Consider the following 70,609-nt stretch of genomic DNA (forward strand, 5'->3'; position numbering starts at 1 on the left):
AATTTGTTGTATGACAATTACACCTCAGTTTAAAAACACAAGTTTTATCCAAGAAATGGAAGGAAAGAAATGAAACAAAAACAAGGGAATATTCAGATTGCTACATGGCCAAACCCAACTTTTCCTGAGTCGACAATCAGTTCATTCCTCGAACTTCTCCGTAACATAAGCCGGTAACCCCCTTTCTAAATTAAACTGATTTAAATTGTGCCTGCTGTTGCTCACAACACTGTCCCGAGCAGTACAATTCTGGGCTCTGAATGATTGGCATGAAGCCTAGGATCGAAGTAGGGCATGGGTGTCAGGAGTTAGAGGCATCAAAAACTTTTGGAATTTTAAAAGTAGAAGTGGAAGCAAAGGAGAGCAAATCCTCAGAAAAGGGTGGGAAAGCTTCTGGTGGCCTTGCCCCAGCCAGGGAATGGCTGGTTTGACACACCTGTGCTTTTGACACACACACCAAGGACACTGCTCTCTGCTGGGTTGGGGCTCTGGGGGGTTGCCATGTGCCATCAGGAAAAGAAGCTTAGACTGGATTCTGCCAGTGCAGACCATGACCCCACCTGTGGCACTTGTGTGCTGTGTGACTTCGGACAAGTTACAGCTCCTCTCTGGCATTCAATGAGCCATCCATAACAGGAAGGGCTTGACAAAGTGATCTCAGACAAATTATCCTTGATTGTGTCCATCTTCTCACAAGACAAATTCTGCATGTGGCTGTGGGATGAAACTTGGAGTTGCTGATAAGAGAATGATAATGAATCTGAGGATATGAGATGCTTTGAAGCCAATAATTTAGATCACTATATTAAGAATGGTTGGGAATCAGATTACAGGACTGTAGGGCGTGTTTTTGTCTGGGTTCTTTTTCCTCACCTTCTCACCCCTCATGACCTATAGCCCCCAGTTGTTATGGAAGACCGCAAATGTCCCACTGACTGACACTGAATGCTTTCCCCATCTGCACATTTCCCACATGCCCAATGTTCTGCCAGTAACTAGTGGTATGTCTTTGGCTAAACCTCTAAATCTCTCTGAGCGCCAGTTTCCTCTTCTGAACAATGGGGAAATTGTAGCAAATAAGGATAGGCTAGGTTATGTAGAAGTAACAACCAGCCCCCAAATTTCAGTAGTTTAACAAAAGTTTGTTTCTCACTCATTGTGGGAGTAATCCTCTCAAATGACTTCCTGTGAGCCCCGCCTCCTGGCAGTCATGCTTTTCAAAAGTCCCTAGTCTTGAGTCTAGGTTACAAAAAGACTGTGACTTCAGTATGCTTTGCTCCTCCTTCTCTCCTGTTTCTCTCTCCCCCATCTCTCTCTCTCTCTCTCTCTCTCTCTCTCTCTCTCTCTCTCTTTCACCCACATGGCAAAAAAAGCTGGGGTAGATCCCAGCCAACAGCCAGCCAGCAGCTGAGGTTCCACATCTGCAATCCTTCCAACAGCCATGTGAATGATCCTAGAAGCCGATGGTCAACTCTTCAGATGGGACCACATTCCTGAACAACAAATACCTTGAGGTGCTGAGGGAAGGGTCCTTAAGGCAGAGATGCCCAGCTAAGCCACGACAGAATTCCTGATCCACAGAAACTGTGAGTCAGTAAATGTTTCTGAAATACAGAAGGCCATGTCCCTAAGTGTTGGGGCAGTTTGTTAGAGACCTATAACTCTAATCAGGGTTCTGACCTGGGAGGCACTGCATGCTGGCGCTCAGACTCCTGCTCCGAAGTGACACATGCCACTCTGTCTATGTTTTCATGGCCAAATGAAGTCATGTAACCATACCTACACTCAAAGGGCATGGGAGGGAGAGAGATGGAATCATTATGTACAGCCACACGATTCCCACAACAAAATCTGTCTTGAAAAATCATTGCAGGAACAATGCCATTAATGTGCTGTATCGACACCCTTGCACCTACAAGCAAGAGAAAATACCTTTTGAATTTAACAAAAGCTTAGAGAGTAAAGGGAATTTGTTAGTGCATATTTTTTTGGCTAAAAATCCTGCAGGCAGGATTGCTTCTGGTATCTAGTGACTCAGTGACAGATGAGGCAGGTCTGTTTCTGTCTTCTCTGTTTTGTGTTTTGAGGTATTAGATTCACCCTAAACCTCACTCCCCTCAGGGCCCCAAGGTCAGCTGCCAGAAACCATATGGGATGAAGGCCCCTTCTTCAACCCAGCAGGGAGGGAAGTTCCCAGGATTCCCGAGTTCACCCCAGATTTGATCAGCCTAAGTCCCACATTGAAGGTGGCTGGAGAGGGGTGGTAACAGGATGTGGCTTCGTCGGTCATTTGCTCAGCTCTCCACCAGGTTGTGCTCCCTGCAACTTCATGGGTCTTCCAAGGGAAGGTGGAGTGTGCAGAAAGTGTTTATACCACTATCTGACATTGTTCCTCCCCACCAAATGATCTAATATTCCTTTCTTTCAAGTCTCTGCACTTAGTGAAGATATTTCAGTGATGAATCTAAAAAACTTCTACTAGATCTGAAAATGGTTTACAAATGGAAATAGTTGGACAAATATAGGAGACCATTGCTACTGGTTTTAGACAAGCAGTACTCAACTGAGACACACCAGTATTCTCCTTCCTATATCCTAACCAATCTGGCATTTTTTGCTTTTCCAGAAATACACTGTTTGGTCTTCAAATCTTTGCATATTAAAAAAAAAATCTTTGCATATTATATTCATTCCCCTCTCTCTGGATTTCACTGCCCCAGACCTTTTTTTAAGTGGCTCCTTCTCATTCTTTAGTTCTCAGAAGTATTTTCTGACCTTTCTAAACGCCATCACAATGTTTCATTTTTTTCATTACAAGTATTACTGTCTGAAATTATTGTTTACTTGTTTGCTTACTGTCTTACTCAGCAAACCAGAATTTCATATCAGCAAGCACTTGCAGTCTTGTTCACAAATACTCTACATCCCCAGCATCTGGCACAGGGCTTGAAACATATTAGACACAAAGTAAATGAGTGTTTAAAGAATTAAATAACATCACTAAGTGTAGCATCTCCACCCACTGCTGTGCTTTGCTATAAGGTAGGGGTGTCCAACCTTTTGGCATCTCTCCACCACACTGGAAGAAGAGTTATCTTGGGCTACACATTAAATACATTGCAACACGTAATCACACACAAAAAAAATTCAAAATGTTTTAAGTAAATTTATGACTTTGTGTTGGGATACATTCATAGATCATACATTCAAAGATCAAACCCACGCGGGGAAATCGATTCAGTCAACATACATCTTGAATGAAAATGGTTCTAAAAGTGTTTTTAGGTGGTTGAGGTTATTGTAAGAATTTTACAGGTGGGGAAAATCAGATGGAGGATTGTCAAATAAGTAGTCCAAAATGATTTCCCACCACTTAGTAGCTACTAAGTGGTGGGAAAGTGATGTGAACGCAGGTTGCCTGCCTTTCTCCAGTGTCTAAGTTTTACTACCTCGCAGGATTCATGCCAGTAGCTGTTAAGCGGGACCTGAATGATTTTGCCAAGAAAAAAAAACGGACGGCCATTTCTAGCAAAATCCGGAAAATATGTGCCAGATCATGAATTCACTTTCTTCCTTTGCCCACCGTCCCCATTAAATAAAGGGACTTCCCAAGTGCACGAAATGAAAGAAGGAAAGCTAACTTCCGACTATGGAAAGCAGCAGAACTGTTTCCAGGGTAACAGTAACCGGTTCCCAGGTGGGTGAAATCTCGCGGTGCTTGAACAGCGGAAGTGACGTTGGCCGCTCGTGAGGCCTCTGTGGATCCTCGGCGCCCCACCTCCTGAAGCGGACACCTTTTCCCGCGCGAGCTGGCTCTGGTAGTCAGGTCGCCCAGGGGAAACATGGCCTCTGCCCTGGAGCAGTTCGTGAACAGTGTCCGGCAGCTCTCGGCTCAAGGTGAGGCCCTGGGCCGGCCCTCCGGGCCGCGGGGACGGGCCTGTCTCCCCAGCCACCAGTGGGAGCGGCGGGACTGCGCTGGCAGTGTCGAGCCTGGTCTCCGGGGCCGGGCTCGCTGTGGCGCTTAGGCCAGGGCGGGATCCAGCGCGCCGGGTGCGGCGGAGTGGAAGCAGCCCCCTCACGCTCTCTGGCTCTGTAGCTCCCTCCCGCCAGGCCTTGCGCTTGGCAAAGCAGCCGCCTCTACTCCCGGGGCCCTCCGGGCCCCTCCTACCCACCCTCAGAAGCCTCGCTTGACATTTGGGGGCCGGTGACTTACGTCGGACACCTTCGCGAGCGCCCCTGGTCCCGTGGGCTCCCTTCACCCGCGGTGATTGGTGTCCTGGCCGCCGGTCCCCGCGGCGCCTCCGTGCCAGGCCGCGGGCAGCGAGCGTCAGGCAAACCTTTTCTGGGCTCCTTGGCTCAGAGGCTCTGCTTGGCGGCCCCTCGGCTGCCGCCCGTGCCTAGTTTAGTCCTGCAGGACGTACAGGAGCCTTCGCTCGTTGGACGCCGGTTTCTAGGGGTGCGGCTTTGACCATTTTTACTTTGCTTTTAATTTTCATGCAGTTTGGTTCATTCATCTCATGACTCAGTAGGCTCCGGACTGACAATTAAAGTCATTAGCTGCTGGCTGTGAAGTTACATTTATCCATCCTGTTTCTTCGTCTGTAAAACAAAAACAAGTCCATGCTTCGTGGAGCTGATAGGATTGAATGAGAGAAACCATGTAAAAGCCCTGGAACAGTGCCTATTATATGCAGAGTGCGATAAGTACAGTTAGCAATTGTCAACCGTCATTAATTCTAAGTTCTAGGAGCTGCGTGACCTTGGACAGTCACCATCAGTCTCCATTTTTCCCCACCTCACTGCTGTTGTGAGGCTCAAGGATCTAGTTAGGAAGACCTGCCTGATGAAATATTGCTGCCTTATTTTCCTTATCTTTGATAGAAATTAGGTTCACGGGTAAAGCATAGACTTTCACCCCGTATTATGAGTGAAGAACCTGTTCATTTATTCATTTGTGACACAAACAGTTCTATTTTCTGGGATGTAGTATGCTTAGAAGATTTGGGTTGGAATCCTGTCTCAGTCACTTCATGGGCAAGCCACTTAATTTCTTAGGTTTCATTAACAAGATGGAATTAGCGCTGTTGAGCCTCGGGAGGGATCACTTGCTTGAAAGCTCTGTGTACATGCTGTGTGCCAGACACGACTTTAGGAACAGTCTGCCAGGCGGATATAGATACACTTTTACTGCCCTTGGTTTCTGCACCTCACCTTCACATTATAGTACACGTTTGTGAGTGTTTTCTCCGTTCTTGTTCAAAATTTATAAACATGGACCTTCCATGAAGAGAATAACATAATTTCCAGCCTTCCCTGATTAGAGGAAATTTCACTGGCCATAGCCCTGGTGGGATTCATTGCAGATGTGCCCTGTGACACTTAAGCTTACTTTTGACCCTTCCCCTTGGCCCTGCAGTAGTTAATCTTAGGATTTCATGGTGACCTGGCTTTTAAGTCTCAGCTCAGCATTGATTATATAATTGGGGAGAAAAATATTGGAGTGAAATGCTTGTTTCTGGGTGTTTCAAATCATTGTAAACATATTTAGAGTAGTGGGTTTAAAGGGGGGCATTTAACTGGAAGAGGCTGCGTATTTCATACTTATCAGTGAGTCTTTAATAAAATGATAGTGAAATGCTATTTCCCAGTTCAACTTGTATTATTGTCTTGAAAAATCATATCTAATATGATCATGGATTTTTTTATTCTTGTTTTGCAATGCATGTGATAATAATGAAACATTTCCTTCATTTTTGGTAAAATCATCAAATTTATAAATATTAAAATAGAAGTCTCAGAAATTAAATTACTAAAGTTCCTAGCCACAGTCACTTGGATTTTAAGCATTACCATATGTTTTGGACTAAAAGACTCACTCCCCCCATTTGGGACTAAATGGGGTGCATATAGTCCGAATGCAGCTTACCTGGCTCACTGTGGGGAGGCGCAGCGGTGGAGCTGGGTCACAGGTTATTAAATATTTTACTGCATTTTTTTACTTCAATTTTTTCCGATTTTCCTACTCTAAAACCTAGTTGTGTCTTATGGTCCAGTGTGTCTTATGGCCCTAAAAATAATGATATATTACTTAAGTCATTTTTAATAAGGAAAAAGCACCCAGTCACAAATAGAAATAGCTGGTATGAGTAGTTCGAAGTTCAAAGTGTAAAAGGGACTGTTGAAGGAGGAAGTTTAAGAGATTGATGCCCAAGGGCTTGTATATACCTTCCACTCCCACCAGAATCACAGCTAGGGGGATATGAGAGTACAGAGTGTGGCCATAGTATTTATTATTAGAATAAACTATTAAAATCGGTAAGTCTACTTCAGAGTACCAATTTAGGCCTAATTAGATTCCATACTTTAGCTGTCATGGTGTTGTGGTATAAGGGAAAGAAGAATGGGTCCTAGGAGACTCTGCTTGTTGATTGATGGGCTGCTGAGTAAGCCATGTATTATGAGGCTGGAGAAATGAGACTCCCTCCACCTGAGTTTATGTGGACTTACCTAATCACCACATCCCAGGTGGTAGAAAAGACAGATATCCAGCCAAGATAGTCATGAGAGGAGTGGGTAGGTGAAGGTCCACGGGAGACCAGGCAGACTGTTGAGCAAATCATACAAGTCAGGTAGTGGAGGATGTGGGGAAAGATCACATGCATAGAAGCATAAAGGTGAAAGGATATAGAATACTGATTGGATTTTGAGTTTGATGTGACCAAAGAGGAAGTTCATAAAGGCAAGTAGCAGGATGAGGCTAGGGTGGCAAGGCACAGGAACCAGTTACTGGGCTGAGACATTTGGACTTCTTTTAATTTCTTCTTCCTCCTCCTCTTCCTCCTCCTTCTCCCCCCTCCTCCTCCCCTTCCTCCTTCTCCTTCTTCATTTGAAAGAGAGAAACATTGATTTGTTGTTCCACTTATTTATGCATTCATTGGTTGCTTCTTATATGTGCCTTGACCAGAGGTTAGACCCACAACCTTGGTGTATCAGGATGATGCCCTAACCACCTGAGCTACCCCGCCAGGGCGCATTTGGACTTCTTAAAGCCATTGGAGTAATTTGATTGAATTTTGCATTTTAGAAGGATCACGTAGGTACTGATGTAGAGTAGGGGTTGGAGGAAAGAGTGGACATTGAAAAGATTTGTGATGTAATTTAGATAAGAAATGATAAGGCAGGGGAGAGAGAAATGGTGCTGAGAGACTTAGGAAGTAAAATGAAATCATCTTTGGTGACATTCTAGATACAGAGAGGGAGCTGAGAGTGGTAGTGATAGTGTGTGCATAGTTCTGGCTTGGGGGACCAGAAAAGGGAATGTAGGAAAAGGAGAAACTTTCAAAGGCTAGAGGGATATGGGAGACTTGAGTTTTGAGTCTGGGTGGGGTCATTTCACTTCTGGTCCTTCTTGGTCCTCATCTGAAATGAAGGAGATAGAAGAAGTCATCTTTAGGTACAGTTGTCCCTGGCTGTATCGCCGTTCACTTATTGCGGCTTCACTGTATTGCGGGAACCCGCGATAGAGTGAAGCTGCAGTAAGTGAACCGCGATACAGCCAGGAACAACTGTATACTTCACTGGTGAGTACCCATATAGAATTTTATATGTTGTTAAAATTACGTAGGTTTAAGAGTGTAGAAAGTGTTTAAGAACATACGAAGTGTTTATAAGAGTGTGGGAAAGATTAATAAGAGAGTGGGAAAGGTTTATAGGAGTGTGGGAAAAGTTTATAAAACCTTAAAATATATAGAAATAATAAAATAAATATAATGCCGCTAATTGTGGATTTTTACCTATTGTGGGGGTCTCTGGAACATAGCTCCCACAATAGGTGAGGGATCACTGTATTTCTTGCTCTGAGGTATGAAATCTGGTTATGCTTCCTTTAGCTTGGTTAGTGCTATAACTGAGTGACATAGTGTTATTCCTGTTTTCCAGGGCAAATGACTCAGCTTTGTGAACTGATCAACAAGAGTGGGGAACTCCTTGCAAAGAACTTATCCCATCTGGACACTGTGCTTGGGGCTCTGGATGTACAGGAGCACTCCTTGGGCGTCCTTGCTGTTTTGTAAGGGACATCTCTTATGGTTTTGTTCTGTCTGAAACTGAACACTTTCTGACTTTATGTTTTTGGTGTAGGAAATAAACCATGTAAACAACATTGACCTCTTTTGTACAACTAAAGTCATCTCGTAGTATTACATTTTAGTTATTCCAGCTAATCATTGCTTATTAGGTTTTCTTGTTTTATTATTTAAACTTGTTTATATTTATACAAATTTTGAAATTTATTTTAAAAAACAAGTGGTCATCTCAATTGTGGGCACTGTAGTTTGTATTTTTGTGAACACTTTTATTTATATAGTCCATCAGATTGTTCACATTTTCTTTTTTTTAATGTATTTTATTGATCATGCCATTAGTTGTCCTATTTACCCCCCTTCATTCCCCTCCACCCTGCTCACCCCTTCCCCATCATTCCCCCCTTTATGTCCATGTGTCACAAGTTCTTTAGGTTCTATATTTCCCATACTATTCTTGCCCTCCCCCCGTCTATTTTCTACCTACCATCTGTGCTACTTATTCTCTGTACCTTCACCTCACTTATCCTCCCCCCACTCCCGTGTTGCTAACCCTCCATGTTATCTCCATTTCTATGGTTCCACTCCTGATCTAGCTGTCCTCTTAGATTGCTTTTTTTTAGGTGTGGTTGTTAATAACTGTGAGTTTGCTGTCCTTTCACTGTTCATATTTTTTATCTTCTTTTTCTTAGATAAGTCCCTTTAACATTTCATATGATAAGGGCTTGGTGATAATGAACTCCTTGAACTTCACCTTACCTGAGAAGCACTTTATCTGCCCTTCCATTCTAAATGAAAGCTTTGCTGGATAGAGCAATCTTGGATGTAGGTCTTTGGAGTTCATGACTTGGAATACTTCCTTCCAGCCCCTTATTGCCTGTAAGGTCTCTTTTGAAAAATCAGCTAATAGTCTGATGGGAACTCCTTTGTAGGTGACTGTCCCCTTATCTCTTGCTGCTTCTAGGATTCTCTCCTTCATTTTAATCTTGGCTAATGTAATTATAATGTGCCTTGGTGTGTTCCTTCTTGGATCCAACTTGTTTGGTACTCTCTGAGGTTCCTGGATTTCCTGGAAGTCTATTTCCTTTGCCAGATTGGGGAAGTTCTCCTTTATTATTTGTTCAAATATGTTTTCCAGTTGTGGCTGTTTCTTTTCCCTTTCTGGTACCCTATAATCTGGATGTTGGAACCTTTAAAGATGTCCTGGAGGTTCCTAAGCCTCTCCTCATTTTTTCGAATTCTTGTTTCTTCATTCTTTTCTGTTTGGTCATTTTTTTTTCTTCCTTCTGGTCCACTCCCTTGATTTGAGTCCCAGTTTTCTTTCCATCACTATTGGTTTCCTGTGTATTTCCTTTCATTTCAATTAATTTATCCTTCATTTGTTCCTCTAATTTGTGACTAAAATCAACCAGTTCTGTGAGCATCCTGATCACCAGTATTTTGAACTGTGCATGTGATAGGTTGGCTATTTCTTGGTCGCTTAGAATTATTGGCTCTGGGACTTTGAGCTGTTCTTGAACCATAATGTTTTGATCTGTTCATGCCTGTTACGTATAAGGGGTGGAGCCTTAGGTGTTCACCAGGGTTGGGTGACCCAGTCGCAGGGCTATGATGCTGTATGTGGGGACGGGGTCAGAAAGGGGCAATGGCGTTTATTCCACACTCTCTCTCAGATTTCAGTCCCCTTTGTTGTTCCTGCAAGCAAACTGGCCCCCCGGTGCTGGCTCCTGGGTTTGTGGGCCTGTGCACCCTCCAGGACCCTGCGGGTCTCTCCAGCAAACTCTCTGTGAGCCTGGGAGCCTCTCCCAGCACCTGGACCCAGAAAGTCTTTCCAATTGGTGCTTTCAGGCTCTAATTCCCGTCTCTAGGACCCTAGCCTGAGCGGTCTGTCTCACTGCTCCCTCCTTCACTTGGTTTATCTGCATTCGAATGTGTGACCGCTGTCAGCCAGCCGCCTTGCGCCTTCACTGGGTCTGTCTGTTGCCACCCCACACCTGGGATCTGCCAACAGCCGCCTGCAAGCCTGGGTTGGTCCGGCCTCGTTTTCCTTCCCGATCCCGCTCTACTCCGCCCCTCTTACTGGTCTGGCTGAATGGTCGTTGTTGTCGGACTTCTGTACAATTCAATTTTCTGTGTTTGGCTGTGTTTTTGTCACTAAAACTTTGTTGTCTTTATACTTGGTTGCTCGAGGAGGCACAGTGTTTCCACCTTCCACTTCCAACAGGAAGTCCATATTTTCTAACTTGGATATAAAATAGGGAAGCCCTGGCCGGTGTGGCTTAGTTGGTTGTGCATTGTTCCACAAAGCGAAGGGTCACTGGTTTGATTCCTGGTTAGGGCACATGCCTTGGTTGCAGGTTCAATCCCTGGTCACAGTGCATATGAGCTCCTTCCCTTTCCCTCTCTCTAAAAATAAATTAAAAATAGGGAAGAGTGACAAAACAGGGCATGGTGGAATATATTGAGTGAGCTTACCAGTGGTCAATAGCAGCATTGCTTTGAATTCTCTTCTAACAAGTTTACACTGTTTGAGACCAAATTAAATAGACCTTATTTCAGTTTGAGCTCCTTGTAACTCTGTGCACCCAGCAATAGAATTATATTCCTCTTGATATTTTAATATTAAAATTGCAATATTATGGTTTCATGAGAGTTGCAATAATATAAATAAACTGAGAAATTGTAGAGCGAGGGTCAGACTTTACTTGCACTGGGACTCCAGAGACAAAGATAGAGGTCAAGAATACAGTTTAGAGAAGAAACTTTGTCAGAATGAAAGGGTGGCAGAGGTGTTTAACCTGTGCCCCTTGGGCCACATGCAGCCCCAGCTGTGAATGCAGCCCAATATGTAAATTTACTTAAAACATTATGAGGTGTTTTTGTGATTACCTGTCACCGTGTATTTAACGAGTGGCCCAAGACAACTCTTCTTTATCCAGTGTGGTGCAAAGATGCCAAAATGTTGGCCCCCACTGGAGCTTTGCTCTGCCTTACCGTAGCCACTAGCTATATAAGGCTATTTAAATGTAAATTCGTTTTAAAGAGTTAAAGATTCTTTTCCTCAGTTGTACTAGCCACATTTCAAATACTCAGGAGCTCCTCTGTTAGGGCAGATGTAGAACATTTGTGTCATTGCAGAAAGTTCTGTTGGATGGTGCAGGCTAGTAACAATTTCTACGGCATGTTTGCTGATTAAAAGAACAGGTAGCAGTATGTTTTCTACACATAAATTCACATGTACAAACGGGTGGGCAGAAGCAGTTTTGCAGTTGTGAGTGAAAACACAGTTTATCCTTATTATTATTTTATTATTGTGTTATTACTAACCTACTTTTGTCCATATATATATATATACTGAGATATATACATAATATTCATGAAAGCATTTTGAATCTGTAAGGTGTTCTACTAATGTGTATCAGTAAAAGGAAACCTAGAAAGAACCCTGAACTTATTTCTGAGTACCCTGGATTTAAATTATGTTCTTCCATTATGAGGTATGTGGCCCTTTGCTTCATATTTTTATTTATAACATGGAATCACAATGCATTACAGGCTTATTGTGAAGCCCAAATGAGATTGTTTTAGGCACATTTGACAACTGGAAAGTGCAGTGATAGGTGTATGGTGACACTTAGTTGATTATTACTATGTAGCTGGAAGTACAAATTGAAAGATGTAGGAGAAATCGTGATGAGGCAAAAACACCCATTCCATTTACCTTTTTGAAATTAGTTTCAACTTTTTTTTTTAAAAAGAAAACAGCTTTAAATTTACTTGTAAGTAATGCCTGAGTGGTGGTAGCTTGTGTGGTTTCTTCCCCCAAACCTGTCTTTAACCCCCTCTCAGAGCATTCATTGTGGACAGTTGAAAGGCACCATCTGCCAAGTGACTCAGGATGGATCATATGAGGCCTCTCTCTTCTCAGCACTGCTAATTCTTCCTGTCCTGTTCATCAGATTGTTTTTTCTTCCGGATGGACCACGGCATCTCCGGAGTCCTGGCCAGCAGCATTTTTAACTTGAATAACTGTCAGTGTCTTGCTATGTGGCCTGGAGCTCTAGTGCCCAGTCAGCCTATTGTTTTAAGAGCAGGAAAAAGCAACAACTAGCTTTTAAACTGAGTGATACAGTCCTGACCACATTGGAGCTCAAATAAAAATATTTTGAAAAATTTCTGCTTAAAAGTTTATGTTCAGTTCTTTCACAAGTATTAGGATGACCTAATACTTGGCCTTATTTAAGGGAATTTTCTTTTTTGAAGGCTGTTTCTTTTTAAGAATATTTTTCTTAACTTCTTTTTGTGTGTCTGTTGTGATTGTTCAGAAAACCAGGTCAGGAGAATCTCAGAGACTCTGTTTCTTAATTTTTTTAAATGCTGGGACTCATTGTTGGATGGACTCCTGGCCTTGGTTGCTTCTATGTTTTCACCCTGTGAAACATCAAGATAAATGGATTCTTTCTCTTTATTCTAGATTTGTGAAGTTTTCTATGCCCAGTGTTCCTGACTTCGAAACATTATTCTCACAGGTTCAGCTTTTTATCAGTACTTGTAATGGGGAGCACATTCGATATGCAACAGACACTTGTAAGCTAAATCACATTTTGTTATTTTCCATTGAATGTATTTTGTCTGTCTTGTCATTTATATTTTTAATATTTTGTTATTGTATCTAGTTGCTGGGCTTTGCCATCAGCTAACAAATGCCCTTATGGAAAGAAAACAGGTAAGCGATGTTATTAAAGTATTTGTAGTACTATCGTAATATCTACCAAATACAGTGAACTAATTTGTTAAAGTTTCAGATTAGTACCAAGCATCCGAACACTAGGTATATGGTCACTTCAGAGTACTCACCCGCTTCGCTGTAAGGACAGCTAGTCCCTGCTGCAGGTGAGGACTGGGGACAGGGAAGAGGAGTGCCTCAGGGAGCCTGCGGGGCTGTGACTGTTCCTAAAACTACTGTTCTGGTGTCCTTCACGTTGTAATATGCCAGGGTGTGTTTTAAAACTTTTTGAACTTTTAATTATGACATAAATTTAGCTTTACAAAGAGTTGTAAGAATAATATAAACAATTCCCATATACCCTTCACCTAGATTCTCTAGGTAATTAACATTTTACCACACTTGCTTATCCTTCTCTCCTTTTTTTTCTGAGCTGTTGGAAAGTAAATTGCAGATATGATGCCCCTTATCCTAAATACTTCAATGAGTATTTTCTAGAAAATAGGACATTCTTTTACATATACAAAGTTCAGCATCAGGAGATGAATGTTGATAGACTCCTTTAACAATCTGCTGATCATTCAGATTTTTCCAGTTGTTTTGCTAATTTTTTGTAACAAAAAAAAATCTCAGTTCATGGGTAACACAACTTTTGTTTCCTTTAATCTGGAACAGTTTTTGGTCTTTAATTTTTGTGATATTAACATGTTATGATTTGGGTGTTTCTTTTTTATTTGAAATTGAACTTTAAAACTAGTGGTTTGGAGGAGACTGAAAACCAAAAGAACCAGTTGGTATTTTATAAGAATACTGAATGAATTGTGGTTTGAAAGAGATAGGTTAAAAAAAGTCAACAAATCTTTACTGAAAAAACCATGTAGTTATTCAGCTATTTTATTTATTTACTTTTTGAATTACACTTTATTGATTATGCTATTACAGTTGTCCCAATTTTTCTCCATTGGCTCTCTCTACCCAGCACCCCTACTCCCTCAGGTAATCACCACACCTTTGCTCATGTCCACGGGTCATTTGTATGAGCTCTTTGGCTACTCCATTTCCTGTGCTATACTTTATATCCAAGTTATTCAGCTGTTTTAGAGTCACATCTCCTGATCAGAAACTGACTGTCTATCACTTGACACTTGGTCCTTTTTATTAATAATCAGGGCAGGAAATGGTCCATTTGTAACTTGTGGTATCTGTTTCAGTAGTAATGTATCGTCAGGGAAGAGACGATGTTGTTGGAGAGCATTTGCAGATGATACCTAGACTGCCCTAAGGGAAAATGCCAGCCCCCTTAAACACAATTAAGTTTATTGAGCATCGGATTAGATTGCATCTGTTGTAAATAATTTGGATTTTTTTATTTGTTTAGATGTAAATATAATAAACTGTTGGGAAAGTAATACTGCTTTTGATTATTTTCTTCATTGTAAAAAACCTTTTTTTTTATTGAGAATTTTTTTAATTGATTTGTTGTACCACTTATTGATGCATTCATTGGTTGATTCTTGTATGTGTCCTGACTGACCTGGGATTGAACCCACAACCTTGGCATATCAGGCTGCTGCTCTAACAAACTGAGCTGCCTGGCCAGGGCCAAAAGCTTCATGATTTAGACAGTGGTGCTGAATTACTCTAAATGTCACAAGAAACGGCTTAAGAAAACATTTTCTGACTGAATTGGGACAGTCCTGAAAGAGTATGGAAACCTCATGTTGTTATTTAAAGGAACCTATCAATTAGTGTTATTTTTTATTTGTAAGTGACAACATAAGATCCAATGTGCTGCCATCTTTGAGAACTTATCTGAAAGAGATGTCATTTCTGACAGCCCCTGCGAGGCATTGGCATCCTTAAGCAAGCCATAGACAAGATGCAGATGAATACAAACCAGCTGACCTCAATACATGCCGACCTCTGCCAGGTGAGCAGCCAATGAGTGATAGACCGAATCAGAGTTGGGAGGTTGAATGTGGCTTTGCTTAACATCAGATTAGATCAATGAAGGCAGTTTGGTGGAGATTGATAGGTCCTAGGAGTTGGAATATACACGTACATCTGTTCTCTAATAAAGGAATTTTCAGCAGCTCCTGGATACAAACTGTGCTCTCCCAGTAAGCTTGTGATGTGAGTGGAACAGAGTTATTGATGCTTATTGATGCTTGTGACATTAAAAAAATTTTAAGTTATTTTCTTTTTTGAGGAATCTTGGAATCTGAAAATAGACACATGTAACTTTTTACACCTTGAAATGTTATAAATTTATTTTATTGTACATGATTCAAAATCAGGCAGGCAAAAGGTGGATATCTAACAAAGTCTCCCTGCTGCCCTGCCTCACTCGCCACATCTCAAAGGAAATCTGGGTCAGCAGTTTCTCGTTTTTCCTTCCAAAGGTAGTTTGTGGATGTATAAGCAAATATGCCTATATTTTCTCTCTTTATATAAATAGTAATAATCTGTATGAATTTTTATATACCTTGCTTTTTTTCTAATTAATGTATTTTGACGATGATTCCATATCAGTGCCTTATAGCTGCTGAGTATTCCATAATACGTGTTTGACCAGTTCCTATAGGGCATTTGGATTGCTTCCTTAAAGCATAACAAGATATGTAGATGATTTCAAACACATGTTCTAGTTTCAATGAAGATATGCCTTTTCCCTTTTTTCTTTATTTTTCATCCTTTGAAAAAAATTTTGTGATTGAAGTTCTTCATAAACTGCTCTGATAATAAATATACAGCTCAGAGAGTTTTTACCTATGTTACCATCATCCACATACCAAATGTTGCCATATGCTTGCCTTTTTTCTTTTTAAGAGAAAAACATCAGTTTGTCACTCCACTTATCTGTGCATTAATTGGTGGATTCTTATACATGCCTTGACTGAGGATTGAACCTGCAACCTTGATGTATCAGGACAATGCTCCAACCAGCTGAGCTACCCAGCCAGGGCTATGCTTGCTTTTTTGTTATACTATTCCCTACACTTACCTAAAGGATTTAGAAATTGAAAAAGTATAATCAAAGAAAAAACTTCCATTTTTAATCACACAGTGTTGATCTATTTCTAGTCCACTAGTTCAGCAAAGAGAAAAAGGACTTAAGTGTGTGTATCTGTAAACAGAATGGGTGCTAGGTAAATTAAGTGTTAGTTGAATTCATCTGTGGAGTACTTGTTCTCATGATTAGTCAGTCTTTTACAAAGAAATGCTAATTTATTTTGAATGCTTTAGAGAATGGAGTAGTATGTTGGACATGCAGACCATTTTAATCAATAAAATAAAGGTAAAAATGTATAACAATAATTTCTGGAACTTTCTGGAATCTGTGAATTTGCTCCTTCCAAAGCTTGCCAGAGTATAATTAAAATGACAATTTAATGCATTTTTTATAGCTTTGTTTGCTGGCAAAATGCTTTAAGCCTGCTCTTCCATATCTTGATGTGGACATGATGGATATTTGTAAAGAGAATGGGGCCTACGATGCAAAGCACTTTTTATGTTACTATTATTATGGAGGGATGATCTATACTGGGCTGAAGAACTTTGAAAGAGCACTCTACTTTTATGAACAGGTAATCTTATCTCTCTAAATGCCCCTAAAGTTGCTTTGAACTTTTGTGATCAAAGTCGTGCACAACTGGAGCTGATGGAGTTGAGGTCTCTGAGCTTCAGGTGCAAGTTCTTTCAAAGACTATTTCTCTGTGGCCATGTGAATGGCGATAGTCTGCTCCCAAAGTTGAAGGGCAGGAGCAGTAGAGGGATGAACACTATGACTGGGGTCTAACCTGGGCTTTGCCACTTCTACCCTCTCTGATTTGGGTTAAGTCCTGTATATCTCTTGACCTTTATAGCTTCCTTTGCATTCAGGGAAGAGATTCAACTGTTACATTTTATTTTAATAAATAAAACATTCTTAGGGTTCAATCAAATTCAAAGGATATTAAGTAGTACACAGTTAAAAGTCCCTCCCATCGTTGTCTGTGTCTGTGTAATGGCCTCTGGTATGTAACAGGATATATTACATAATTTGATATAATATTATGAAGGTTTACTTAGAGTTTGAAAATGAGATCTATAACATGGGTGGGGCAAAAGTAGGTTTGCTGTTGTGAGTACACAAAACACAGTTGATCTATTTTTTAATTATTATATTTTCTTTTTTTAAAGTTTTAAAGTATATTTTATTGATTATGCTATTTCAGTTGTCCCATTCTTTTTTCTCTCCTTTGTCCCCCTCTTCCTGATACCTTCCTTCCCTCCAGCATTCCTCCCTTAGTTCATGTGCATGGGTCTCACGTATAAGTTCTTTGGCTTCTCCATTTCCCATACTATTCTTAACGTCCTCCTGTCTATTTTGTACCTACTATTTATGCTTCCTTTTTTATTATTTATTTATTTATCTTTAGAGAGGAAGGAAAGGAGAGAGGGAGAGAAATATCAATGTATGGTTGCCTCTTGTGCGTCCCCCGCTGGGAACTGGCCTGCACCCCTGGCATGTGCCCTGACTGGGAATCAAACCGCGATCGTCTGCTTCGCAGGCCCGTGCTCGATCCACTGAGCTACACCAGCCAGGGCTACTATTTATGCTTCTTATTCCCTGTACCTTTTCCCCCCATTCTCCCCCCCCACCCCCCCATTGATAACTCTCCATGTGATCTCCATTTCTGTGCTTCTGTTCCTGTTCTAGTTGTTTGCTTAGTTTTTGTTTTTAGATTCAGTTGATAGTTGTCAGTTTGTTGTCATTTTACTGTTCATAGTTTTGATCTTCTTTTTCTTAGATGAGTCCCTTTAACATTTCATATAATAAAGGTTTGGTGATGATGAACTCCTTCAATTTTACCTTATCTGAGAAGCACTATATCTGCCTTTCCATTCTAAATTATAACTTTGCTAGATAGAGTAATCTTGGATGTAGGTCCTTGCCTTTCATGACTTTGAATACTTCTTTCCAGCCCCTTCTTGCCTGCAAGGTTTCTTTTAAGAAATTAGCTGATAATCTTATGAGAACTCCTTTGTAGGTATCTGTCTCCTTTTCTCTTGCTGCTTTTAAGATTCTCTTCTAACCCTGGCTGGTGTAGCTCAGTGGATTGAGCGCGGGCCTGCGAAGCACACTATCACGGTTCGATTCCCAGTCAGGGCACATGCCTGGGTTGCAGGCCAGTTCCCAGCAGGGGACCCACGAGAGGCAACCACACATTGGTATTTCTCTCCTTCTCGCCTTCCCTATCTCTCTAAAGATAAATGAATAAAATCTTTTTAAAAAAAGATTCTCTTCTCTTTAATCTTGGATAATGTAATTATGATGTGCCTTGGCATGTGCTTCTTTGTGTCCAACTTCTTTAGGACTCTCTGAGCTTCCTAGAATTGTATGTCTATTTCCTTTACCAGATCAGGGAAATTTCTTTCATTATTTGTTCAAGTAAGTTTTCAATTTCTTACTCTTCCTCTTCTGGAACCCCTATGATTAGGATGTTGGAGTGTTTGAAGTCCCAGAAGTTCTTGCGCCTCTCCTCATTTTTTTGGATTCTCGTTTCTTCATTCTGTTCCAGTTGGGTGTTTAAAATTCTTCCTTTTGTTCCAAATCGTTGATTTGAGACCTGGTTTCCTTCTCTTCATTGTTGGTTCCCTGTGTATTTTTCTTTATTTCACTTTGTGTAGCCTTCATTTCTTCCTTCATTTTGCAGCCATACTTAATCATTTCTGTGAGCATCCTGATTACCAGTGCTTAGAAGTCTGCATCTGATAGGTTGGCTATCTCTTCATTGCTTACTTGTTTTTGTGGAGGGTTTTTTTGTTTCCCCCCCAAAAAAAATTTTACTTATTTACTTTTAGAAAGAGGGGGATAAACATCCATGTGCAAGAGATACATCAATTGGCTGCCTCTCACACACCCTCAACTGTGGACCTGGCCACAACCCAGGCATGGGCACTGACTGGAAATCGAACCTGCAACCTTTTGGCTTGCAGGCCAGCACTCGATTCACTGAACCACACCAGCCAGGGCTTTTTGTGGAGTTTTGATGTGTCTTTCATTTGGGCCATATTTCTTTGTCTCCGTGTACGTGTTTTGTTATAAGGGATGGAGCCCTAGCTGTTTGCTGGGGCGAGGCAACCCACTATGCTGTGTTGTCCTGCTGTGTGTGGGGGAGGGGTCCAAGAGGGAACAGTGCTGCTTGATTGGATCTCGCCCAGCATGGAAGAGACTGGCAGTTTCTCCTGCCATCACAGCCCCCACAGGTTTTTACAGCCAGTGGTTCTAAGGCTTTATTTCCCCGCTCTGGAACCCTGGGTTGTGGGGTCTATCTGCCTCCATAGTTGTTCCTCCTAGTTTATCCACATGCAAATGTGGGACCGAGTGCTCTACCAGCCACCCCAGTCCTGTGTCCTATCCACCCTGGCTTTTTGTCTCCATCCTTTTTACTGGTCTGGATGAATATTTATTTGACTCCTTGGTTGTCTGACTTTATTACAAGTTTGATGTTTCTGGCAGTTCTGATGGTTTTTTTTTGTTTTGTTTTTAAATCAGTTGTTTCTTTCTTTTGGTTGTCCGAGGAAGCAAAGCATATCTTACCTATGCCTCCATCTTGGCCCGACTTTATTGTATTAATTTTCACACAAGTAGCTATAAACCTACTTTCACACTACCTGTACTGGCTAGTACTAGCATTTTAAAATAAATTTGTCAGAAGTTAATTAGTTCTTATTTTAGTTGTAGTCTATGTTAAAGTAATAAAAGATATTTCAGGCCTTCAAAGGAGCTTACACTTTAGTTGAAATGCTAACACATAAATACACAGGCATACATCTATGACTGAGTGTTGCCTCAGTGAGTGGAAATTGACAAGTACTACCAAGACAACCTCGAGAAAGGTCACCAGAAGGTGCTGGTGTCATTAAAGGATGCGTGTAGTCGGGTAAAATCTTCAAGAGTACACAATCAAGAATTTCAGTTCTATAGGAAGTGATAAACACATGCTTCATAACCACTGAATGCAGTATCATTGTGCAGTCCACCGTAATAACTGATCAGCGCAGTGACGCAGGAAAATATGCGACATACTTAGAAAAATATTTCTGTCACACATAATTGAACTATTAAAAACATTTTTATACTTATAGATGGAAGCCTTTTACCTGAAAATGTACTTAGTCACTAATGGCAAGCATTGTCTAGTGTGTTAGTCTCCTTCATGCCACTGTCTTTTTTTTTTTAATATATTTTATTGATTATACCATTACAGTTGTTCTATTCCCCCCCTTCATTCCCCTCCACCCGCACACTCCCTCCCCCACCATTCTCCCCCCCTTAGTTTATAACCACGTGTCTCAAGTTCTTTAGGTTCTGTATTTCCCCACTATTCTCACCCTCCCCCCTATCTATTTTCTACCTACCATCTATGCTATTTTCTGTGCCTTCTCCCCCCTTCTCCTCCTCCCACTCCCCTGTTGCTAACCCTCCATGTGTTCTTCATTTCTATGGTTCCACTCCTGATCTAGCTGTCCTCTTGGTTTGCTTTTGTTTTAGGTGTGGTTGTTAATAACTGTGAGTTTGCTGTCCTTTCACTGTTCATATTTTTCATCTTCTTTTTCTTATATAAGTCCCTTTAGCATTTCATATAATAAGGGCTTGGTGATGATGAACTCCTTGAACTTGACCTTATCTGAGAAGCACTTTATCTGTCCTTCCATTCTAAATGAAAGTTTTGCTGGATAAAGCAATCTTGGCTGTAGGTCTTTGGATTTCATGACTTGGAATACTTCTTTCCAGCCCCTTCTTGCCTGTAAGGTCTCTTTTGAGAAATCCGCTGACAGTCTGATGGGTACTCCTTTGTAGGTGACTGTCCCCTTATCTCTTGCTGCTTCTAGGATTCTCTCCTTCATTTTAGTCTTGGCTAATGTAATGATGATGTGCCTTGGTGTGTTCCTTCTTGGGTCCAACTTCTTTGGGACTCTCTGAGCTTCCTGGATTTCCTGGAAGTCTATTTCCTTTGCCAGACTGGGGAAGTTCTTCTTTATTATTTGTTCAAATACATTTTCCACTCGTGGCTGTTTCCTTCCCCCTTCTGGTACCCCTATAATCCGGATGTTGGAACGTTTAAAGATGTCCTGGAGGTTCCTAAGCCTCTCCTCATTTTTTTGAATTCTCATTTCTCCATTCCCTTCTGGTGGGATGTTTTGTTCTTCCTTCTGGTCCATTCCATTGATTTGAGTCCCAGTTTCCTTTCCATCACTACTGGTTTCCTGGACATCTCCCTTCATTTCAATTAGTTTAGCCTTCATATGTTCCTCTAATTTGTGACTATAATCAACCAGTTCTGTGAGCATCCTGATAAACAGTGTCTTGAATTGTGCTTCTGAGAGGCTGGCAATTTCCAGGTCGCTTAGGGTTATTGGCTCTGGGACTTTGAGTTCCTCTTGCGCCATCTTTTGGGCTGGTCGTGCGTGTTAAGTAGCAGGATTGGAGCCCTAGGTTTTCACTGGAGCAGGGCAACTGAGTCTCTGGGTTGTGACGTTGTATGTGGGGGCGGGGTCAAAGAGGGACAATGGCTTCCCTCTGGCGCCCGCCACCGCCGCCGCGACCCCCACCGCGACCCCCACCAACACCGCAACCACCACCGTCACCAGGGCCACGCGCCCCGCTCCTCGGCACGCAAGTGTGCTACCGCTGTCAGCCCTCCACCACTGGGTTTGCCCCCTGGGGCCTGTGTGGTCCGTCTCACTGCGCGCGAATGTGTGACCTTGGTCAGTCTCTTCCGCACCCCGACTAGTTCTGCCCTGCCTGACCCAGCTCCGCTGCTGGCTCCACCTCTTACCGTCCTCGTTGAACGGTTCGTAGCTGTCGGACTTCCGTATAATTCGGTTTTCTGGCCTCTGGGTGTGTGTTAGTTCTCCAAAACTTTTGTTGTATCCAAACTTGGTTGTGGGAGAAGGCACAGTGTTTCCACCTATGCCTCCATCTTGGCGGAAGTCCCATGCCACTGTCTTTTAATGATATGCATGCAGTTGTAGATGGTATATTGATGTTTCACCTTAATTTCAGGTGAAACAGATTTTTTTACTGCTTCAAAAAAATTTCAAAAGAAGGGCATACTTAGTGAAAAAAATTCAGCATTCTGTAAAGCAAAGATGAAAGCATCTTAATCTTCTCATATCACACAGCCTAGTTAGTTTACTAGTTCTTGATGGGCAGAACTGTCAGTTGACTCTGTTATGTCACTGTGAAAGCGGTGTTGCAGTGGGGACCCTTCTGTGCTGGTGGGACCATGACTGTAGAGTCATCTCAAAGAGGTGCCGTAGGTGCTTGGCACGTAGGTGATATGAAATATTGGGCTGATTGGGTGTGATGGTTTTCAGTTCTTAACCTTCATAAATCCAAGTGAAGGAAAGTGAAAAGGCAGCCACAGAATGGGAAAAAAATTTGCAGATTATATTTTTGGTAAGAGACTTGTATCCAGGATATACAAAGATCTCTTACAATTCAACAATAACCCTAAAATTTAAAAGTGAGCAATGGATTTGAATAGATATGTCTCTAGAGAAAATATACAAATGGCCAATAAGCACATGAAAAGATAGTCATCATCATTAGTCCTCAAGGAAATGCAAATCCAAACCACTATGCCACACCAGTCTACACTCCCTAGAAGGGCTGAGATTAAAAAGAGATTGCTGATACTAGTAAGTACTAGTGAGGATGTGGAGAATTTGGAACCCTCATAATTGCCAATGGGATTATAAAATGGTGTGGTCACTTTGCAAAAGAGTTGGGAGTTCCTCAAACTGTTAAACATAGAGCTACCATGTAACCTAGCAGTTCCACTCTTAGGAATATATACCCAAGAGAAAGATGAATGTCCACACGTCGTGGCCAAAAACTGAAATAATCCAAATGCCCATCAACTGAGGAATGAGTACATCCGTATGAATGAGTACAACACATCCATACAATGAAATATTATCCAACCATGAGATGGAATAAGGTACCATTGCTACAACACAGGTGAACCTACAAAACATATTAGGTGAAAGAGGTCGGTCACAAATGGCCACATACTTATGATGCCATTTACATGAAATGCCCAGAATAGGCAGGTCCATAGGGACAAAGTATAGTAACAGTTGCCTGGGGCTGAGGGGAGGAGGGAATGGGGAGTGATGCTGATGGGTGTGGGTTTCTTTTGTCAAGGGAATGGAAAGGTTCTGAAATTAGATAGTGGTAATAGTTGCACAGCTCTGAATATACCAACACCACTGAATTGTATACTTTAAAAGGGAGAATTTTATGGTATGTGAATTGTATCTCAGTAAAGATATTAAAAGACAGGACACTTAATGTAAGTGCTGTTTTTTAATTAAAACAGTACATGCATGTGATGGTTCCTTCCTACTGTTGTGTGCTAACTTCACATGAAACCTTCTTCTCTTGTTCAGGCTATAACTACTCCTGCTATGGCGGTCAGTCATATCATGCTGGAATCATATAAAAAGTATATCCTAGTTTCTTTAATATTACTTGGAAAAGTACAACAGCTACCAAAATATACATCTCAAATTGTGGGTAGATTCATTAAGGTGAGTTTGTAAAATAAAACTGATTTCTTAAGTCCACAAGGAAAATGGAATGGTACATAGTTCTATAAATTTATGTTGTCATGTTGGTAGCTCTCCCAACAGCTTCAGATTACCTGGCATTTGTTAAATGTCTGCTGGGAGCAGCAGTTCTGGCAGAATCTCTGCTTCACTCCAGTTCATATACCTTCTGATCACCCAATAGGGACAGACTGTTTCTCAGAAATGTTTTCAGAGTTTTTCTCTGGGTAATTATAGCTTAGGTATTTAATCTCCAGTAAGGCTTGGTTTTTTAAAAAACTTACTATAATTTGGTGAAAATACTGAAAAAGCATTGCTGATATTGTTGAACTCTCTATTTCCCAAGTGTTGGAAAATCTTACGAGAGCTCCCGTATGAACTTACAGGTTCTGCTCACTGGACTTTTGTTTTTGCTGAGGACCCAGCTTTGGGACCACATAAAAAAAATAAATTAACTCTTTTACAAAATACTTTGAAATATACATGAGACATGTTCATGGTTTTAAAAACTTTTAAAATTCAAAAGATTATGAGGTCACAATCATTTCAATAACAGTTTTACCCTGTTTGTTGCTGTACAAAACTGAGCTTTTTAGGGTATCAATTTGAAAATCTTCCTGATGAGAATATTTTTTTAAAATTATTTTTATATATTTATTGATTCCAGAGAGGGAGGGAGATAAAGACTGATGTGAGAGAAACAGCGATCGGTTGCCTCTTACGTGCATGCCAACTGGGGATCCAGCCTGTAACCTAAGTTTGTGCCCTGACCAAGAATTGAGCCTACGACTTTCCAGTGAATGGCATGATGCTCCAACCAACTGAGCTACACTGGCTGGGTCTGATGAGATATTTATGTTGTATTGTTGGAGAAAGCCAAATGTCCTTCACCTAAGAGCCCTATTTTGGTTCTCAGGTCTCTAGGCTACCTGGTGACAAACCAGGGTCTGGGCAGAAGGCCGTTAACAGAGATCCTGTGGAGGACTGAGAGACAGGCCAGGTTCAGGGCAGCCATTCTCAGATCACTCTGGAGAACACCCATGGTTCCTTTAGGGTCCCCTGTTTTAGAAGGAATGCTTTTACAAAATGGCATAATTCATAAATGTTGAGTAGTTTATTTATGATGATATCATAAATGGTCAAAAGAGCATAGACTTCCAGAATAGAAATATAGGTTTGAATCCAATTTATGCCCATGCTCATGACCATTCCCCATTCTTTTGGACCACTGTCCCAATTTCTTAATGTTTTTATTTTTTTTTAATTTTAATTTTTATTTTTTTTTAATATTTTATTTATTTATCTTTAGAGGGGAAGGGAAGGAGAGAGGAAGAGAAACATCAATGTATGATTGCTTCTCATGCATCCCCTGCTGGGAACTGGGCCCTGCCGGGAACTGGGCCCTGCCAGGCACTGGCCTGCAACCCAGGCATGTGCCCTAACTGGGAATCGAACCTCGATCATCTGGTTTGCAGGCTTGTGCTCAATCCACTGAGCTACACCAGCCAGGGCCCAATTTCTTAATGTTTTTAAAGATTTATTTTTAGAGAGGAGAAAGGTAGGGACAGAAACATCAATGTGTGGTTGTCTCAAGCACTCCCAACTGGGGACCTGGCCCGAAACCCAGTCATATGCCCTGACTGGAAATCCAATGAACCGGTGACCCTTTGGTTTCAGGCCAGCTAAATCCACTGAGCCACACCAGCCAGGTTTATATTTAAAATAAAGGATAATGTGTATAAAAGAAAATGCCTAGAGCAACTCAGGTTCTTATTAGGCCTGCAGCCACCATTAATCCTCTTGTTCCTGTCTTCCTTCCTTAGCAAAAGGAGCAAATTGTCCCATTGCACATGGGGAGGGGTGTGTGTGTGTTTAGGAGTGCAAGAAAGAGTTGAGAAGGGTGGAAATTCTGCCTTCTTTCCAATAGGGAAGGAAAAACAAACCAAAACTAGCCACTAATAGGAAAAAGAAAACCTGTGCATGCCTTTACCAAATGCAGTGCACTTTCACCTGCTGTTATTTGTTATGTACCACAAAGTTTTTTTTCAGCGGTAAATTACACCACGGTGAATTTCTCTCCTTGGTCTTAAAAAGTAGGCATCTGGAACCCTAGCTAGGTGGCTCCCTTGGTTGAAGTATTGTCCCAATAGGCCAAGGTTGTGAGTTCAGTCCCTGGTCAAGGCACATACAAGAATAAACAAATGAATACATAAATAAATGGAAGAACAGATGGATGTTTCTCCTCTCCCTCTAAATAAATCATTTAAAAAAACGCTTGGTGTTCATTGGGTAAGTTGTAATTTGTTAGCTGACGGAGATATTGAATGTACTTGCTCACAATACAGTGCCATGTTTTCTTTTGCTTCCTATACAAATTTTACTCCTCTAACATTTTAATTTGATTTCTTTCCCCCCACCCCACTTCAAACTTTTAGCCACTTAGCAATGCCTACCATGAGTTAGCACAAGTTTATTCAACCAATAATCCCTCAGAACTCCGCAACCTGGTAAATAAGCACAGCGAAACATTTACTCGTGATAACAACATGGGACTGGTGAAGCAGTGCCTGTCCTCGCTCTACAAGAAGAATATTCAAAGGCTAACCAAGGTGAGGAAGTGCTGCCCTCAGGTGCCATCTCCTGACTCCCGGGACTCCCCCCTTCTCTTCCTTCCCAGTGGGGAAGAAGCAGGCACAGCGATGAGGTGCAGCAGGGTTTCTATGCCGGAGCTCTCGCAACCAATGCCTTAAAGTTTGATTGATACCTTTTGGTGTTTTTAGGGCTAGAGCAGGGTTTTTGAGAAGAGGAACAGGTGAAGAGGAAGACAGGTAGGAGAAAGATAGCCTGAGGGAGGCTAACAGTTCTGTGGGCAGGTGGGCAGTGACTTCACAGGGCAGATGTGGTCCCTGTGGCCAGCCTGTGAGCTTCAGGTTGTGCTCACCTCTGCACACAGTGTTGCTCTGACATCCGTGACTGTTGAGGCCAGAGGTGAGTGAGCTAAGTGCAGTTGAACTGTAGAAGATAAGTCAGTTCTAAAATAACCGGATGGTTTTTGGCTATAGAAAAGTGTAAAGGAAATATGAAATCCCATGTGAGCTAGGAAGGCATATACTGTAAGGAATCAGAAACTGAGTGAGAATGGGGTAATCAAAGAGAGGTTTGGTTTTTCTCCTGAGAAATGGTCTGGTCAGGTAGTGGTTCGAAACTGGGGAGAACCTGGGGAAGCTGTCTCCATGCATTCCTTCTGCCCGGTGGCAGCAGCAGGTTGAGGGGAAGCAGCAGAGAAGCAAGAGTAGCTGTGGGTGTTACTGGAAGGGCTCTGGGTGCAGGGTGTAGGAGGGATAGTGGGTTTGACAGTCCGAGGGGCCAGAGAAGATAGTGGTCAGTGGGGCCTGTCGTGCAGGCTGGAAACCAGGCAAGGGGAGAGGAAAGAAGGGGAGCAGGTGGTTGCAGAACAAGGAAAGGAAACTCGTGAAGACTCTAGAGGGAGTAACTACAGCTTCCTGGCTAACAGAAGGAAGTTGGGGAATTTATAAAAAGTTAATTTGTAAGATGAAAATAAAGAGAAAGCGACTCAAGAAAGATTAAAAACGACTGTAACCTGTCAGCCAGAGAAAAACCAACTGACCCATAGACCAAAAAAACACTGGGTCGAAGGGACTCAAGGTAACAAGCAGCCCTAATTCTCAAAATTTTCTGTTCAGTTCCCGTGCCAAAGTCACCACTCTAAGGAAATTTCTGGTTCACCATCAAGAGGTAGCCATTGAGAAAGAGCTATACCCCATATGGGTCTAGTACTTGAGGTGCAAGTAAAAGAATCAAAATATTACCAAGGTTAAAATATGGTATACCTCACAACATTAAATTGCAAAAAGGCGAGTAAAAATTAAAAAGAATTAGACCTTAAGAAATCTAGTAAGTAGGCATCACTGCAAAAAGCAACTGTCACCTGTTTTGTGAAGCAGGTGACCACCTCAGTTCATCCCTTAGGAATATGTTTATACATGGAGAAGTCTGTGTAGGAAAGTGGGGTTTTTGGTCTGGATGAGTCTGACCAGACGGACAGGAAAAGCCAGTGCTGACTCCTGGGGGATTTGAGTCCCCTGAGTGATGAGCACTGCCTGGGGACAGGGAAGAGGGCCTTGTGGCTGCTGTTGGCAGGGATAGTGTCATCAAAGGGCATGTCTGGGAACTCTCTGATGGTGGCCAGAAGTCTCATCAGGTAGACTATGTGTCTGTGCTGGTGACAAGAGCCTAACCCCATAGCGTTGCAGTCTGGAAGGCAGCTAGGGACAAGCGGACATCCCACGCAGGTTAAGTCTGCTCCATGTTAATGCTTCGGTGGGCAGTTTTCAAGATTCCTCTTCTCTGTCCCCTATCTATGTGCTTACATAGAAACTCCCAATTAAATGTAATTGAGATCGTGTTCTTCATGCTATTCTGTCTTCTGCTTTTTTTGTTCAGTGTGTCTTCACCTCTTTCTTGGCGACTTAAGCCTGTACCACAGTTACCTGTGTCACTACACAGGAGTCTGCTGTGTGGGCGGGTCCTAGTTTATGCAGCCAGCCCCCTACTGGTGGACGTCTGGGTAGCAGTTTCTCTTTACTTTGAAATAAGACAATATTTGGTCTATGTATTTAGAATGTTCACTTTTGAATTCTCCTTGTGTTAAACTAATTAGGTACTTTTTAAAAATTAACAATCATTTTATTTTCTTGGGTGCTATTCTTCAAAGTAAAGTACATGTAGGTTATTTGTGGTCATTGGTTTGTCAGTACTTTTCAAGATAGGAGTTCTAATGTGTCTTGCTTTGAGAATGCCATTGTTTTAAATATTGATGGCTTTTCTTTAAAAAAATCTCTTTTATTATGTTCTTGAAACAGGCATTTTCATCACGTCCCTGGTTTCCTTCTGAGCCTCCATTTATTTAGACATTTTAGCTTTAAATTTTGAAGAACTTACATATATTTTATTTAATTGGTAATAGGTTGACAATACAACATTAAAAAAAAAAAAACAGAACAAAATTTCCATCCAGTTCATGTATCCCAGCCACCGTTTTTCTTCACCCAGAGGCAACCCAGTGCCACCAGTGCCTTGTTCATGCTCCTAGCGTGTCTGCGCGCCTCAGTGCCACTGTCTCTCACCCTCATACGCAGTTGTACCTTTCTCCTACTCCGATGTTAGCATGCACTTGTATGTTTAAAGATGTACATACCTTGGATTCTTTTTCAGTTCATAAACAGTTCTCACTTTCTAATTTTTTTACGAGGCCATAGTAGGCACTTAATGTAATGAGGATGTGCTGTCCTGAGCCATTCCTCTGTTGGTGGGCATGCAGGGGGTTCCCGCCTTTCGCTCTCGCACAGTGCCGCGGTGAGTAACCTGGCACGCGTTGTTTCAGGCAGGTCGCAGAGTGTGTATGATATACACATTTCTAGCAGCCGCCATTCTAGAAAACTAATGACTAAAACTACTGGGTTCATCCATTTCAAGTCATCCTCACAACAAAAAATTATTTTGTACAGTAATGGAAAGCAAATTTTCAATGATTTACTAGAACTCTGTACACATTTAATAAAATTTCTTTTGTCAGTTGTTTCTACCTGTGATTAATTCTACTCTGAAATTTCAGACCTTTTTAACTCTATCGTTACAAGATATGGCAAGTCGGGTACAATTATCTGGACCACAGGAGGCAGAAAAATATGTGCTACACATGGTAAGTATATTCTCATTTTTATAAAACTTATTAGTGGATTTTTGTCTTCACAAAAGTAACAGGGGTTCATTATGGAAAATATGAAAAAAGAAAAGGGGATCGGGAACATCCAAAGTTAACTCCTATGGATACTTTGGTTTTTTTTCCTTGTGATCTATGGGGTTCTCCAGTCATAGTGATCCTATCATTTACATGGTATTTCCTCTTTGTGCTCATTGTCAGCTTCCGTAAACATCATTTAAAAACCTCGTGAAATGTTTGATATACAAAGAGCCATAAAACAGTGCTACTCACTGTGCTGGTCCATGAAAAGGTCCCGAGCTTGTGCTCATGTGCAGGTCAGGCACTGCTTCCATCCCTGGCACAGGCCTGCTCAGCAAGGCGGCGGCCAGACCTGGGCCCTCGCACATGTTAAGCAGTGTTGGAGGAAGGTTGCCAGAGCAGGAGCCCAGGTGCTCAGCACCCAGCCTCAGAGGCCAGATGCGACCAGCATACATGACACACCCATTTATCGCTTCTAGTAGTACCTCCCCACTCCCTAAATTCAGATAAGCATCCTTTGGCTGACTGCATGATAACCCACCAAGGTGGTATATTGTAATCTGCCTACCTGTTCAGGACATACGTGGCTCTGAGCGGACCCACCAAAACAAACCTATATTGTCAGCTCAGGGCAGACAGCTCTCATGTGTGGGAAGTCAGCATTCTACATTGTTCTGCTATTGGTCTCTCCTGTGATTTCAGATGCACTGCCACATCAGGGTGGGGAGTCACGAAACTGTTTTCCATTGTGATAGTGGAGTATTTTATTTCCATCATTCAGTTTACAAATGTTTTGAGGTTTCCCTTCAGCCCAACCCTCGAATCACACATATATCCCAAACAGACACCTTGTCCAACTAACTCAGCAACCTCGGAGTATCTGTTCAGGGCACCTTGCTAACCCTGCAGGGGTTGTAGGGTGTGAGTAAGCCATAGGGTCTCCTGGGACCCACTCCTCAGTGATGAGTGAGAAGAGACACCAGTGGTTCTGACACCAGCCAGGGCACGGGAGTTTGCAGGGTGCTTTGGAGGGTCAAAGGGCAGGGGGATGGATTCTGAACACTGCATAACCAACCCAGGCAGAGCCTGGCAGGTGTTTTGTCCGCCATGGAATATTGGCCATATCTGGAGACATTTTTGGTTGTCACAGCAGCAGGGAGACTACCTGCAGCTAGTGAGTGGAGGCCAGGTTGCTTCTAAACATCTTACTGTGTGTGGAACGCCTGCACAGCGAGGCGGTGTCCGGCCTGTAATGTCAGTGCTGCCAAGCTTGAAAAATCTTGCCCTGGAGTGTAATATCCGTGAGGGCAGGATGTTTTTTCATTAAGACTTAATTTTTTTAGAGCATTTTGAGGTTCAAAGCAAAATTAAGGGGAAGGTACAGAGATTTTCTGTTCACCCTCTATCCCCACGTATACATAGCCTTCCCCATTATCGTCATCCCTCACTGAAGTGGTACGTAAGTGACAGCTGATTAACGCACTTTGACATATTGTCATCACTTAAAGTACATAGTTTACATTAGGGTACACTCTTGTACTTTCTGTGGGTTTGGACAAATGTGCAGGTGTGGGCAAAAGCAGCTAGGTTCACAGTTGTGAGCATGTGAAACACAGTGTATTTTTGTGTTGTTTATTTAGCCTGCGTGTCATTTTCCATACAAATGACTGTAAACCTTTTGCCCACACCTGTGTAATGACATGTCTACATTGTTGTGGTCTCATGCAGAATGTTTTTACCACCCTAAAACCCTCTGTGCTCTGCCTATTCATCCTCCCCCAGCAACCACCCACCTTTGTACTGTCTCATATTTTTGCTTCTGCCGTAATGTCATATGGTTGGAATCATACAGTATGTCTCCTTTTCAGATTTACTGTTTTTACTTCAGGGTATGCACTGAAATTTCCTCAGTGTCTTTTTATGGCATGATAGCTCCTTTCTTTTTATATCCATTGCCTAAATATATCACAGTTTATGCTCTCACCTGTTGAAGGACATCTTTGTTGCTTTCAGAATTTGGCAGTGTGACTAAAGCTGCTATAAATATCTATGTGCTGGTTGTTGTGTGGACGTAAGTGCTTGACTCACTTGAGTAAGTACCAGGAAGTGTGGTGGCTGGGTCGAATGCTTAGGTCTGCAAGGCTAGGTTTTCTCCTGTGTTCTTTTCTAGGAGTTCTCTAGTTTTGTGTTGTACGTGTAGGTCTGTGATCCATGTGAGGTAATTTTTGTGGCAAGTGTATGGTCTGTATCTAGATTAATTTTCTGTATGCAGAGTTGTTTCAGCCCCATTTATTGAAAAGACTGTCTTTGTTTCATTATATTGCCTGTGTTTCTCTGTCAAAGATCCAATGGCTGTATTTCTGTGGGTCTATTTCTAGGCTCTCAGTTCTGTTCCATTGATCTGTTTGTCTTTTGGGGGGTTAGGGGGTGGGCAATACCACACTGTCCTGATTACTGTGGCTTTATAATAAGTTTTTTTTTGTTGTTGTTGTTTTTCTTTTATAGTAAGTGTTAAAGTCAAGCAGCATCAGTCTCCCAGCTTTGTTTTTCTCCTTGATCTTATGTTGGCTTTTCTGTGTCCTTTTGTCTCTCCATATAAACCTTAGAATCAATTTGTCAATATAAAATAACTTGCTGGGATTTTGACAGATTATGTTGAATCTATAGATCAAATTGGGAAGAATTGATGACATCTTGATAACATTGTCTTCCTATCCATGAACATGATGAAATAGCTCTCAATTTATTGGGGTGGCCAAAAAGTTCATTTCATTTTTTCTGTTAAATAAAAGACACATTTTTCATTTTCACCAATAACTTGATTGATTTGGATTGAGTATGTTGGCTATCTCCCACTATTGGCTTCTAGGGGGTAAAAGCCAGGGTGGCTACCAAACCTCTTCCAGTGCACAAGACAGCCCCACAGCAAGGGATTATTTGGCCAAAATGTCACAGTGCCAAGAAATTTCGCAAAGCACTTTTGACATACTGTATCAGTTACAGCACCTTCTCCACACACTGCACAAATCTTTTCTTACATTTCGGTTGTATTTTTATCTTTCCTGAAATAATAAAGCATAGTACCTCAAGTGTTACATATCTTCTTCTACCTTCAATATTAAAATGGCTGTGCAAAAATTCACCAATTTTGATAAGTTTTTTAAAAATATGTGCTGATATGCACAGCTGTCACCGTACAGTCTAATAAATTGTTTCAAATGAAGTTGAAGACAACTAAGCACTACTAGAGCCATCGTATGGAAAAAACTAAATGAACTTTTTGGCCAACCCAATAATTAGTTCTTTGATTTTCTTCATCAGACTTTCCTAGTTTTCCTCAGATAGATGTTACAGATATTTGTTGGACGTATTCCTAAGTACTTCATTTTGGTGGGGGAGGGATGTTGATGTAAAGGGTATTTTAAATTTCAAATTACACTTGTTCATCACTTGTATATAGGAAGCAGGTGGCTTTTGTAGATTAAGCTTGTGTCCTGCAGCCTTGTTGTAATTGCTTACTGGTTCCAGGAGTGTTTAGTGGTGGGGACACTTCCACATTTTCTGAGTAGAAACACACTGTGAACACAGACAGTTGTGTTTCTTCTTTTACCATCCATATACTTTTTATTTTATTTTCATCTCTTACTGTATCAGCTCCAGTACAGCATTGAAAAGGGGTGGTGTGATGCCTAGTTACTGATCTTTGTAGGGGAGCTTCAGTTTTCTTACCCTATGACACTCGCTCTCAGGTTTTTGAAGATATTTTTCATCAAGTTGAGGAAGTTTCCCTGTCTCCCAGGTTTACTGGGAGTGTTTATCATGAGTGGATATCGGGTTTTATGAAATGCTTTATGTGTGTGTGTTGGTTTGATCATGATCTTTTAGCCTGCTAACATGATGAGCTGCATTAATTGATTACCTCCTGTCTTACTGGCTTTGTTCACCTGGATAAATCCCACTTGGTTTTCGTGTATAATTCTTTTTACATATTGTTGGATTTGCTTGTGTTTCATTGAGTGTTTTTGTATTTATGTTCATGAGAGAAAATCGTACAGTTTTCTTGTAATGTCTCTGGAGTTGGTATTAGGGTGACGCTGGCTTCACGGCCCGAGGGGGGCCGTGCTCCCTCTGCGTCTGCTCTCCAAAAGAGACTGGACCTGCTGCTTCCTTGCCTGTCTAGTAGAATGCACTGGTGGGCCTTCCTGGGACTGGTGCTTTGTTTTGGAAGGCTATTAATTATTGATTGAATTTCTGTAATAGGTGCAAGCCTATTCAGATTGTATGTTAGTATTTTTTAAGTAAACACTTCATTGAAGTATAACCCACATAAAAGAAAGTACTCCAAAGTACAAGTTAATTACATTTTCCTAAAGTGAAGACACCTGTGCCACCGATACCTCACTTGCGGGTTGGAGTGTCACCAGACCCCAGGACACCTCGTGCCAGCGTCCCACCTGCTCCTGGCTAGGAAGGCTGTTATCATCTTGACTCCTAGCATCCTACCTTAGTTGTGTTTGTTTCTGAGCTTTATTTAAACTATAAAATGAAACATACAGTATACACTTTCTGGGATCTTACTTTTTTCTTCAACATTATGAGATTCATACACAATGTCATATGTAGTTTTAGTTCGTGCATTTTCAGGGTTCTGTTCTTATCAGGTGAACATGGGGTTGTTTCTAGTTCTGGTTATCATAAAAGGCTCTGCTCTAGTGAACCTGGGCTTGCATTTCATTTGGATCTATTCTGTTCCCTTTTTGAAGAGGCAGCTCTCTGTCTGACATGGTTGGGCTGACTGCTGTACCAATTAAACTGCATCTCATCCGTCTGAGGTTGGAGAGGGGAGGCCAGTGCAGGGAGCTCGGTAACAGATGAATTAGGTGTTCTCACGCTGTGGAGCAGTTCGTTAGGAATAACAATACACGGCTGCTACTTGTCACTTTTTAACTTCGTGGACAGAATTTGGACCAGTCAAATAAGCCTGCAGTCACTGATGCAAAGAAAGAGCATAGACCGTGAAACTACCTTAGAATCAGCATTGGCAGAAAAGTTTTCTTGAAGGACCAGAAACTAGTTTCTACAGAGGTGAAACAAAAATATGTTAGCATTTCAGTTTTTTAAATGCAAGGGCTATGTAAGTTATATATAATGAAATTAATGTTTAACAATAATAAGTGCAATTTGAAAGCATTGTGCTAAGGGATACAAGACACGAAAGACACGTATTATATGATTCCATTTATAGGAATGCCCAGAAGAGGCAAATCCAGAGCAGAGAAAAAAGTAGATCGTGGTTGCCAGGGGCTGAGAGGACGGATGGGTGAATAGAGAGTGACTAACCCCCCCCACCCTGGTGTGGGGCTCCCTTTGGGGTGACGACGGTGATTTGGAACTGGAGAGCAGTGGTGCTTGCACACTGCAGATGTGCTGAATGTCGCTGACTTGTTCACTTTAAAGTGGTTAATTTAGGGGACAGCTATAATTGAACAGCAATACATTTTTTAAAATGGTTTATTTGCATTATGTGACTTTTACCTCACATGTAAAATAAAATACAATTTAAAAAATTAAAGGTGTGGGTTTTTATAAGTGTCAGTTTTGCATTCCATAGCATCACTAATGGTGCCTAGACCATACGAGGTATTTAGTAAACACCTGTTGAATAAACAGTTGGTACTTAAAAATACACATACAGATTTATGTATTTACTTACTGCTTTTGTGCTTTCCCCTCTTTGTATTGAAGCACTGTGAATTCACAGATGTTCAGGCCTAATCTGTTTTCCTGATATAGTAGTTGTTGTTGTTGCTGTAGATAGAAGATGGTGAAATTTTCGCCAGCATTAACCAGAAGGATGGCATGGTCAGCTTCCATGATAACCCTGAGAAGTACAATAACCCAGCTATGCTCCACAACATTGACCAGGAGGTGAGTGCCAGGTGTTCGTTTGTTTTGATTGATGTTTGAGGTGTTGTATTTGAAGTACTGTCCCTTTGCTCTCAGATAATTTTAGTTTTTCCATCCAAGTACTAACCAGGCCCGACCCTGCTTAGCTTCCGAGATCAGAGGAGATCGGGTGCGTTCAGGGTGGTATGGCTGTAGACAGATAATTTTAGTTTTAAATACAGGTAGTTCTCAACTAGTTTCTAAGAACATCTTATAATGAGTATAATTTCATCCACACCCAACTGCCACCTCTAATGTAGAGTCCATCTTTATGGTGAAATATGCTCAGAATTCCAGGCTGGGAGGTCAGAAAACAATGGTGTCGAGAGTAGGGTGAGAGAGGAAAGCCATCCTGACACCGTGATTGGGCAGCAGCCATGGCCTTAGAGCAGCCACCCCTGTGGCTTCTGAGGCCTTGCTGCTTTGGGAAAGTAGCAAGGGGGCCACTCTGGGCTCCGGACATGAGCTGGCATTGTGTGGGTGGTCTCTGTTCCTTAGCCCTGCTTTGGGAAATGAACAGGACACAGGAGATGCAGAGTATACCTCCACAATCCCTGTTGCAATTCAAAATCAGAAAAAAAAAATTCTAACTCTGGCTGGTGTAGCTCATGGATTGAGCGCGGGCTTGCACATTAAAGGATCATGGTTCAATTCCCAGTCAGGGCACGTGCCTGGGTTGCAGGCCAGTTCCCAGCATGGGATGCACAGGAGGCAACCATACATTGATATTTCTCTCCCTCTCTCCTTCCTTTCCCCTTTAAGGATAAATAAATAAAATCTTTTTAAAAAAAGAAAGAAAGAAAAAAATTCTGAAAACTGTTTTTTTTTTTTTTTTTGGTAACTCATTTGATGGTAAATGTCACCTGAAATGATATATAGTCTTTATTTGTTGTGCTTAGTATGAATGTTTTTAGCTTTCACTGCACATGAAATAATGTGCGGTGAAATAATGTGTTTGATTATAGGGTGCTACCCTAGATCCTACTAGGATGTTAGGTAGGCACAGTATTTGTACTGTATTAAATTTCTGAACTCAAAAATTCTGATTCCAAAACCAGTGTAGCCCCAGGGGTTCAGGTCAAGGGGCGGTGAACCTAAACCTGCTCACCCTTACCCTAAACATGTCTGTCCACAGATGCTGAAGTGCATAGAGCTGGACGAGCGGCTGAAGGCCATGGACCAGGAGATCACCGTGAACCCCCAGTTTGTGCAAAAGGTTATTGATTCAGGTTCTCCTCGTTAATGAGAAGTGGGCTGGGTGGAAGAGGAGGAAGAATGTGGACTCAATTTCAGGGTGAACGTTCAATTGCCAGGAGTTCTTGAGAACCTTTATCACTAAGTTTCCAGAGACTGGTAAGGACATTTTCAGCCTATAGACTAGAAGTTGCTTAGAGAACACGTTGGGGGGACCCGGGATTGCTTCCTCTCCACGACGGTGCAGCAGGATAGTTCTATACACAGAGACACAGGGGCCTGACCTCAGGGAGGCCCGGGTGTGCCGCTTGGACAAGGGCAAACAAATATAATGTCTCATTCTCTTCCTGTGCAGAGCATGGGATCACAAGAAGATGATTCTGGTAACAAACCATCCAGTTATTCTTGAAACAAGTGGCCATCCTGATTGAAGCAAGAGAAGCGCTCACCTTGGCCGGTAGCAAGTGTTAGGAGGGCAGCAGGCAGGACCAAACCTGTTTCACCTGGACAGAAGGGAATTCCGGTTTGTGTTGGCTTCTTCAGTCCTGTGTGCTTTCAGAAAACCATTCTCTCTGCGAAGGAAAAAAAAATTCAACTTTAAAGTCTGTTGTGGATTTATTTATCCTCAGATTAATGTTGTTACTGCATTAAATCTACCTTTTTGTTTTAAATTACTCAAACATTGATGTGTCTTTGTATCACTTTTTTTCCCACCTGAAAAGTTGTGGGTTTTTTACATTTTGAACAGAAATACTTAGATTTTAAAAGCTTTTGGAAGATTTGGATCTAAAGTTGATTATCAGTTTCCTTAAAAGTAAAATAAAATGAAAACTAGGAGAGTCCATAGGCAGAAGCTAATTTTTTATGATTGGAATTGACGTGCATTTTAGTGACAGTATGAACTGTGTCTCACCTTCAGTGTGTGCTGTCCACACTCCCAGTCTTGAGAATGGCTTGCGTCTGCGGCAGGTGCCAGGCCTCCCGAACTCTCTTCTAGACACATTTTCATTTCAGCTACACAGCTATATTTTGATTATGTTCATGATCCCGCCTCCATAGAATTCTGATGCCTCTGACTAGGGTTTACTGATTTAGCCCCCAAATGGGGTGGAGCCTTTGAAAAGTGTGGTCATATTAAACTAGTATTTGGTCCTTAAAAAATGTTTTTCTTGTCCTGGCTCAGTTGGAGCATCATAGCGTAACTGAAAGGTGGTGGGTTCAACCCCCAGTCGTGGCACATGCCTAGATCACATGTTCAGTCTCTGGTCGCGGTGTGTGAGGGAGCAGCCAGTCAGTGTTTCTGTCTAACATGGATATGTCTCTCCCTCTCTCCCTCCTTTCCTCTCTGTCTAAAATCAGTAAGATTGCCCATAAGTGAGGATTAAATGAAACATTTCTCTCAATAGAAACATTCACTTTCTAAATATGTCAACTTGCTTAGTCAATCACATTTTCATTATTTACAAAAAGAAACAAGTCCCATGAGTCAAGGTAAAAAAGTTGCCCCTGATAGAGGCTTTGGGGGTCATGTGGTCCTAATGTGGTGACTATTCTACTTTGCTGCCACAGACAGTGGAAATACAAATGACAGTGTAATCTTCCAATAACACATGAAAGTGGGCAGAGGGCTGGGTTTGACCCCTCATCCAAACTCTCAAGTTCTCTAGCTCAAATTAGTACTGCCCGTGAGCTGCATCATTTCCACTTACACATTCCTGTCCTTAGGAAAGAAAACGTTTAATGGAAATCTTTTATCAGTGTAGTGAATCACAGACTTTTTAAAAAACAAAATTAGATAACTGATTTACCTGGATCTGAATTAAAACCACCTAAAATGTGTTTGAAAATCCTGCCAGTTGCAACTATTTAAGTAAAGAGTAACTCTTGCCTTCTAATGAGTATCTGTTTTTGAAGTATATTTCAAAACAGGTTTATTAGACCATAACATTATTCTGAAATTGCACTCAAAGGGGGCGTGGTGCTAGGGCCTCCTGCTACCTGGAGAGCTGGCTGTAACCTGTTTTACGCCCACCTTCATTCTACTTTCTGACTCTGGGGCTAGAGCCCTGCAGACCACCTTTCTTTTTTGCTGGCAGGAGGCAGAGCAGAAAGGGGGGAAAAGAGGACCCCTGCTGGTCAGCTTCATGTGCAACAGAGGTCCGGAGTGCTTCCCCCACTCCTACGTGCACACCCACCTTCCCACACAGGCAGGGGGGGGGGGGGGGTTGTTCCCTGGGGCACCTCCTCCAACTTTCTANGGGGGGGGGGGGGGGGGGGGGTTGTTCCCTGGGGCACCTCCTCCAACTTTCTAAATTCTATCTCTTCCCTTTGTTCCCCAACTTTTTCCTTCTCAAATTCCTGGTTAATAGATCTATTAAATCATTTCTATAAAAGAAATTGGAGTGGTTTGTCTTCTGACAAGAGTTATTTTTCAAAATCTTATGTGGTCAAGGAGATGATGGGTGGCCTTGTTATTAAGGGAATATAAGACTTAATACATGCTGCCCCTGAAAAATCTGTTGCCTAGCTGTGTCTCTGTCCTGTTTTTGAATAGTTACCAGAATCTATATGCTGCATAGCCTGCTTACTGAATCTTTCTGTGACTAGTTAAGACAGCCTTAGCTCTTTCTTTAATTCTCAGCAGCAAATTACTCTGAACATGTTTACTTATGAATACCTGTAACATTTCGGTGGTGCCGGAAGAAAGTGAGTTTGCCTGAGGGAATTAAGGTAGTTTCTGAGGCCCAAGGATGATGTTCATTAAAGGACCTAACAGTTCTCTGAGGACTTTTCAAGTTTGTCTTTTCATGGGAATTTCAAATGTTACTAAGTACTCTAAACTAATGAGAATAATTGTCCTCAGAATCCAACACAGGTTTTCCTTGCTCTGCAAAAGTAGAGCATCGCTATGAAGCCCTTCATAAGCTGAAATGACGTGAAGCAAAGAAGCAATTACCATTGGTAATTTTATGGAAAAAGATTCTAGTTTTTCCAGATCCCCCAAATAGCATACCAAGTTAAACCAAACAATACATAATACTGACATGATAGATAGATAGATAGATAGATAAAAATTCTAAAAGAAAGCCAAACACAAAATGACACTAACACGTAGTGCAAGTAGGAATGAGAGAATAAACACAGGCTGTGGAAGCGCAGTGAGCTGCTTCAATGCCTCACTGCTGTAGAATAAATGCTGAGCACTATTTTCACTATCCACCTTTTTTCAAAAAAGTGAAAATCCTCTTCAGTTCTTTCAGTGAATGGAAATACACTAATGTAAGTCCTTTGTAAAAGTCAAGTGGCATGATCCAAACTTTAAAAAATTGGGGATGTCTGTATTTATGTGGCAGGGGTTCGCACTTCCTGGGTCTGGTGACGCTCTAACCCACGAGTGAGGTGTTGGTGGCACAGGTGTCTTCACTTTGTGAAATTTGGAGTACTTTATGTGGGTTGTACTTCAATAAAATGTTTACTTAAAAAATACCTAACATACAATTTGAATAGGCTTGCACCTATTATGGAAATTGAATCAATAATTAATAGTCTTCCAAAATAAAGCACCAGTCCCAGGAAGACCCAGCAGTGCATTCTATGAGACGGAAGAGAACTTGAATTTTGTGTGTTTCTATTCAAATTGGTACTGAGTAAAATGCTGAAAGGGACAATGTTTAACTTTTAATATGCTTTCTTAATGTATATGCTTGGTCTGAAAGAGCTCCAGTTTGGGATATACTGGTATAAGGTATTCTTTAAAGAAACATCTGGTTGCATTGTTTTTGAAGTGGCAGTATTTTCTGAGCCAAAGAGTGGACAATAAGGTAGAGGGATTTTTCTGCCATGTATGAATGACACTTTATTTAGTAAATCAAAATCCCCAGTTGCTAGGGTGGAGTTGTTCAAGAAACCAGACACACGCATCGAGCCAAGGAGCAGGATTTATTAATGGGGAATAAGGGGAAAGTGGAGCCAACCAAGGGAGGTGAAGACTCACTCAGTTGTTCTTAGGGTAGGGTTTTCAAGTGCAAAACCCACGAAGGGTAACTGGTTAGGGTGTCAGAGTCTGGCTAGAGCTGGTTGCTGGGTGCAGTATCTGCTGACCATTGTTCTTGATACACCTTGTCAAGCTCAAGTTAAAGCTGCATCCTGTTATGCCAGATAGGCCGACCCCAGACCCCAGTCTTAGCCAGGAGTCTGTTTGTCCTGGGTAATGTTGGCAGGCGGTTTCCCGCGGTGCAGTTTCCTGCCTGGTAATTTTCCATTCCTCCTTGGCCTGCCTAGGTCTGTCACAAACCTAAGCTAGGTAGCAGAACTTTAGAGTGGTACCTGGGTACTTGTCATTAATTCATTCCAGAACTCGTGAGGAGTGCTGAAACTCATGAGTACAGAACAATGAAGCATTTTCGCTTACAGGGCAGCACTGTGACTCATACAAGTTCAAGCAAGTGCGACAAGTCCTGAGCAAGCCCAAAGTGGTGAAACATTTTTTTCTCATCAAAATGCAATGAGTACGTGGTTTGACGAGTTCTGAAGCCGATGAGTACTGGGGTATGACTGTACTTTTATAGAGAAGTACAGTCAAGAACCTAAATAGAGAAGGCCAAAGTGAGAGGCAACAAGCATATTTATTTGACATCAAAAAAGAATAGCTACTCAGGAAGCACTGATTCAGGCAGAATCCCAAAGTATGTTTTCATTAGGAGCCAAAGACAAGGGCTATTCATGAGGGGCGGAAGGGGGACGATGTCAATAGAAGGAAGACATCTCTACTGATGCAGATAAGCTATACCATTGGCGGTGCTCGTTCTAAAGGTTTTTAATTTCAGACTCTTAGCCATTAGTCCTACAGTCCTAATATCTGCTTTCTTGTTATCCTTGCAAACAGGATATCTTTGGGACCCTGCATTCCTTAGGCCCAGTCCCAAGGTTATTTTGCCCTGCTTTAACCTTCTGAGGTTTCAGGCATGCTATGCAAAGTAGTTCCTCTGGTGTGGCGGCTCCGGCTCCGGCTCCATTTAAAGCGCTGTTTACATAACTTTGTTACACTGTGAAAGATACCAGCTAGCCTTACTAAGAGAATAATTATACTTCTCTTACTAAGGGTCAAGTACTTTTACTTTTCTAGCAAATAATTTTGCAGAGGAGCAGTTGAAGACAGGTTTTTAGGTACACTGAACTATTTATTATTGGTGTTCATTGGTGGACCTATCTTGCTCAGTTCCCTCCTTTCTTTGCCAATGTACAAGTTGTATTGATTAGTTCCTTTTCAAAGATTTACTTTGGGGTTTGTAATTTTTAAAAACAATTGGTTTGTTTATCTCTCGTTACAAATGGTCTGGGGGAGGCATGCAGGACCAGAGCTTCCAGGCACCCTGGCTCATTTAACTTGACCACTTCAGCCTCTAGAATGTTCATTTTCAGTTCATGCTTCTCATTCGTGGTTTCAAGATGGCCTTTGCACCTCCAGGTGTCTTACCCACAGTCAAATCCAAAAGATGGCTCATGGAGTAGGATGGGTCAGTGCCTGTATTTGGAAAGGTGCCCAGGAGTGCTCTGCAGACCTGTGCTTACATCCATTAGCCTGTGATTGTGTCACGTGGCCACCCTGCATGAAAGCTCTCAGGCCTTATTTGAGGCTCCTCCCAGTCCAAGACAGGTCAGGAGAGGTTGGGAGGGGAGGTTTCCTCTGAGAGCCCTCTTCCCTGTGTTTCCCCATGCTCCTTCCCTGGGGTTTGTAAGTCCTAAGTTGGGTTGCAACTTGAAATGGTAGCCAATCTGAGAAGAAAACATCTGCACAGAAGTCTGAGCACTTGCAAAGGGCCCAGAAAAAGTAAATGGCCAGGAAATCAGATATGGTATTTGTAAGTAGGGAAACTAGGTGGCCTACCATTTTTGGGGCAGTTGAATTACCTAATGATGATGAACAAAGAAAATCCTATCTGCCTCCTTTCCTGTCTGATTCCTAAAATCAAAAGTTGAGGGACTTCCGCCAAGATGCAGGCGTAGGTGGAAGCACTGTGCCTTCTCCCACAACCAAGTTTGAATACAACAAAGGTTTAGTAAACAAAGATGCAGCATTTCAACCGGATGGTAAGAGGGGCGGAGCCAGCAGCAGAACAGGATCGGGCAGGAAGGATCCCCTGACCCAGGTGACCCAGGCACGCAGGCAGCCGGGGTAGCATCACGGACCCAGTGAGGGTGCAGGGCAGGCTGACCTCAGTTGCACATTAACTCTCGCAGATAAACCTAGCAAAGGAGCAAGCAGTGAGACGGACTGCGCGGCCTTGGCGGTGGGAGAAGACAGAGGGAACAGCCATTGATTTCCTTTGACCCCGCCCCCACATACAGCATCACAACCCAGAGACCAGTTGCCCCGCCCTGGTGAACACCTAGGGCTCAGCTCCTCATGTAAAAGGCACGAACAGTCCAAAATACGGCGCAAGAAGAACTCAAAGCCCCAGAGCTGATAATTCTAAACGACCAAGAAATAGCCAACCTCTCAGATGCACAGTTCAAAATATTGGTGATCAGGATGCTCACAGAACTGGTTGATTTTAGCCACAAATTAGAGGAACATATGAAGGCTAAAGTAATTGAAAGGAAGGGAAATGCACAGGAAACCAATAGTGATGGAAAGGAAACTGGGACTCAAATCAAGGGAGTGGACCAGAAGGAAGAACGAAACATCCAACCAGAAAAGAATAAAGAAACAAGAATTGAAAAAATTGAGGAGAGAGCCCTGGCTGGTATAGCTCAGTGGATTGAGCACGGTCCTGAGAACCAGAGGATCGTGGTTTGATTCCCAGTCAGGGCACATGCCTGGGTTGCAGACCAGTTCCCGGCAGGGGACACATGAGAGGCAACCATACATTGTTACTTCTCTCCTTCTTCCTTTCCCCTCTAAAGATAAATAAATAAAATATTAAGAAAAAAATGAGGAGAGACTTAGGAACCTCCAGGACATCTTTAAACGTTCCAACATCCGAATTATAGGCATACGAGAAGGGGAAAAGAAACAGCCACAACTGGAAAACTTATTTGAACAAATAATAAAGGAGAACTTCCCCAGTCTGCCAAAGGAAATACACCAGGAAATCCAGGAAGCTCAGAGAGTCCCAAAGAAGTTGGAGCCAAGAAGGAACACACCAAAGCACATCATAATTACATTAGCCAAGATTACAATGAAGGAGGGAATCCTAGAAGCAGCAAGAGATAAGGGGACAGTCACCTACAAAGGAGTTCCCATCAGACTGTCAGTGGATTTCTCAAAAGACACCTTACAGGCAAGAAGGGGCTGGAAAGAAGTATTCCAAGCCATGAAATCCAAAGACCTACATCCAAGATTGCTCTATCCAGCAAAGCTTTCATTTAGAACGGAAGGGCAGATAAAGTGCTTGTCAGATAAGATCAAATTCAAGGAGTTCATCATTACCAAGCCCTTATTATATGAAATGTTAAAGGGACTTATCTAAAAAAAGGAGTTAAAAATATGAACAGTGAAAGGACATCAAACTCACAGTTATTAACAACCACACCTAAAACAAAAGCAAACCAAGAAGATAGCTAGATCAGGAGCAGAACAATAGAAATGAAGAACACATGGAGGGTTAGCAACAGGGGAGTGGGAGGAGGAGAAGGGAGGAGAAGGTACAGAAAATAGCATAGACAGTAGGTATAAAATAGGGAGGAGGGCAAGAATAGTAGGGGAAATATAGAATCAAATGAACTTGAGACATGTGGTCATAAACTAAAGGGGGGGAATGGTGGGGGAGGGGGTGTGCAGGGTGGAGGAGAATGAAGGGGAGGAATAGAACAACAACTGTAATGGTATAATCAATAAAATATATTTTTAAAAAATTAAAAAATCTTTACTTAAGGGTGTATATCAAACAACAGTGATTATATCTTAGAATTATGGGGTGATTTTCTCTCTATAATTTTTGTAAAAAAAAAAGTTGAGACCAGAGAACTTTTGCATAATGTACTGTTAAAGTTATTATTAGACTAACAAGAAACCATTTGATAACTTAAAAATAGTGAGTATTACATTAAAACAAAAATTCTATCAGTTGAATTCTAATTGGGAAGGGGGCTAATTTTTAAAAGCTTTCTAAAATTGCTGTGTTAACAATGCTGAATTAACAATAGTGCGTTTTTTAAGGGAAAATATTGGACTACCACTAATAGCTCTTGCTTGCAACTGGATGAACACTTCTTATGCAGAGTTGACTTAGAGGGTGTATATGAGTCCCTCCTTCCGAGATTGTTACCCACTGTCTGCTGCCTTCCAGCAGCTGGCCACACCCTACACTGTCAAACATGCCGGAAAACATGGAGCATTGTCTTGATTGTTGGGAGAAAGGTAAACCTAGGTTAATTTTTTTTCATAACAAGGTTACACCTTAAAATAATGAGGTGTGATTAAAAAGATTAGATCCAATTGCTTATAAATGAAACATACCTCCTTTTCCCGAAACTGCAAACTGATTCAATACCATGGTGATTTGACTCAAAGATAAAGCCAAACTGTATTCTGTAGCTGCGTGAGACCATAGGTTGGTGAAGACATATCTAAATGCCACCACAAGAAATTGCACAAGGAGACTTGACTTGACTTTGACCTATGGTCTTGGCAACAGGTGTCCCTAAAGCTCTCATCAGCCTGGATGCACAGCTATCAGCACCTGTTCAATTAAGCCTCTCAGTTTAGAAGTAGAAAAGCAGAAAAGCATCAAAAAATCTTTTATTCTGTTTTAAAATAATTTTAAAATATTTCCCAATTATAGTTGACATGCAATATTATGTTAGTTTTAGGTGTGTAACATAGTGATTAGACATTTATATAACTTACAGAATGATCACTCAATGTCTAGTACCCATCTGAAACCATATATACTTACCACAATACAGGGTGGGGCAAAATTAAGTTTACAGTTCATATGGAAAATAGTACAATAATAATGATACAAGAAAAAATTTTGTGTACTCTCAACTATAAACCTACTTTGCTCCACCCTGTATTATTGAGTATATTTTCTATGCTATATTAACATCTCCATGACTGATTTTGTTTTTTTAAGTTTTTTAAAAGATTTTATTTATTTATTTAGAGAAAGGGGAAGAGAGGGAGAGAAACATCAATGTGTGGCTGCCTCTCAAATGGCCCCCACTGGGGACCTGGCCTGCAACCCAGGCATGTGCCCTGATTGGAAATCAACTGGCGGCTCTTTGGTTCGCAGCCTGAGCTCAATCCACTGAGCTACACTAGCCAGGGTCCATGATTGATTTTATTTTTTTATTTTTTTTTAAGTTTATTTATTTATCTTTAGAAGGGAAGGGAAGGAGAGAAGGAGAGAAATATCAATGTATGGTTGCTTTTGGTGCATCCCCTGCTGGGAACTAGCCTGCAACCGAGGCATGTGCCCTGACTGGGAATCGAACTGCGATCTTCTGGTTCGCAGGCCCACGCTCAATCCACTGAGCTACACCAGCCAGGGCTCCATGATTGATTTTATAACCGGCAATTTGCACATGTTCATCCCTTTCTCTTTTCAACCTACCTCCCATCTGGCAACCATCAAAATGTTCTCTGTACCTATGACTGTTTCTGTGTTTGTTTATTGTATTTTTTAGAGTATATATACAAGGGAGCATCCCCCCAAATGGAATTTATTTATAAAAAAATGTACATTTATTCTTACGTGTTTAAACTTCAGTCACCTTCAAAACACTGCATTTGATGCAATACACCTATCCAGACATTTTTTCCGCTGCTCAAAACAGTCTTTGAGCACATGGGTTTTGATGCCTTTTAGTGCTTCTGCCATTTTTTTGTTTCACCTCTTCCACACCAGCAAATGTTTTCCTTTGAGGACTCTTCACCTTAAGTCTCCTAGCGATGAGGTGAATAGAGAGGGTGGGGCACAGGAGGCATGCTGTTTTTGTTCAAAAACTGCTGAACACTGAGTGTGGTGGGGGCAAGTGCATTTGTAAATCACCCATCATGAAATGGGCAGATGAGTCAAAAGAGTCTAAAAAAATTGACTGACGTGGAATGCATTCTCTCACAATGCCAGCTGGTGCACTGTTGTAGATGGGTTCCTAGAACACTCCCCTAGCAGGGGGAGGCCTGTGCCACAGGGGCCTGCCCTTCAAAAGATGATTCTGGCTTTTGGGTCCTCTGTGGTATACATAAAACCATATGATATTTGTCTTTTACTTTTTTTCTTTATTGAATTTATTGGGGTGACAGTGGTTAATAAAATTGTGTAGGTTTCAAGTGTACGGCTCTATCACCCGTCATCTGTGCACTGGATCGTGTGTTTACCGCCCCGAGTCCAGTCTCCTCTGTCACCTTTCATCTCCCTTTTATCTGCCACCTCCTCCCCCACCTTTCCCTCTGGTCATCACGTGCTGTTGTGTCTATGAGGTTTACAGTTGTGAGTAGCAGAGCAGTTTATTCTGCCTTGGCTGGTGTAGGTTACAGGATTGAGCATGGGCTATGAACCAAAGGGCCCCTGGTTTGACTCCCAGTCAGGGCACATGCTTGGGTTGTGGGCTAGGTCCCCAGCAGGGGCCTCATGTCAGGCAACCACACATTGATGTTTCTCCCTCTCTTTCCACCCCCCCTAAAAATAAGTGAAATCTTTAAAAAAGTTTACTCTTGTATTATGATTTATTAGTTATTATATTAATTATCATTGTTACCAAACAGGGGGTCCAAGGGGGGCAATACTTGGCCCACCGAGGGATGCCAAAAACTGCTACAGAACAACAGGGGCCCCTCCCAAGGATGGTATACTAATACCTACTAGGCTCTTCTGTCCACCGCCAACTGGAAAGACATCTCTCAATACCAGAGATTTGTGAAAAGGAAACGAAACGTTTATTTAATGCTATTCAGGCCTAATGCCTTTATTAGAATATCAAAGTCTTTAAGGGTATACACCTACACACACACACACACACACACACAGCGCTCCCTTCTCCCATTGTCCCAACTCTGGGTACCGTAAATCAGGAAAAGAGCACATGTCCGTTTTTTAGGTCACTAGCACTGTGAGCTGTGTCGCCTGTCCAGGCAGGATCTCCAATTAATCCAAAGTCATGCTGATACAGGGTGCAGCCAGGAGGGGGCCCAGAAAAGATTTGGAATGGTGTCCAGAACTCAAGTGTATAGGAATATTGGAAAGAAATATTATTAAGATGTCCTCAACACCGCCCCGCCCCCCAGGTGTCAGTTGGGGGAAGGGACAAATGGAGCAGGGCCATTGAGAGCTGTTTTGCATAGCAACAGTTTTGCAGCTAACCTCTGGAATGGTTATTTAACATATCTATAACCCTTAACTGGTTTCATAGATATGTTAAATAGCTGTGGCCAAGTTTTGGGCCAGGGAGAAGTGAATGGCTGCTACCCAGGCGAGAACTGGGGCAGATCCTCAGAGAGAGTGCCTGCTTGAAAGCCATGTGGCTTTAGCAGAGTGAGGACCCCCTCTTGGCCATGTGAGGAGGAGAGCCACGCTGTTTTGGAAAGATGTAGACCCCTGTAGCCATTACGAGGGAGAGACACGCGGTTTCAGCAGAGTGCAGACCCCCTCTTGGCCAGGTGACAGGGAAGACCACGCAGCTTTGCCAGAATGGAGATCCCTGCGGCCAGGTGAAGAAGAAAGACGCGCTTTTGGTAGAGTTCGGCTTTGGTAGAAGAGGCCCACGCAGCTTTGGCGTGCTCCCTTTGGTTGAGTGGCCTGGATACTAGGAGAGACTTTGACTGGAACTTGGTACAAAGAACTCTTGCCAGTGAAAGGTGCCACATGACTTCGGATTAATTGGAGATCTCGCCTGGACAGGCGACACAGCTCACGTGCCAGCGACCTGAAAAACGGACATGTGCTCTTTTCCTGATTTATGGTACCCAGAGTTGGGACAGTGGGAGAAGGGAGCGCTGTGTGTGTGTAGGTGTATACCCTTAAGGACGTCAATATTTTAAGGAAGGCATTAGGCTTGAATAGCATTAAATAAACATTTCGTTTCCTTTTCACAAATCTCTGGCATTGAGAGATGTCTTTCCAATTGGCGGCGGACAGAAGAGCCTAATAGATATTAGTATACTGTCCTTGGGAGGGGCCCCTGTTTTCTGAAGCAGTTTTTGGCATCCCTCGGTGGGCCAAGTATTGCCCCCCCACCTCGGACCCTTGTTCTGTAACAATGCGGCACCTTCCACTGGCAAGAGTTCATTGTACCAAGTTCTAGTCAAAGTCTCTTCTGCTTCCCAGGCCACTTGGCCAAAGGGAGTGCCCCAAAGCAGTGTGGGCCTCTTCTACCAAAGCTGCAGGGGTCCACACTCCACCAAAAGTGCCTGTCTTCTTCACCTGGCCGCAGGGATCTCCATTCTGGCAAAGCTGTATGGTTTTCCTTTTTCACCTGGGAAAGAGGGGGGGGGTGTCCTAATTCTGTTAGAGAGAGCGTGGCTCTCTCTCCTAAAGGCTACAGGGGTCTACATCTTTCCAAAACAGTGTGGCTCTCCCCCTCACCTGGCTAAAAGCTGGGGGGGGGTCCTCTCTGCTAAAGCCACAAGGCTCTCACGCAGGCACTATCTCAGAGGATCAGCCCCCAGTTCCATCCTGGGTAGAAGCCACTCCCTTCTCCCTGGCTCAAAACCCCGGCCACAGCTATTTAACATATCTATGAAACCAGCCAAAGGTTATAGATATGTTAAATGACCATTCTAGAGGTTAGCTGCAAAACTGTTGCTATGCAAAACAGCTCTCAATGGCCCTGCTCCATTTGTCCCTTCCCACAACTGACACCTGGGGGGGGGGGGCAGTGAGAACATCTTAATATTTCCTGGATACCCTGAGCTCTGGACCCCCAACCCAAATCCCTCTTCTGGGCGGCCCCCCTTGGTGCACCCTGTATCATTATCAACCTACTTTTGCCCACCCCTGTATGAGGTTTGTGCTGTCTGGTATCATGAGGAATTGGATTGGTAAGAATAATTAAACCTATAAAGGCAATGCCTAACCGAATTTCACTCCTACTCCTTAACCGGTAAAAGAAGGTGGAAAACAAATTGCATTTTCATTCTTTCCTCATTTCATCTCTTCAGCATAACACAGAAATTGAAAGAAAGTGACTTCGACGATTTAAACACGCACGCGCGCGCGCGCGCACACACACACACACACACACACACACACACTTATACTTTAGGATGGCTTATGTTCTTTCCCAAAGCTTCAGAACCACCACACTCTGGACACCCCGCCCAGCCAGGGCGGCTGGCTCAGGGTGAAGGGCGCACAGCGGGTCGCGGGTCGGAATCTCTTAATTCCATGGACCTACAGTACATCGTGCACGTATGGCTGCAACACTAATTTCTAAGCGGACAGGTTAACAGGCGCCGAGGTTTTTACGAAGTATTACTAAATAATCGAGTAGTATATTTCAAGAACTCCGCCCAACCGCCAAGGCTCGTAGGCAGACAAGGGCACAAACACACGGCGCCGCTGCTCACCCTAGCTCCGCCCCACCTGGAGGCCCCAGGGGCCGCCCACTGCCGTCGCGAGTCCAGTCACGGCGGCCAGTCGTACCGCCTTCCAGCCGCCTGTCTGCAAGTTTCACTGAGAACGGCTTTGTGGGCAATTTAGTAAACACCAACGGCTTAAAAATCAACTTTTAAATTACAGTGCTTGTTACAACTCTGAGACATTCTGTTTCTTTCAGGAGTCTTAGGATGGCTACATTTCCCCTCAAATCGCTTAAAAAGCTTTTTAAAATTTAAGCATTTCCCCCCATTCTTGAAATGGTTTCCTCCGGTAGTCCCCACCAGTACGGATTGAACCATTTGTGGATTTTTGGTGGGGGCTTGGAATGCAGGCCACGGAAGGGGGCGGTGCGCGGCGTTGGCTCCAGGTTCTGTTCCGGCCTCTGCTAGACCCTACCCTGGCGGTCTGATCCGGGGCGTGGGACCTTGCGGGGCCGCGCTTGATCCGCCGATTGGGCGGCGCTCCGATGGCTAGCGCGCCCCCGTGCGCTGGGTTCATGGGACAGCCCGGTGCGGTCACGTGGGCCGGACTCGGCGCTGCTGCTGTTGCGTTGGGGCTCGGGGCTCCCAGAGTTCGTGGCGGGCGTGGCTGGGGCTGTACAGGCAGGAGTCGGGGCACGAGTGGGGAACCAGGACTCGCAGGGGTCGGCGGGCTTCCGCGAGGCTGGGCTCCAGGCTTAGGGGCTCAAGGAGGGGCCAGACCAAGCTGCGGCAGGAAGACGCACTGTCAGGTGCGCAGCGGCCCTGAGCGCCGTAGGGCTAGGGGCTTCCTCCGCCGGAGTTGGGCTCCTCCATTGGGACGGTGCTGGCCGTGTGTGGTCTTTGCGAGGTTCGGCTTGTCCAGTGAGTCCGAGGTGCGGCGGGGGCCGGCTGGGGCAGTGGGGCGGCGCGGTGGAGGTGGGAAGCGCGCCTGGCTACGGGGAACAGCCGAGAAAGGGAGTGGGCTCGGGGCGAGGAAGGGGAATGAGGTCGGACGAGGAAAGGACCACGGCCTTGGGTTAGCTGAGGGGCACAGCCGAGGTCTGGGTTGGTGCGAAGTGGATTAGATAGTGAGGAGGTGGTTGGGGGCCGAAGAGGAAAGGGGATGCCAGGACTTGAGATGCGGGGCAGCGGGGCAGGGTGGGGCACATCTGAGAACTCGGAAGCAGCGATTTTCCACCGTGTGCACACGGTGCCTATTTAGGCAGGGGCGCTGACCTTTCCCCCTTAGATTGCCAAGTAAAAAAGTGACAGCAGCCAACACGCAGTAGCGGCAGTGTGAATTAATCAAAATTATACCCATTTTTGTTAGATTGCCAAAAATATATCTGTGGTATGCTGCAGAATTTTGGCAATTACTGTATGTGTGCCACGAGATGAGAAAGGTTGATGAAAGTCGCAGTTCTAAAGGGGTGAGAAGAAACATGACCCAGGGTCTGCGCTGTCGGCCTCGTTGCTTTAGTCTCCTTCAGCGTCACTGAGGCCGCTCTTTGTCTTCCCTCTGCTCTTTTCCTCGGCTGTGGTGTTCAGGACAGGGTGTGTGTCCTTCCTCGCGCCTAGGTGCGTTCTGGGGTGCTGGTGGCTGCGGGCATGCAGGCCCGGATCCGTGTCCTCTGAGGCTAGAAGATAGTCCTCTGGTGGGGTGGTCATGGTCAGGCGCATCCCTGTTTCCCCTAGCCCAGGAATTGGTTCCTCATGGACTGACATCCCAGGTGGTCCTCTGCAGCCACAAAGGCAGAGGGCAAGGAAGGGCTTGCTGAAAGGAGGTACTGGCTCTCCTGCTCTTGGACCCCTGGCACACCCACGGTGTCCACTCAGGTGGCAGGAGGGACTCCTGGTCACAGCAGAGCAAGTACTAAAGGCTCAAGGCTGTCCCTGTCATCAAGTAACTGAGTAGTAATGGCACATGACAGTGTTGCCCTTCCAGTGTCAAGCACTAGGGAGCTCTGTGACAGAAATGCAGGTGAAACCTGTAGAGATACAACAGCAGAGTTACCGTGTGGGGTCTGACCAGGAAGGAATGCTCTGTGGAACTTTCCACTTAGCACCAGCTGACTTACTGAGGCTTTCCTGTGGGAGACCAGTTCAAGAAGCTGCATGGGGTTCTGCATGCCAACCACTGGTTAACAGCTCTTTTAATGCTGTACTTATTTGCAAAGTGTTCATGGTTAGTGCCATGTTCAGTTCTCTGTGGTTCCATGAGAAGACCACAGAGTGGGGACAAAGTAGACCCAGGTCCAGGGCACTCCACAGTAGTGGGGAGGTCATTCGGAGGTCACTGTCCAGGTCCACCCAGCCACTGTGGGAAGGGACGTGGACAAGGACCCAGCCTCTGGGGCAGGGGGAGATTTCTGCCTCTTCCTTGGCTCTGGAAGTCTTGTTGGAAAGGAAGAACTGTGAGGCCCACTCAAACCAGATTGTTTTCCTTAGCAGATCTGGCAGAGATTGATGTGGGGGAGTGAATGAAGAGCTAGCTTACCTCCACTCTCTAGAACTCTGGTGCACGTGTGGTGGTTAACTCTGAGAAGGGAGGGGTTGGACCCTCTTTCCTCAGCTTTCAGGTGGTGCCTAGGGAGGCTAAGGAACACACTTGATGTTGCATGGCCTGTGGGGGCTGGAGACAGGCTTTTTTCCAACCCTGAACATCTCTATGTGGCTCTAGAGGCTAAGTGTAATTTATTTAGGGCACCTCACTGCCTTCCAGGGGCTGCTGGCCTTCTCACTAAGAGTAGGAACTAGTATGAGGTCTGTGCTTTAGCATTTCATATTTTACAAAGATATTTAAGTATATTTATATTTCAAGAGATCCTTTATGGAATACTGCAGTAGAAATGTAAATGTCAGTGAAGACTTTGAGGTGTCAGCTTGCTATCAGCATTAGCTCAAAAGGCAGAGGCCTCCGAAGCAGCTCAGAGCCCCTGGGATCCCCAGCTCCTCACTTGTATTCCACTTTGAGGTTGGCTGTAAGCTGCTTGAACTGTTTTCATGCCACAAAGTCCATTGCTCTAGAATTAGCTCTGATTTAGCTGCTGTGGGACTGCCATTGTCCTACCATACTCATTTGGAAGTGGCCTGGAACGCTCAGGTCTGGGTGGGACAGTGGATATGTGATTCTACCAAATATTGAGTTGAACAAAAAGTCTGTATGGTTTTTTTCCCTAAAATAAAAGACACATTTTTCATTTTCACCAGTAACTTTATTGATTTGGATTGAGTGTGTCACTGTCTCCCCCTATTGGCCTCTAGTGCGTAGAGGCCAGGGGTGCTGCCAAGTACCTTCCAATGCACAAGACAGCCGCACAGCAAAGGGTCGTTTGGCCAAGATGTCACAGTGCCAAGAACCTTCGCAAACCACTTTTGACAGGTTTGATCAGTCACAGCACCTTCTTCCTACACTGTGTAAATCTTTTTTTTTTTGGTTTCAGTTATGTTTTTACTTTTCTTGAAACAAGAAAGCATAATGCACTAAAAATGTTACATATCTTCTTCCAACTTCAATATTAAAATGGCTGCACAAAAATTCACCAGTTTTGATAGGTTTTTTAACATGCATACTGAGATAACTGTCACAATACAGTCTAACAAAATTGTTTCTAATGAAGTTAAAGACTACTAGAAATTAAAGTTGCTACTAGAGCCACCAAACTGGAAAAAATGTTACAGACCTTGGCCAACCCAGTGTAGAAGTTCATGTTGGTGCTCTTCAGATGGCATGAACCTTGGCCGAGGGTGCTGCTTTGTGTGGATGTCCTGAGAGAGGAAACTTTATTTCTCTGCTGTGCCTCAAGGGAAGGTGTGGCCTTTACCAGGGTCAACATCTATACCTTTAGCTTGGGTCCCTAAACTTCTTTCTCCATCAGTGGTGGCCTCAGCCCCTCTTCCTCAATGGATTTTTAGAGATTGATTGATTGATTGGTTGATTTATGGAGGGGAAGGGGCAAGAAAGAGGGAGAGAAGCATCAATTGGTTGCCTCTTGTGCACCCTGACTGGGGACCTGGCCCATACCCCAGTCAAGTGCCCTGACCAGGAATCAAACTGACAACCCTTCACTTTGTGGGGCCACGTCTGACCTACTGAGCTATACCAGTCAGGGCCACAGTTTAAAAAGTGAATTTTTAAACCACTTTCCTTGACTTAACTGTAGTGAGCTATGTGGACTCTTTATTTGAATTTGCCTATCTGGGTCCCCTGTGGTTGTGCTCGTGGGTACCCTTGGTGAGCTCCCCACTTTCTGTGGCTAGAGCTGTTATTTCTGTGCAGCTTTTAAATCACTCACCCAGAACCTGTAAAGTGGGTGCCTGCCATGGGCTGGGCAACTGTGGACAAGAGAAATCTGCTCCACTTGGGGAATGTTTGTTGAAGTAAAATAAAGTCGGGGAGGGGAGAGAGTGACAAGGCTGGATGTGAGAGGTGAGCCGCTTTTTTGGGTGGGCTGATCGGGGGTGCCACTCCTAGCAGCAGACACACAAGGGGAAGCCGAATGGTGAGTAGCGAAAGGCTGTGGGGAGTGCTCAGGACCTTTGTCTCCAGCCTCTCTGGTAGCACAGACCAGTAAGTCCTCAAGGCCTTCCTCCTGTCTCTTAAATCCTATGTCCTCTGCCACTCCCCTGGGAACGCTGCATTCTCCTAGCCGCCCCTCATGTCCCTGTGTCTGATCTCCAGGCATGACTTCCTGTTAGACTAGCTGATGTTCCCACGGCAGCCACCTGAGCTCCAGCCCCTGCCTCAAGGACAGGGACAATGGCTGTGGCCACCCATGTCAGCTGATGTCAGGCGGGTGGTGGAGTTAGTAGGCAGGCCAGAAAGTGGGCTCTGAGCAGGGATACCCCTCCGTGGGGCTGTTGAGCAGGCTGTCCCCCAGGATACACTTTCCTGGGGACTTCCTACCCCCACAGTGTATGTTCACACTGCTGCTTCGCCTTCTTCTAGGTTCAGTGTCCCTGGCCAGCACCTCTGCCTGACCAGGTCTGTGCCTTCCTGCCTGCTGGGAAATGAGGGCAGAGGGTGTCTGACCTTCCTTGGCCTTGTCGTGGGGGATGGGGTCCCTAAAGAGAAGAGAGTTTCTCATCTGTTTTGAGCAATGCTATCTAATAAAATTGATGATGGGACTGTTACATGATCTGCACTGTCCCTTTAAAATGATGGCATGAGCCCATTATGGCTAGTGCACACTTAAAGTGTGGTCAGTCACACTGAGGAATAGGGCTTTTCAATTTAATTAATTTAAATGAGTTGCCACATGTGCTCATGGCTGCGGTGTTGGACAGTGTGGGACTGGGGACTATGTATACCCTCTGTAGCCTGGCTTCCAGGCCCTCCCATGTGACACATGTCACGTAAGCTGAGCTGGAACTGCCCCTCCTCCATTTCTTTGCTCCTGTGTTCTTGTTTCTAGACTCCTCTTGCCTGTCTGCCCAGTGGACATGCTCCTCCCGCAGAAGCCTTGCCTGACTTTTCCCAGCCAGAGGACACTTGTGTCTGCACGTGCACCAACTGCTCTCCCTCCCTCGCTCTCAGCTGCTGTGCTGGGTCCCACCCACCATGGCCGCCGCCAGGACTCTGCTTCTCTCATCATCCCCATTTTGCTCACTTGGTCTCGGGGGTAACACTGGAGTTTGCTTTACTGCCTGCCATTACCTGTCACCCTGTGCAGCTTTTCCTCCCGTTCATCTCTCAGCTCTGGGGGGACCCAGGCTCCATTGCAGCGCTCTTGTCCTCACCCAGCACTGACTGACCTGCCGGGCTCTGCCCCCGTGTTCCCACTGCTCTTCTAGCTCTGCACTTGGACGCTTATCAGGTGTCAACTATGGGCCTCCTCCTTGCACACTCCTCCAGTCCTCTCTCTTCCTTTCTTGTTGGTCTAGGTGACTTTGCTCCCTTCTTCACGCTCTACATCCCGCCCGTGAGCAGTCAGTGGAGGGACAGTCATGTCAGACTGCTCCTTTCCGCCTCACTGCTCACCCTGACCCGGGCCACCTGTTCTCCATGAATGAGTGGGAGACAGTGGCTAGTTTCCCTGGGTCCCCCCTGGCTCCAGAAGTCTGTTTTCTGCACAGCGGCCAAAATGACCCTTTTAAAATAAGATTCTATTTATTATGTTTCTTGTCAGAACCCATCAAAGGCTCTGCAATCCCTGAAAAAAAAATTCAAAGTCTTACCATGGCCTGGAAAGTCCCCTCCTTCCAAGTTTTCTGCCCTTGTTCCCCCAGTTCCGCCGACATCCAGACCCTGAGCTGTGCTTTGCAGCGCCCATGGCTCCCTTTCACTCCCTGTCTGAGAAACCTATCTGAAGCCACACCCTGCCTCTCCATGGACTCTGCCCTTTCATTCCCAACGCTGCCCTCCTAGGGGGTTTGGTGGTTCTCTGCTCTGGAGCCCGCCCACTGTTCAAACTGAAGGGCTTTCTCTGTGATCGTGGAGTGACATGTTTCCTGCTCTGATTGCTGTAATTCATGGGCAGGGACCTGTTTGTCTGTCTGGTTTCCCCTGCACCTGTTGCGTTGTGGCACAAAGCAGCCACCCAGGCCCTGTGCTCCAGAGCTGCTACGGTGCTGGGTGGGACACACACAGGCTGGCTGACGGCGTTTCCCTTCCTCCCCCCAAACAGGCTTTTGCTGTCTCCGAGGCACCATGAACGCCATTGTCGCTCTCTGTCACTTCTGTGAGCTCCATGGCCCCCGCACTCTCTTCTGCACTGAGGTTCTGCATGCCCCGCTTCCGAAAGGGGCAGGGGACAGCCATGGCCAGGGTGAACAAGTGGAAGAGGAGGAAGGCGGCATTCAGATGAGCAGTGGGACCTGCACTCCCAGCCCAGCCGAAGGGGCCAGCGCAGAGTCCAGCAGCCCAGGACCCAAAAAGTCAGACATGTGCGAGGCAAGTGTCTTGGAGTGTTTGGGTCATTTCTTTCTCTACAGGGGCTTGTACTTGTGCTATGTTGGGGACCTGGCAGTAAACAGGTCCCAGGGTATAGTGGATGGGACCTCACAGAGGTGTGGTTTTCAGGGGATGTGTGCAGCCATTCTTCATGGAATAACTTTGCTTCCTTCTGCATCCGCCTTAGTTCTTTCCCTTTTTCTCAGCTTTTGCTTTTCTAGGCCACTCTGTGCCAGCACACTGCTGCCACCACCGTCATAGGTGCCTTTCAGCCCTGCCCTGTACACGCTCGTGTTCACACAGCAGCCCATCCCGGGCTTGCTTCTCTCCACCTGGTGTTCTCAGGTGTTTCCTCCTTGTGGGGTCCTGGGTTTCCGCTTTGTGCTGCTTCATCAGCTCGGGGGAAATGGGGTCTGGGTTCTCTCACCAGGCCACTTCCTTCTGTGAGGGACCTGGGTTGGAGCTTGAAGTCAGAGGTAGTGTTGGGTCTGTGTACATGCCACGCTGATGTCTGCGGCCTTCTCCCGAGACCCCAGAGCTCTGTGTGGGCCCCTTGGCAGCTGTGAGCCTCAGTTTTGCCTTCTGTATGATGGGGATTCTCACTAATTATCTCAAGGCTGTGCTTTGGATTAAATGAGATAATGTGTGCAGAGCTTTTTATAACACCTGCTACACAGGTTCTCAGTTGCTTAGGTCTGTTATTCAGACCCTGCGGAAACCTGTGTGGCCTTTGCCTCCTGCTTCTCCTAGTCAGGAAGCCCTCAGGTGAGTATAACTCTATATGCCAGTTATTGTTATAGGAAAACAGATGGTGGTTTGTGAGTTAGAAGGTGTGCTTCCTGCTTCCGGACTAACTGCTTTTCTTCTCCTTGTCATGAGCAGGGCTGCCGATCACTTGCTGTGGGGCACCCTGGGTACATCAGCCATGATAAAGAGACTTCAATTAAATATGTCAGTCACCAGCACCCCAGCCACCCCCAGCTCTTCAGCATCGTCCGCCAGGCTTGTGTGCGGAGCCTGAGCTGTGAGGTGAGCACCTGTGATGTGGAAATGGAGGCCGCTGTCTCCTTGGGGACCTCCTACTTGCCAGGGCTCCCTGACCAGTCTCGGTGCCAGCTGCGGAGAGGAGGCAGAAAGCAGCCCTGTTGCGTAGGGCACGGGGCAGCCTCTGTCCTCAGAGCTCCAAAATGCGTCATCCTGCACGCGAGTGTTCTACATGGTTGCTAGCTTACCATCTTAAATGCGAAACTTTTATTTGTTGATTCTTCATGGATATATTTCTGAGACATGAACTATTTCTAGGATATGTTGTTTACTCTATCAAACAGCACCATTTTTATTTGCTCAGTCATCATGTGTCCTCAGACTCTACTGAGGAGGGAATCCATTTCTTTCTACACCACATGGCTGCTGTTGAGTTTGACGCTTAGTTTCTGTTTTTTTATCTGTTACTAATCCAGTAACAGATAAAAAATCCAGTTACTGCCACACCCACTTGGTCAGATACACTGAGCTCCCTCACTCCTGGGTCTCACTGGCATGGTCACTGTGCAGTTGTCTTCAGCTGTCCCCTCCTCTTGGTGTCCTGCCGCTAATTTGCTAGCATCAGGCAGTCATGTCTGACAGAATTGTGCGTCAAGTGGGGATGACTGTTCTGAGAGCCCTGGATTCTCTCCTGCAAATAAAGAGTGAGGTTGTATTACATGGACTCTGCAGTGGCCCTTTTCACCTGCCAGTGTTCCAGGGTATTGCAGGTGAGCTATGCTGCCAAACTGGAGTCTGGGATAGACTTGTCATTTATATAGGAGTTACTGTGGCTCAAGGTAGAAAAAAGTAATGAACCTACTTTAATGGCCCTTGCATTTCATGATAACAAATGTTAATATTTAGAAGTTTGATCCCAGGAGGTGATGAAAGCAAAATTTTCCTCTCTCAACCCTGTCCTTCCACTCACCGTATAATTAACAGTGGCTTATAAGGGCAGAAAGGATGTGCCAAGCAGGAGGATTTGATTGTGCATTATGAAAGCAAGGAGAGGACAGTGTCCTGGAGGGGTGTGCTTCTGTCCCAGGTTTGCCCTGGTCGAGAAGGCCCTATCTTCTTTGGGGACGAGCAGCATGGATTCGTGTTCAGCCACACCTTCTTCATCAAAGACAGCCTGGCCCGGGGCTTCCAGCGCTGGTACAGCATCATTGCCATCATGATGGACCGGATCTACCTCATCAACTCCTGGCCCTTTCTGCTTGGGAAAATCCGAGGGATCATCGATGAGCTCCAGGGCAAGGCTCTGAAGGTGACGCCTGCAACTGGGGCAGCGGGTGCCAGTGGGCCGGAGCAGCGTGCAGGCGGGCGGCCCCATGGCTGCCGCTCTGTCTACACTCTCGACTCCTGGCTTCAGAGTCGGGGGTGTGGCCATACACCTGGTGGTCTGCCAGCTTCCTGCTGCTTTACTGGTCTCTCTAGAGTGTTGTTCAGCCCTCATGTCCTTGCTGCAGTCAGACACTGTGGTTTCATCCCCGCTGCCTTTGCTTCCTCTGCCCTCCATTCCAAAAGCTTGCTCACTGATTGTGCAGCTGGCCTCCCTGTCCAGCTTCCGTGTGGCAACCCAGGACAGGCAGCAGACCTCCTGCAGAGGTTGGCCTTAGTGACCCAGCACACTTCTCACAGACAGTGTGTGCCCTCAAGCCCCAGTTTTTTCTTGTTCATGTTTCTTGTCTGTTGCTGGGATGTGGGAAATCTGCTCATTGTAGGGTCTCTGCAAGTGCAGTGGCAGCCATGTTGAATGGTGCTCCTTCTCCGCTAGAGGGAGTAGGGGGCTCTGGTCACACACCCCTGCACGCCTATGAGTCGCGAATGCCTCCACGTGTGCAGGAGGGGGAGGACTGGAAATGCTTGGAGAGTGACGAGAATGGCTGCCTTGAACACATGCAACGCCTGAGCATCTACCCAGTGCTCAGTGGGTCTTGGTAGGTGGGGGTACAGGAGAATGTCTCGGCCAGTTCTCCTCCTCAGGTGTCTTCTAATGCAGCTGGGGAAGCAAACCATTCTGTGTGCAGTTAGGAGACTGGTGGCTGTATTTTCTGTACTCTGCATCAAAGAAGCAGAGTGGGGCAGTCTTCAGGAGTGGCACCTTAAAGGTGGCTCTGAACAAGCTGGGCTGCTTGGCTGATTTGTTCAAGGACTACCCCTGTCCTGTGCATTTCAGGTGTTTGAAGCCGAGCAGTTTGGGTGTCCACAGCGAGCCCAGAGGATGAACACAGCTTTCACACCGTTCCTGCACCAGAGGAACGGTAATGCTGCCCGCTCACTGACCTCCTTGACAAGTGATGACAACTTGTGGGCGTGTCTGCATACCTCCTTTGCTTGGTAATGAGATTCTCAGCTCTTTCAGCAACTGTTAGAATAAGAGCAGTTACCGGAGGCTGTTTGGATGGTGCCCCAGTCTGGGGAGAAGAGCCATTGGTACCTCCATGGTGTGTGCTTGTTTAATGAGCACTGAACTAGGTACAGCTGTCCCCCAAGTAGGTGCCAGGCATACTTATATAGAACTCACTCCCCGGCAATGTTTTAAAAATGGCATCCCCATTCTGAGACCAGTGACCCCCTCCCTTCTTTGTACACAGCAGCGAGCATTTGTCTCACACAGCTTCCGTGGGTCAGGAGGTAGAGGGTGGCATAGCTGGCCACGTCTGGCTCTGCTTCTGAGGAGTTCCGGGTCAGCTGGGGCTGCGCTACCTGAAGGTTCAGCTTCCTCATGGCCAGCAAGTTGGTGCTGGCTCTGGGCAGAGGCTCTTCTCCATGTGGGCATCTGAGCTGACTTCCCTCAGAGTGAGTGAGGGAAGAGAGGGTGAGGTGGGACCTGCAAGGTCTCCTGGCCCAGCCTTGACAGGCACACGTTATTTCCAGCGCCTGCTGCTGCTGAGAGGCTGCTGGTCCCTGGGACCAGCCTCAACAGGAGGGAAGGGTTAGTCTTCACCCTTTAAAGGGAGGAGCGTCAGTGAACTTGTGGGCGTGTTTGAGACGACCACAGTTTGTCCTCTGGCCAAAGCTGTTTTTATTCCTCCATTGCTAGAGAGACTCCTTCCAAAGGCTCCCCTGGATTCTCATCTCTGAGTGGTGTTAGCGGGAAGTTGGTGTCTTGTCATTTAAGTTCCTGGTGAGCCAGGGTCCTCGGGGCTGTGTCCTCAAGGGCAGCTCCCCAGCACCTGCACACTAGACAGAAACGTCTGTTTCCTCACCCCCCTGACACGCATTTCTTCTGTCCTTTAAAAATCAATTTTCTTAGGGAAATCTGAAAACAGCCCCAAGTAGAATAAATAGTACAGTGAAATATGCACCCCCATCATCCAGCTTTAGCATTACCAGCATTTCACTGTTTTTTTCATCTGCCCTCTCACTTTCTCTGAGGGGATTTTTAAAGCAAATGTTAATTGTATCATTTCAGCCATAAAACCATTCTCATCTCCAACACAATATGTCATCCAGCTCAGTCCCAGTTCACTTTTCCTGTTCTGCCTCAGAATTGATTTTGAATTGGATCAGAACTCAGTGCATAGGCTGTTCCAAAGCTCTCAGTCTGGGATAGTTCCTCCCACACCCCGAGCCCTGGTTTTGCAGCATCTTTTGTGGGAAAACCTGGGTGGTTTGTTTGGGACTTAGCCATCGTATCGTGGTATTGCTTTGCACATTTCTTTACACTATTTTCTATAAACTAGTAGTTAGATCAAGAGGCTTGAAGGGCTTTAGGTGTAGTTTTCATTTTGGCAAGAACACACCACAGCTTTGTTCTTCAGGCTCCTGAAAGCGTGCGGCAGCCGGCTGACTGAGAAGCTCCTAGAGGGGGCGCCCACCGAGGACACCTTGGTCCAGATGGAGAAGCTCGCGGGTGAGAGGGGAGGGACTGGGCTGGAAGCTCTCTGTCCTCAGTGGCTGCTTGGGGTTGTCCCAGCCCCATGGCCTCCTCCACACTGGCCCAGGGCAGCTGATGGCAGGGCCTGGGAGGAGGGGCCTGGGAGCAGCAGCTACAGAAAGCTTGTCCTTTAGTCTTGTTGTTTGTATTGTGATTTCCTGTCTCATTTTCCTGGACAATCTCATGAAAGAGTCTATGATCCCAGGAAGGTTGGGAAAATCCACCGTTAGGGCTGTTGGGCTGTGCAGAAGATTGACTTTGCGAAGGTTTTCTTTTTTTTTTGCGAAGGTTTTCTTCTCCCTATTTTATTATTAACCAAGTGCTAGACAGTCTCTGATTCTTTGCCCTTTAACAATAGAATGTTCTACTTACTTCAGTTGGACCCAAGGCTTCCATCAAGGACAATGGTTCGCAAAGCTCACTGGGACCTGGGCAGCCTTGCCAGGCTTGTGGTCAGACCCTCGTGTCTGGGACTTAGGGGCCTGTGTATTTACATCACTTCACAGAGGTTTCTGGAGCGGAGCCCAGCAGCCAGAAACCTCTGGTCCTGGTCCTGCTGTGTTTTTCCTTCAGAGATGATTTGGTATTTGTTGATTTAGGTTCTCAGTCTCAACTCCTGGTGCGTGTTGTGTGTATTTGTTACTAATAATGCTTCATCTGCTTCAGTTTGCAAGTAATTGACCTTCTTAATAAGTTGGAGCTGTTTCCAGGTTACTCTGGTAGTCAGGTGACTTGCACACACTTGCATTCAAACATGCTCTCCTGATCAGGGAAGAGGGAGTCAAGTTTTGGCGAGAGCAGAATGTGTTCAGAGAAGAGAAAACCTTGTTACTGTGCATTGGTTGTCCCTAGAACAGTTTATTATTGTAGGGAAGATGGTAAGCATAGTCTGTGGGTGAGATTTTCTCCTGCAGAGAGCCAAGCATGTCAGGAGAAGCACTTTCGGCAGAGATGGAAATGCAGGGCTTACTGTCACATCTTGGTTTGTGTTCTGGTCAGAGAGGTGCCAGGTATATACTTGGGAGTTGGACACAGCTACCTTCTGATCCTGCTCTGCTACTCTGCATTCCATGTGCAAGGGCGTAGCCCCATCCTTGTGGGTCTCACCATTTGTGAAGATTGCCAGGAAGATTAATGGAAATAACAGATATTTCCTTATCTTTGAAGTGGGGAGGATAGTTTTGACCTTAGGACCATTGAAAAGACTAAATGAAATAATGTGTGGAAGCCCTTATAATAGTGCCTGGCTGCAGAGAAGCTTGGTAAATACAAGCTATTGCCGTTCTTACCATTTGCTTGAAGTTTCCCACCCACAGCGAACAGCCGACAGTCTTGCAGTGGTGCGCTTAGCAGTGCAGAGTATGGCTGCAGGCTGGGTACACAGTGACTGGACCCTCCAGCCCACCCCAGGGCTCTGAGGGTAACAGGTGGCATAGCCAGCTGGCCAAAACCAGGAATCAGTGACATCTGGTGGTTGAACCATGAGGTGTTTTATGCTGAAGTGGTCAAGTAAGGAGACTGTTGCATCCTGGAAATGAAGGAATCTGGGGGACATCATATTTCATAACTGTCTTTATTGTCTGTCTTGCAGATTTGGAAGAGGAATCAGAAGGCTGGGACAACTCTGAGGCTGAAGAAGAAAGAGTCCCTGTCTTGCCAGAGGGCGCAGAGGGGCGGGAGCTGACCAAGTGCCCCACAGACTCTTCCTTGCTCTCAGACTGTGATAGCTGGCAGCCTCGAAAGCTGTCTGTGTTTAAGTCTCTTCGGCACATGAGACAGGTAGGTGGTAGAGGGGTAGAGCCCCGATCAAAAACTCAGGAGGAGAGTCCAGTCCTCACCTCCTAGCTTATCTGTGTCCAGCACACTTTGTCCTTTGGGCCCATTGTGTTCAAGACCCAGCAGGGATTAGCTGGTGAGGGGTAACGAGAAACCTCCTTGGTGGGTGGATGAAGCCAACAGAGGGCATCTGTAGTGTCTTAGCTGCAGGGTTGGTGCTGCCTTTTCTTTGAGGATGTAGGTGTTTTCTTAGAAAGAAAAAAAAAGGCCTGGTGGGTAGGCTTCTGATGGTATGCTAATTTTGTCGTTCTAGAACCTTTTAAAGGAACTGAACAGCTTTTTTTTTTGCATGCAGCCTAGATGCTTTGCAAATTTAGAATGGTGGCTGCTATGAGTAATTGGAAACAACCTGAATGTCCAACCATAGTAAATGTGTTCAAACCATGGACTACCGTTAAACACAAGAAAGAAATGCAATACGTTGTGTGGGGTGGTACATATGTATTTACAGTTATGTGCTGCTTAGCGATGGGAATGCGTTCTGAGAAATGTGTTGTCAGGTGACTTCATAGTCGTGTGAACGTCACAGAGTGTGCAGACCTACATGGTGTGGTGTGGCCTGCTACTGTGATTGTATGTGCTGTGCTTTTATGCAGGTGGCAGTGCAGTAGGTTTGTTTACCAACGTCACCACTGACACCTGAGTAATGCTGTTACTTCTCAATGGCTGTGATGTCACTAGGTGGTAAGACGTTGTCAGCTCCGTTACAGTTTTGTTGGACCACTGCCATGGGGCGAGTGGTCTGTCATTGACTAGAACATCGGCAGGCAGTGCAGGACTGTCTGTGCCCCAAAGACAGAAGTCTCACGCGCAGCAGGAGGAAGGCATTGCTAGATTACAACAGCAGGTTGTCTCTTTGTGTAACTTTTTCTGTATTTATTTTTACAAGAAGCACGAATTTTACCAAAGATGGTTATTTCTGTTTTGGAAAATGGAGTAAGAACTGACTTCATGGCCAGTGCCCCGTGGGACTTCTGGGTGAAAAATGGTCATCCACCCAAGTCACATGTTTGCCTGAAATCCCCCTTGTGTGCCTGCGTGGATGGAAATCAGGAGGACTCTTGAATTTCCCTGGAGGTGGGAGCACTTCGAAGACCTTGGCGTATGGTGACAGGCAGTGTCGCAGCCCTATTGTGTGTGTGTGGCCATGTTCATGAGCCCTGAGACAATGACTGGCCTCTTAGAAATGTTGGTGTCGTGGGTTCAGTGAAAGGGGGCTGCAGACAGAGGCTGGTCTAGGTTGAAGCAGAGTGAGGACAGGCAAACAAGGCGTTGACTCTTTGGTGACACTCGGTTGAAAGCGTACTAGCCATAAAGGGCTCTCTGGCTGCTGGGCGGACTGCGCCATTTGGCCTTTCTGGGCGTGGTGTGTGTTGAGCTTGTATAGAAGCCCTTCTCTGCATGGGTCCTGAAATCTCACGATGCCTGCCACCGACTTTCAGGTGGTTCAGGAAAGTGAGGTGTGTGTGCAGAACGAAGGTAACTGTTGCAAAAAGCTAATACTTTTTCTGCTTCAAGGTTTTGAAAATAAAATTGGGAAAAGGTCTCATAAAATGTACAAGATCAGGTTTTTTAGGTGCGAATCTGGGGTTTCTACCTGCCACCCTTCGACCTCGGGCCCGCCACCAAGCCTGCCTGAGATGAGGGGTGGCTTCCCCAGACCTGCCACCCGTTACTGCGAAAGGACGGTTTCTAAATGGTAACACCAGTGGGAAGAAAGCACTGAACTCTGTCCCTCAGGTCCTGGGTGCCCAGTCTTTTCGCATGCTGGCCTGGCACGTTCTCATGGGGAACCAGGTCATCTGGAAAAGCAGAGACCCCGACCTGGTGCTGTCGGCTTTCGAAGTGCTTCAGGTAGGAGGGTCTCTCTTCCTGCGTGCTGCACTGTAGGGCCTTGTTTGTCCATAGTGGGCTTTGAAACTAATCTGACCTGGGGTGTGGCCCTGGGGACATCAGTGGCTCAGTGCAAGGTACATTCCTGCGTCTGAGGTCTATGTGCTTCCCCACTATTAGCAATGACAATCCTTTATGGCACAGGTGGCAAACACAAGCCCCGTGGGCCAAATCCGGCCCTCCACCTTGTTTTATCCGGCCAAGCACCTTGTTTCTACCCAGTGGCAGCACTGAGCTTTCACTTATCCTGTACTCTTAAGGAGCTGAAATTACATTCGGCCCTTTGAAGGCAACCTCCAGGCTTATGTGGCCCCTGTGAAAAAGAGTTTGACACCCTGATTTAGGGGTTTTATCTCCAGTGGAAGAATCTGTACTGTCCTGAAAATTAGTTTTCAGGCTGAAAACTAATTACCCTGTCTCCCCCTCCCAACCCCTGAGCCCCTTTCAGAGCCACAGGGGTGGCTCATGTCTGCCAGAAGCAGGTTGTGTGGGGTGTGGCCTAGCCTACTTTCTGTCCCAGAGCAGTGCCAGGTGTCAGGGCCTGAGTTTGGCTCTGACATACTTAAGTCATCAGAAAGCATGGGAGGACCTGCCACCTGCCTAGGACTTGGAGAGTACAAAATGGCTATGACACAGTCTCTCAGAAAACTTACAATCTCTTTGTTGGATTACGGAAGACAGAAACATCTGAGAAATAAAAGAAGTGCATAAGAATTAATATCATGACATGAAGGGCAGCACGAGTCACGTAGGGCTAGTGGCCAGGACACACCGTAGAGGGGCGGAGTGACCAGGAGCACCTTCTGGGAAGAGGGAGGATTTGGGTTGAGCTGCAGAGGGTCTGTGGCGTGTGGACGATGGAAACGGGCAGGGCTGGGGGTGTTCCAGCAGGCACTGGTCCTGAGTCAACTCTGTCCTTTATAGACCATGCTGCCAGTGGGCTGTGTCCGGGCCGTGCCTTACAGCAGCCAGTATGAGGAGGCCTACCGGTGCAACTTCCTGGGGCTCGGCCTGCACGTGCAGGTGCCTGCCCACGTGCTCGCCTCAGGTGCGTGCCTGTCCTGTCTGGTCTGGTCCCTGCGCCTCCATGGAGGTGGGCCGGATCCTCGCTGTGCACCCCAGGGTGTTGCCTGCCAGCCTCAGAAGCGGGAGGACCCACGTTGTAGGACCAGCTTTTCCAACACTATTGGGCCTCTGTTTTCTGTCTTTAACATGGGTGAGGGTGGGGCTAGTCAACCCAGGGCTTGGTTCTCCATTGGGGGCAGACCACCGTCGCAACCCTGGCAGCGGGAACAGCCTCCGTGGATGTCAGAGGGTCACAGTGCTGTCCTGGCGGGAGTGAGTCAGGAGCCTTTGGGGGTCGGAGGTGTGCTGGGCAGTGACAGCATGCCTTCGTCATCCTTTGAGGTCTCCTGGTCTTCCCTTGCTCTTTCACTATTCGGCCCTACTTCCTCGTCCTTTCCAAGTTTTTTCTTCTTTTGATATACCTTTTGTAAGTAAGGGTTTATTTGAGCCCAAACTGATGACATATTCTGGGAGCATGATCTCAAATGTATTTTTATGCCTTAAATACATCCTTCACATCCGTGAGTAGAGTCGGGCTTGGCTCCGCCCTCAGCAGTGCCGACCTGCTTTCTCCTGTAGGCACACAACAAGCTAATCAGCATCCCTTTTGGTTTGGGAAGTTCAGGAGCTAACCCGGGTGCACACCGAGCTTCTCAGAGTAGTCAGGGCTTCTCTGAGCATGCTTGGGGGGCGGTCACTGCGCCCCCAGGCAGCTGGGAGGTCTGTTGGCAGAGCATTTGGCACTTGGCAGCCCTACGCTTCCTCTCTGTTTGGCACCAGACTAGGTCTCGGGTGCCTGAGAGGCAGCTCCTTTTTTTTCTGGGTGGTGTTCAGAACATCAGCCCTGGTTTCAGGTGCGGGCTTGAAATTCCACCACTTCCAGCTGTGTAACTTCGGGCAAGTCACTGAGCTGCTGAGTCTTTAAAATGAGCTTCCCTGTCTATAAAGTGGGGGTAAGAGCAGGGCTTCTCTCGTAGTCACAGGGCTGTTTAGTATTAAGCGAATTAAGGTATATAATTAGTGGTTATTGTAAAATAATATATTGTTAGTCTAACCAAGGCAAAAGTTAAACCTTAATTGTTTACAAATAAACCACAGAAAGTTTTAAATGTGAAGCGTTATCTCAGGAGACTGGAATGACTCCCTGGTTAATCTGAGATAACTGGTAGCAGCAGAGTGTGGGGCTTGTTACCGGAGTAAGAGGTGCATTTGCAGAGCAGTGTGCTTTGTGTTGCTGCAGAATTTGCTGTCGTGGTGGAGGTCCATGCAGCCGCTCGCTCTAGCCTCCTCCCCGCCGGCTGTAAAGATGACCAGCCTCTCAGCAAGTATGAGTTCACGGTGACCAGTGGGAGTCCTGTAGCTGCAGACAGAGGTGGGTGCTGCTGAGTGGGCTGCCTTCCCCCGGAATAAGGGTGGGAAGGAGGGCACTCCCCTGGTGCTGACCGCCCCACTTCCCCCCACCCTATTCCCAGTTGGCCCAACCATTTTGAACAAGATAGAAGCTGCTTTGACCAACCAGAATCTGTCTGTGGACGTGGTTGACCAGTGCCTCATTTGCCTCAAGGAAGAGTGGATGAAGTAAGTGCAACCCATCTGGACCCCTAGAGTCTTTGGTGTCTGTTCCTGGGGAGGGCTGGACCATTGCCGGCAGTGGGTCTGCTGAGGAAAACCAGGACCTGTTTCCAGGGAAAGAGGTGAGGTCGTGGCTGCCAGGAGAGGTAGTTCAGAGTAGAGGTTAAGAGCGTGAGTTCAAATACCCACTCCACCACTTAATGTAGTAGCTGGGTGACACTGAGCAAATGTCCTAGTGTCCCCAAGCCTCAGGCTGCTCCCCCATGAGATGGGGGTGACACGTGCCTCCGAGGGAAGCTGCTTAACGAACTTTAAAATTTGAAAGTCAGATAATAGATTTTCCTGTTTTACTGAAGCAAATTACTTTATTTCCTCCTGCCTTCTTAAGTAATAATTGTTTTGGGGGGTAATTTTTAGTAATTTAATTAGTCAAAATATAGTCCTGATTTCCGATAATACAGAGAAGCTTAGGATCAACCAAGTCCTTTCGTGGATTTAAGGAAAATTTTTTTCTTTTGTCTTTTTTCCCCGTTTTGATGCACCAGCCACATTACCTAGGACAGTAACCACTGACAGTTAGAGACCGCTAGGCGTGCAGGAGTGGGCCACTGCCCGANCCCCCATGAGATGGGGGTGACACGTGCCTCCAAGGGAAGCTGCTTAACGAACTTTAAAATTTGAAAGTCAGTTAATAGATTTTCCTGTTTTACTGAAGCAAATTACTTTATTTTCTCCTGCCTTCTTAAGTAATTGTTTTGGGGGGTAATTTTTAGTAATTTAATTAGTCAAAATATAGTCCTGATTTCCGATAATACAGAGAAGCTTAGGATCAACCAAGTCCTTTCGTGGATTTAAGGAAAATTTTTTTCTTTTGTCTTTTTTCCCCGTTTTGATGCACCAGCCACATTACCTAGGACAGTAACCACTGACAGTTAGAGACCGCTAGGCGTGCAGGAGTGGGCCACTGCCCGATGCACTGTCTTTTCCTGGTGCTTGAATTCCGGTCCCACTTGTGGGGCTGCAGTTGGCTTTGAAGCCACTTGGGCCCCAGGAACAGAACTCTGGTGACTGTGCTGTGGTGTCTGAGTGTTGTGTTTGGTTTTCTACAGCAAAGTGAAGGTCCTTTTTAAATTCACTAAGGTGGACAGTCGACCCAAAGAGGACACCCAGAAGCTCCTGAGTATCCTTGGAGCATCCGAGGAGGACAATGTCAAGCTGCTCAAATTCTGGATGACAGGCCTGAGCAAAACCTACAAGTCACACCTCATGTCCACAGTCCGTAGTCCCATGGCCTCAGAGCCTCGTAATTGACTCTGCCGTGGAAGTCAGCATCGGGATGTGCTTCTGGGACACGGGGATGGCTGCCCTTGCCACTGTGCTCCCATTTCCGGACTGCTGGCATGGGGCTGTTTCTGAGCAAGGAATGAAACTGTTGGGGCTGAATCCTGCCTGTGAGAGGTGTTTGGGCCTGGCGTAGTTCTTGGGGCCATCCCACGAGCTGCTCCAATTGCTCCAGCCTGAAGAGGACACGGGGGGACCTGTGCAAGAAACGAGTCCCTGCACCGGTGCACCCCTGTGAGGCAAGATGAAGGAAATTATGTGTCTCGAGTCTCTCAAGGACTTAGATATCAAAATTTATAGGGAAAATTTTGTTACAAAATGGTACCCTGTCTTGAAGTTAACATTCAAAACTTTCTATTCTGAAATTTAGCAAGAGTTTTTCTAGGCTTTATATGCACGGATGTATGTATTGCTACAGTTGTAGATTTCCAAGACACATGCTGACCCTTAGTCACTTTAGTAACCTGGTGTTGAGTTATGGCTCTGGGAAAGGCTCTTTGGAGTGAAGAGGATGGATGTATTTTTCATTGTTGGACCCTCTGGAATGTGTGTCCCAAAGTCATGTGACCACCAAGTCTCTGGCCATGCTTTCCTGAGTAACTTTAAAATCACACTGTTCAGTGGGGCTGTTTGGCTGGCTCGGCTCACTGTGTGTGCAGTTTAGAAACCCCCTCATACTTTTGTTCCGCAACACATTGTTCTTTGTTGCTTCTTTAAACATTCACACTTGCCTGCAGTTAATTTTCAGAGCATAATGATTTAAGATAAAATAGTTCCATTATCTCAGTGTGCATTTTTGATGAGGGTTCATGGTTTAGAGGGATTTTGTAGCAGTTTTGCTGATTTGTTTAGTTTTTTGTTTAATATATAGTTAACATGAAGACTGAATTTATATGACTTGATGTCTGTATCATGGAAGAACACCAAAACAATAAAGATGTATTTTTATAAAATGTTAACGACTGGATTTCATTGGTTTGGTAACTAAAGTTTACTTGGGACCAATCACAGAAAATATGGATAAAATAACACCAGTAATGATATAAGTAAAGACTGGTAAACTGTGGTTCATTTTGGTTAATTTCAGCCCATGGCACAGCCACAGCCACCCAACCCCCAGCCACAGCCACAGCCACATGGCAGGCGGTGTTTGCCTGTTCCCACAGCAGTGTGCACACAGCGTATGGGTGCTAGGGTGGGTACAAAGGACCCTGACCTACCTGTTAAGGGTCTGTGCACCAATGACTGATTGCTACTTCTGATCACAAAGGTGCAAAGAGG

At 44.8% G+C, this 70,609-nt stretch overlaps 2 protein-coding genes across 7 annotated transcripts; both read left to right on the top strand.

Moving 5' to 3' along the window:
• Positions 1–3,737: 3,737 nt before the first annotated feature.
• On the top strand, positions 3,738–36,993 carry COPS3 (COP9 signalosome subunit 3). 3 transcript variants are annotated; one of them, XM_037068803.1, is made up of 12 exons: positions 3,738–3,897; positions 7,939–8,068; positions 12,556–12,668; positions 12,758–12,807; positions 14,645–14,737; positions 16,215–16,394; positions 23,254–23,394; positions 25,848–26,021; positions 29,048–29,134; positions 34,991–35,104; positions 36,258–36,338; positions 36,672–36,993. In XM_037068803.1, the coding sequence occupies exons 1-12, from the start codon at positions 3,843–3,845 to the stop codon at positions 36,723–36,725; spliced, it is 1,272 nt and encodes a 423-aa protein (XP_036924698.1). In that variant the 5' UTR covers positions 3,738–3,842; the 3' UTR covers positions 36,726–36,993. The 3 variants fall into 3 exon arrangements, with proteins under 3 accessions (XP_036924698.1, XP_036924699.1, XP_036924700.1); XM_037068804.1 differs by lacking the exon at positions 7,939–8,068 and having other exon boundaries at positions 3,749–3,897; XM_037068805.1 differs by lacking the exons at positions 3,738–3,897; positions 7,939–8,068; positions 12,556–12,668 and having other exon boundaries at positions 12,765–12,807; positions 14,577–14,737.
• Positions 36,994–50,486: 13,493 nt separating this feature from the next.
• FLCN (folliculin) lies at positions 50,487–70,287 on the top strand. 4 transcript variants are annotated; one of them, XM_037068774.1, is made up of 12 exons: positions 50,487–50,756; positions 56,447–56,712; positions 57,595–57,741; positions 58,784–59,005; positions 59,918–60,078; positions 61,506–61,597; positions 63,213–63,400; positions 65,198–65,311; positions 66,275–66,398; positions 67,656–67,787; positions 67,888–67,993; positions 69,097–70,287. In XM_037068774.1, exons 2-12 carry the CDS (start codon positions 56,470–56,472, stop codon positions 69,296–69,298), a joined length of 1,731 nt encoding a protein of 576 aa, XP_036924669.1. In that variant the 5' UTR covers positions 50,487–50,756; positions 56,447–56,469; the 3' UTR covers positions 69,299–70,287. The 4 variants fall into 4 exon arrangements, with proteins under 4 accessions (XP_036924669.1, XP_036924670.1, XP_036924666.1 ...); XM_037068775.1 differs by having other exon boundaries at positions 50,487–50,590; XM_037068771.1 differs by having other exon boundaries at positions 50,622–50,702.
• The last annotated feature ends 322 nt before the right edge of the window (positions 70,288–70,609 follow it).

The sequence above is a fragment of the Sturnira hondurensis genome, unplaced genomic scaffold, assembly GCF_014824575.4.
Source record: "Sturnira hondurensis isolate 20B ecotype Veracruz unplaced genomic scaffold, ASM1482457v3 Scaffold0018097, whole genome shotgun sequence".
NCBI classification, from domain to species: Eukaryota; Metazoa; Chordata; class Mammalia; order Chiroptera; family Phyllostomidae; genus Sturnira; species Sturnira hondurensis.

Coding starts and splice junctions, on each gene's coding strand:
- COPS3 (XM_037068803.1), top strand. CDS start 3,843: ATGGCCTCTGCCCTGGAGCAGTTCGTGAACAGTGTCCGGCAGCTCTCG. Junction 3,898..7,938: donor CCGGCAGCTCTCGGCTCAAG/GTGAGGCCCTGG, acceptor CCTGTTTTCCAG/GGCAAATGACTCAGCTTTGT. Junction 12,669..12,757: donor TCGATATGCAACAGACACTT/GTAAGCTAAATC, acceptor TATTGTATCTAG/TTGCTGGGCTTTGCCATCAG.
- FLCN (XM_037068774.1), top strand. CDS start 56,470: ATGAACGCCATTGTCGCTCTCTGTCACTTCTGTGAGCTCCATGGCCCC. Junction 60,079..61,505: donor CTGCATACCTCCTTTGCTTG/GTAATGAGATTC, acceptor TTTGTTCTTCAG/GCTCCTGAAAGCGTGCGGCA. Junction 66,399..67,655: donor TGCCCACGTGCTCGCCTCAG/GTGCGTGCCTGT, acceptor GTGTTGCTGCAG/AATTTGCTGTCGTGGTGGAG.